This window comes from Melospiza melodia, chromosome 2, assembly GCF_035770615.1.
Source record: "Melospiza melodia melodia isolate bMelMel2 chromosome 2, bMelMel2.pri, whole genome shotgun sequence".
Taxonomy (NCBI): domain Eukaryota; kingdom Metazoa; phylum Chordata; class Aves; order Passeriformes; family Passerellidae; genus Melospiza; species Melospiza melodia.
The window spans coordinates 43,035,634-43,105,294 of record NC_086195.1 but is presented as its reverse complement, the minus strand read 5'-3'; positions in this window follow the sequence as shown (position 1 = coordinate 43,105,294).

Genomic DNA, 69,661 nt, shown 5'->3' with positions numbered 1-69,661 from the left:
CCGGCTGGCTCCTGAAAAGCTACGATAGGCAGGATGGTGACCAGACCCATGGTGGCACCAGTGCCAAGTTGGCCTGGTTTGATAGTACCAAGTGGCTCCTGCAATCTGCCATCAAAATGTTGGCAGGCGAGTTTTGTTTTCCAGGGAAAAGCGCCGTTGTTTGTGTTTGGGGGCCTGTGGCTGGGAGTGGCTGGCTGGCTCCTTAGAATCCACGATACGCAGGATGGTTCCCAGACCTGAGGTGGCACCAGTGCCAAGTCGGGCTGGTTTTATAGTACCAAGTGCGTCCTGCAATCTGCCATCCAGAAGCGGGGCAGCTTACTTTTGTTTGCCAGGGAAACGGGCCGAGCATTTTGTCTGGGGGCCTATGGCTGGGAGTGAGCGGTTGGCTCCTGAAAAGCTACGATAGGCAGGATGGTGAGCGGACCCATGGTGGCACAAGTGCCAAGTTGGGCTGGTTTGATAGCACCAAGTGGCTCCTGCAATCTGCCATCAAAAAGTTGGCAGGCGAGTTTTGTTTTCCAGGGAAAAGCGCCGTTGTTTGTCTTTGGGTGCCTATGGCTGGGAGTGGCCGGCTGGCTCCTTAGAATCCACGATACGCACCATGGTTCCCAGACCAGAGGTGGCACCAGTGCCAAGTCGGGCTGGTTTGATAGTACCAAGTGGCTCCTGTAATCTGCCATCCAGAAGCGGGGCACCTTACTTTTTTTTGCCAGGGAAACGGGCCGAGGTTTTTGTCTGGGGGCCTATGGCTGGGAGTGACCGGCTGGCTCCTGAAAAGCTACGATAGGCAGGATGGTGACCCGACCAGAGGTGGCACCAGTGCCAAGTTGGGCTGATTTGATGGTACCAAGTAGCTCCTGCAATCTGCCATCAAATTTGGCAGGCGAGTTTTGTTTTCCAGGAAAAAGCGCCGTTGTTTGTGTTTGGGGGCCTGTGGCTGGGAGTGGCCGGCTGGCTCCTTAGAATCCACGATACGCAGCATGGTTCCCAGACCAGAGGTGGCACCAGTGCCAAGTCGGGCTAGTTTGATGGTGCAAAGTGGCTCCTGCAATCTGCCATCCAGTAGCGGGGTAGCTTACTTTTTTTTGCCAGGGAAACGGGCCGAGGTTTGTGTCTGGGGGCCTATGGCTGGGAGTGACCGGCTGGCTCCTGAAAAGCTACGATAGGCAGGATGGTGACCAGACCCATGGTGGCACCAGTGCCAAGTTGGGCTGATTTGATAGTACCAAGTGGCTCCTGCAATCTGCCATCAAAAAGTTGGCAGGCGAGTTTTGTTTTTCTGGGAAAAGCGCCGTTGTTTGTGTTTGCGGGCCTGTGGCTGGGAGTGGCCGGCTGGCTCCTTAGAATCCACGATACGCAGGATGGTTCCCAGACCCAAGATGGCACCAGTGCCAAGTCGGGCTGGTTTGATAGTACCAAGTGCGTCCTGCAATCTGCCATGCAGAAGCGGGGCAGCTTACTTTTGTTTTCCAGGGAAACGGGCCGAGGTTTTTGTCTGGGGGCCTATGGCTGGCAGTGGCCGGCTGGCTCCTGAAAATCCACGCTACGCAGCATGGTTCCCAGACAAGAGGTGCCACCAGTGCAAAGTTGGGCTGGTTTGATACTACCAAGTGGTTCCTGCAATCTGCCATCCAGAAGCGGGGCAGCTTACTTTTGTTTGCCAGGGAAACGGGCCGAGGTTTTTCTCTGGGGGCCTATGGCAGGGAGGGACCGGCTGGCTCCTGAAAAGCTACGATAGGCAGGATGGTGACCAGACCCATGGTGGCACCAGTGCCAAGTTGGGCTGATTTGATAGTAGCAAGTGGCTCCTGCAATGTGCCATCATAATTTTGGCAGGCGAGTTTTGTTTTCCAGGGAAAAGCGCTGTGGTTTGTGTTTGGGGGCCTGTGGCTGGGACTGACCGGCTGGCTCCTTAAAATCCACGATACGCAGGATGGTTCCCAGAGCCAAGGTGGCACCAGTGTCAAGTTGGGCTGGTTTGATTGTACCAAGTGGCTCCTGCAATCTGCCATCCAGACGCGGGGCAGCTTACTTTTGTTTGCCAGGGAAACGGGCCGAGGTTTTTCTCTGGGGGCCTATGGCAGGGAGGGACCGGCTGGCTCCTGAAAAGCTACGATAGGCAGGATGGTGACCAGACCCATGGTGGCACCAGTGCCAAGTTGGGCTGATTTGATAGTAGCAAGTGGCTCCTGCAATGTGCCATCATAATTTTGGCAGGCGAGTTTTGTTTTCCAGGGAAAAGCGCTGTGGTTTGTGTTTGGGGGCCTGTGGCTGGGAGTGACCGGCTGGCTCCTTAGAATCCACGATACGCAGGATGGTTCCCAGACCCAAGGTGGCACCAGTGCCAAGTTGGGCTGGTTTGATAGTACCAAGTGGCTCCTGCAATCTGCCATCCAGAAGCGGGGCAGCTTACTTTTGTTTGCCAGGGAAACGGGTCGAGCTTTGTGTCTGGGGGCCTATGGCTGGGAGTGACCGGCTGGCTCCTGAAAAGCTACGATAGGCAGGATGGTGACCAGACCCATGGTGGCACCAGTGCCAAGTTGGGCTGATTTGATAGTACCAAGTGGCTCCTGCAATCTGCCATCAAAAAGTTGGCAGGCGAGTTTTGTTTTTCTGGGAAAAGCGCCGTTGTTTGTGTTTGCGGGCCTGTGGCTGGGAGTGGCCGGCTGGCTCCTTAGAATCCACGATACGCAGGATGGTTCCCAGACCCAAGATGGCACCAGTGCCAAGTCGGGCTGGTTTGATAGTACCAAGTGCGTCCTGCAATCTGCCATGCAGAAGCGGGGCAGCTTACTTTTGTTTTCCAGGGAAACGGGCCGAGGTTTTTGTCTGGGGGCCTATGGCTGGCAGTGGCCGGCTGGCTCCTGAAAATCCACGCTACGCAGCATGGTTCCCAGACAAGAGGTGCCACCAGTGCAAAGTTGGGCTGGTTTGATACTACCAAGTGGTTCCTGCAATCTGCCATCCAGAAGCGGGGCAGCTTACTTTTGTTTGCCAGGGAAACGGGCCGAGGTTTTTCTCTGGGGGCCTATGGCAGGGAGGGACCGGCTGGCTCCTGAAAAGCTACGATAGGCAGGATGGTGACCAGACCCATGGTGGCACCAGTGCCAAGTTGGGCTGATTTGATAGTAGCAAGTGGCTCCTGCAATGTGCCATCATAATTTTGGCAGGCGAGTTTTGTTTTCCAGGGAAAAGCGCTGTGGTTTGTGTTTGGGGGCCTGTGGCTGGGACTGACCGGCTGGCTCCTTAAAATCCACGATACGCAGGATGGTTCCCAGAGCCAAGGTGGCACCAGTGTCAAGTTGGGCTGGTTTGATTGTACCAAGTGGCTCCTGCAATCTGCCATCCAGACGCGGGGCAGCTTACTTTTGTTTGCCAGGGAAACGGGCCGAGGTTTTTCTCTGGGGGCCTATGGCAGGGAGGGACCGGCTGGCTCCTGAAAAGCTACGATAGGCAGGATGGTGACCAGACCCATGGTGGCACCAGTGCCAAGTTGGGCTGATTTGATAGTAGCAAGTGGCTCCTGCAATGTGCCATCATAATTTTGGCAGGCGAGTTTTGTTTTCCAGGGAAAAGCGCTGTGGTTTGTGTTTGGGGGCCTGTGGCTGGGAGTGACCGGCTGGCTCCTTAGAATCCACGATACGCAGGATGGTTCCCAGACCCAAGGTGGCACCAGTGCCAAGTTGGGCTGGTTTGATAGTACCAAGTGGCTCCTGCAATCTGCCATCCAGAAGCGGGGCAGCTTACTTTTGTTTGCCAGGGAAACGGGTCGAGCTTTGTGTCTGGGGGCCTATGGCTGGGAGTGACCGGCTGGCTCCTGAAAAGCTACGATAGGCAGGATGGTGACCAGACCCATGGTGGCACCAGTGCCAAGTAGGGCTGGTTTGATAGTACCAAGTGGCTCCTGCAATCTGCCATCAAAAAGTTGGCATGCAAGTTTTGTTTTCCAGGGAAAAGCGCCGTTGTTTTTGTTTGGGGGCCTATGGCTGGGAGTGGCCGGCTGGCTCCTTAGAATCCAAGATACGCAGGATGGTTCCCAGACCAGAGGTGGCACCAGTGCCAAGTCGGGCTGGTTTGATAGTACCAAGTGCGTCCTGCAATCTGCCATCCAGAAGCGGGGTAGCTTACTTTTGTTTGCCAGGGAAACGGGCCGAGGTTTTTGTCTCGGGGCCTATGGCTGGGAGTGACCGGCTGGCTCCTGAAAAGCTACGATAGGCAGGATGGTGACCAGACCCATGGTGGCACCAGTGCCAAGTTCGGCTGGTTTGATAGTAGCAAGTGGCTCCTGCAATCTGCCATCAAAAAGTTGGCAGGCGAGTTTTGTTTTCCAGGGAAAAGCGCCGTTGTTTGTGTTTGGGGGCCTGTGGCTGGGAGTGGCCGGCTGGCTCCTTAGAATCCACGATACGCAGCATGGTTCCCAGACCAGAGGTGGCACCAGTGCCAAGTCGGGCTGGTTTGATAGTACCAAGTGCGTCCTGCAATCTGCCATCCAGAAGCGGGGCAGCTTACTTTTGTTTGCCAGGGAAACGGGCCGAGGTTTTTGTCTGGGGGCCTATGGCTGGGAGTGACCGGCTGGCTCCTGAAAAGCTACGATAGGCAGGATGGTGACCCGACCAGAGGTGGCACCAGTGCCAAGTTGGGCTGATTTGATAGTACCAAGTAGCTCCTGCAATCTGCCATCAAATTTGGCAGGCGAGTTTTGTTTTCCAGGGAAAAGCGCCGTTGTTTGTGTTTGGGGGCCTGTGGCTGGGAGAGGCCGGCTGGCTCCTTAGAATCCACGATACGCAGCATGGTTCCCAGACCAGAGGTGGCACCAATGCCAAGTCGGGCTAGTTTGATGGTGCAAAGTGGCTCCTGCAATCTGCCATCCAGTAGCGGGGTAGCTTACTTTTTTTTGCCAGGGAAACGGGCCGAGGTTTTTGTCTGGAGGCCTATGGCTGGGAGTGACCGGCTGGCTCCTGAAAAGCTACGATAGGCAGGATGGTGACCAGACCAATGGTGACACCAGTGCCAAGTTGGGCTGATTTGATAGTACCAAGTGGCTCCTGCAATCTGCCATCAAAAAGTTGGCAGGCGAGTTTTGTTTTCCAGGGAAAAGCGCTGTTGTTTGTGTTTGCGGGCCTGTGGCTGGGAGTGGCCGGCTGGCTCCTTAGAATCCACGATACGCAGGATGGTTCCCAGACCCAAGATGGCACCAGTGCCAAGTCGGGCTGGTTTGATAGTACCAAGTGGTTCCTGCAATCTGCCATCCAGAAGCGGGGCAGCTGAATTTTGTTTGCCAGGGAAACGGGCCGAGGTTTTTGTCTGGGGGCCTATGGCTGGCAGTGGCCGGCTGGCTCCTGAAAATCCATTATACGCAGCATGGTTCCCAGACCCAAGGTGGCACCAGTGCCAAGTTGGGCTGGTTTGACAGTGTCAAGTGCCTCATGCAATCTCCCATCCAGAAACGGGGCAGCTGAGTTCTTTTGCCTGTGAACCGGCCGTTGTTTTTGATTGGGGTCTGTGGCCGAGAATGGTCGACTGGCTCCTGACAATCCACAACACGCAGGATGGTTCCCAGACTCAAGGTGGCACCAGGGCCAAGTCGGGCTTTTTTGATAGTACCAAGTGCGTCCTGCAATCTGCCATCCTGACGCGGGGCAGCGGATCTTTGTTTGCCAGAGTAAAGGTCCGTGGTTTGTTTTTGGGGGCATATGGCTGGGAGTGGCCGGCTGGCTCCTTAAGAAGGTCGATACGCAGGATGGTTCCCAGATCGAAGGTGGCACCATCGCCAAGTTTGGCTGTTTTTGGAGTACCAAGTGCGTCCTGATATTTTCCATCCAGAAGAAGGGCAGTTGAGTTTTCTTTTCCAGGGAAAAGCGCCGTTGTTTTTGTTTGGAGGCCTGTGGCTGGGAGTGGCCGGCTGGCTCCTTTCAACACACGATACGCCGGATGGTTCCCAACCCAAGGTGGCACCAGTGCCAAGTCGGGCTGGTTTGATACTACCAAGTGGCTCCTGCAATCTGCCATCCAGAAGCGGGGTAGCTTACTTTTTTTTGCCAGGGAAACGGGCCGAGCTTTGTGTCTCAGGGCCTATGGCTGGGAGTGACCGGCTGGCTCCTGAAAAGCAACGATAGGCAGGATGGTGATCAGACCCATGGTGACACCAGTGCCAAGTTGGGCTGGTTTGATAGTACCAAGTGGCTCCTGCAATCTGCCATCAAAAAGTTGGCAGGCGAGTTGTGTTTTCCAGGGAAAAGCGCCGTTGTTTTTGTTTGGGGGCCTGTGGGTGGGAGTGGCCGGCTGGCTCCTTAGAATCCACGATACGCAGCATGGTTCCCAGACCCAAGGTGGCACCAGTGCCAAGTCGGGCTGGTTTGATGGTGAAAAGTGGCTCCTGCAATCTGCCATCCAGAAGCGGGATAACTTACTTTTGTTTGCCAGGGAAACGGGCCGAGGTTTGTGTTTGGGGGCCTATGGCTGGGAGTGACCGGCTGGCTCCTGAAAAGCTACGATAGGCAGGATGGTGACCAGACCCATGGTGGCACCAGTGCCAAGTTGGGCTGGTTTGATAGTACCAAGTGGCTCCTGCAATCTGCCATCAAAAAGTTGGCAGGCGAGTTTTGTTTTCCAGGGAAAAGCTCAGTTGTTTGTGTTTGGGGGCCTGTGGCTGGGATTGGCCAGCTGTCTCCTTAGAATCCACGATACGCAGGATGGTTCCCAGACCAGAGGTGGCACCAGTGCCAAGTCGGGCTGGTTTGATGGTACCATGTGGCTCCTGCAATCTGCCATCCAGAAGCGGGGCAGCTTACTTTTGTTTGCCACGGAAACGGGCCGAGGTTTGTGTCTGGGGGCCTATGGCTGGGAGTGGCCGGCTAGGTCCTGTAAAGCTACGATAGGCAGGATGGTGACCAGACCCATGGTGGCACCAGTGCCAAGTTGGGCTGGTTTGATAGTACCAAGTGGCTCCTGCAATCTGCCATCCAGAAGCGGGTCAGCTTACTTTTGTTTCCCAGGGAAACGGGCCGAGGTATTTGTCTGGGGGCCTATGGCTGGGAGTGACTGGCTGGCTACTGAAAAGCTACGATAGGCAGGATGGTTACCAGACTCATGGTGGCACCAGTGCCAAGTTGGGCTTGTTTGATAGTACCAAGTGGCTCCTGCAATCTGCCATCAAAAAGTTGTCAGGCGAGTTTTGTTTTCCAGGGAAAAGCGCCGATGTTTTGTTTAGAGGCCTGTGGCTGGGAGTGGCCGCATGACCTCGTAGAATCTACGTTACGCAGCATGGTTCCCAGAGCCAAGGTGGCACCAGGGCCAAGTCGGGCTGGTTTGATAGTACCAACTGCATCCTGCAATCTGCCATCCAAAAGCGGGGCAGCTTACTTTTGTTTGCCAGGGAAACGGGCCGAGGTTTGTGTCTGGGGGCCTATGGCAGGGAGTGACCGGCTGGCTCCTGAAAAGCTACGATAGGCAGGATGTTTGCCTGACCCATGGTGGCACCAGTGCCAAGTTGGGCTGGTTTGATAGTACCAAGTGGCTCCTGCAATCTGCCATCCAGAATCGGGGGTGCTTACTTTTGTTTTCCAGGGAAACGGGCCGAGGTTTGTGTCTGGAGGCCTATGGCTGGGAGTGACCGGCTGGCTCCTGAAAAGCTACGATAGGCAGGATGGTGACCAGACCCATGGTGGCACCAGTGCCAAGTTGGGCTGGTTTGATAGTACCAAGTGGCTCCTGCAATCTGCCATGAAAAAGTTGGCAGGCGAGTTTTGTTTTCCAGGAAAAAGCGCCGTTGTTTGTGTTTGGGGGCCTGTGGCTGGGAGTGGCCAGCTGGCTCCTTAGAATCCACGATACGCAGGATGGTTCCCAGACCAGAGGTGGCACCAGTGCCAAGTCGGGCTGGTTTGATGGTGCAAAGTGGCTCCTGCAATCTGCCATCCAGAAGCGGGGTAGCTTACTTTTGTTTGCCAGGGAAACGGGCCGAGGTTTGTGACTGGGGGCCTATGGCTGGGAGTGACCGGCTGGCTCCTGAAAAGCTACGATAGGCAGGATGGTGACCAGATCCATGGTGGCACCAGTGCCAAGTTGGGCTGGTTTGATAGTACCAAGTGGCTCCTGCAATCTGCCATCAAAAAGTTGGCAGGCGAGTTTTGTTTTCCTGGGAAAAGCGCCGTTGTTTTTGTTTGGAGGCCTGTGGCTGGGAGTGGCTGGCTGCCTCCTTTGAACCCAGGATTCGCAGCATGGTTCCCAGAGCCAAGGTGGCACCAGTGCCAAGTTGGGCTGGTTTGATAGTACCAAGTGGCTCCTGCAATCTGCCATCCAGAAGCGGGACAGCTTACTTTTATTTCCCAGGGAAACGGGCCGAGGTATTTGTCTGGGGGCCTATGGCTGGGAGTGACTGGCTGGCTACTGAAAAGCTACGATAGGCAGGATGGTTACCAGACTCATGGTGGCACCAGTGCCAAGTCGGGCTGGTTTGATAATACTAAATAGCTCCTGCAATCTGCCATCCAGACGCGGGGCAGCGGATTTTTGTTTGCTGGAGAAACGTTCCGTGGTTTTTTTCTGGGGGTATATGGCTGGACGTGGCCGGCTGGCTCCTTTAAAAGCTCGATACGCAGGATTGTTCCCTGACCCAAGGTGGCATCAGTGCCAAGTCGGGCTCTTTTCGTAGTACCAAGTGCGTCCTGCAATTTGCCATCCAGAAGAGGGGCAGTTGAGTTTTGTTTGCCAGAGCAAAGGGCCGTGGTATGTGTTTGGGGGCATATGGCTGAGAGTGGCCGGCTGGCCCCTGAAAATCCACGATAGGCAGGATGGTTCCCAGAACCAAGGTGGCACGAGTGCCATGTTGGCCTGGTTTGATAGTACCATGTGGCTCCTGCAATCTGCCATCCAGAAGCGGGGCTGCTTACTTTGGTTTGCCAGGGAAACGGGACGAGGTATTTGTCAGGGGGCCTATGGCTGGGAGTGACCGGCTGGCTCCTGAAAAGCTACGATAGGCAGGATGGTGACCAGACCCATGGTGGCACCAGTGCCAAGTTGGGCTGGTTTGATAGTACCAAGTGGCTCCTGCAATCTGCCATCAAAATGTTGGCAGGCGAGTTTTGTTTTCCAGGGAAAAGCGCCGTTGTTTTTGTTTAGAGGCCTGTGGCAGGGAGTGGCCACCTGTCCTCGTAGAATCTACGTTACGCAGGATGGTTCCCAGAGCCAAGGTGGCACCAGGGCCAAGTCGGGCTGGTTTGATAGTACTAAGTGCATCCTGCAATCAGCCATCCAAAAGCGGGGCAGCTTACTTTTGTTTGCCAGGGAAACGGGCCGAGGTTTGTGTCTGGGGGCCTATGGCAGGGAGTGACCGGCTGGCTCCTGAAAAGCTACGATAGGCAGGATGTTTACCAGACCCATGGTGGCACCAGTGCCAAGTTGGGCTGATTTCATAGTACCAAGTGGCTCCTGCAATCTGCCATCCAGGATCGGGGCAGCTTACTTTTGTTTTCCAGGGAAACGGGCCGAGGTTTGTGTCTGGGGGCCTATGGCTGGGAGTGACCGGCTGGCTCCTGAAAAGCTACGATAGGCAGGATGGTGACCAGACCCATGGCGGCACCAGTGCCAAGTTGGGCTTGTTTGATAGTACCAAGTGGCTCCTGCAATCTGCCATCAAAATGTTGGCAGGCGAGTTTTGTTTTCCAGGGAAAAGCGCCGTTGTTTTTGTTTGGTGGCCTGTGGCACGGAGTGGCCGGGTGGCTGCTTAGAATCCACGATACGCAGGATGGTTCCCAGACCCAAGGTGGCACCAGTGCCAAGTCGGGCTGTTTTGACACTACCAAGTGGCTCCTGCACTCTGCCATCCAGAATCGGGGCAGCTTAATTTTGTTTGCCAGGGAAACGGTCCGAGGTTTGTGTCTGGGGGCCTATGGCTGGGAGTGACCGGCTGGCTCCTGAAATGCTACAATAGGCAGGATGGTTCCCAGACCCATAGTGGCACCAGTGCCAAGTTGGGCTGATTTGATAGTACCAAGTGGCTCCTGCAATCTGCCATCCAGAATCGGGGTAGCTTACTTTTGTTTTCCAGGGAAACGGGCCGAGGTTTGTGTCTGGGGGTCTATGGTTGGGAGTGGCCGGCTGGCTCCTTAGAATCCACGATACGCAGGATGGTTCCCAGAGCTGAGGTGCCACCAGTGCCAAGTTGGGCTGGTTTGATACTACCAAGTGGTTCCTGCAATCTGCCATCCAGAAGCGGGGCAGCTTACTTTTGTTTGCCTGGGAAACGGGCCGAGGTTTTTGTCTGGGGGCCTATGGCTGGGACTGACCGGCTGGCTCCTTAAAATCCACGATACGCAGGATGGTTCCCAGACCAGAGTTGGCACCAGTGCCAAGTCGGGCTGGTTTGATAGTACCAAGTGGCTCCTGCAATCTGCCATCCAGAAGCGGGGCAGCTTACTTTTGTTTGCCAGGGAAACGGGCCGAGGTTTATGACTGGGGGCCTATGGCAGGGAGGGACCGGCTGGCTCCTGAAAAGCTACGATAGGCAGGATGGTGACCAGACCCATGGTGGCACCAGTGCCAAGTTGGGCTGGTTTGATAGTAGCAAGTGGCTCCTGCAATGTGCCATCAAAATTTTGGCAGGCGAGTTTTGTTTTCCAGGGAAAAGCGCTGTGGTTTGTGTTTGGGGGCCTATGGCTGGGAGTGGCCGGCTGGCTCATTAGAATCCAAGATACGCCGGATGGTTCCCAGACCTGAGGTGGCACCAGTGCCAAGTCGGGCTGGTTTGATAGTACCAAGTGCGTCCTGCAATCTGCCATCCAGAAGCGGGGTAGCTTACTTTTGTTTGCCAGGGAAACGGACCGAGGTTTTTGTCTCGGGGCCTATGGCTGGGAGTGACCGGCTGGCTCCTGAAAAGCTACGATAGGCAGGATGGTGACCAGACCCATGGTGGCACCAGTGCCAAGTTCGGCTGGTTTGATAGTAGCAAGTGGCTCCTGCAATCTGCCATCAAAAAGTTGGCAGGCGAGTTTTGTTTTCCAGGGAAAAGCGCCGTTGTTTGTGTTTGGGGGCCTGTGGGTGGGAGTGGCCGGCTGGTTCCTTAGAATCCACGATACGCAGGATGGTTCCCAGACCTGAGGTGGCACCAGTGCCAAGTCGGGCTAGTTTGATGGTGCAAAGTGGCTCCTGCAATCTGCCATCCAGAAGCGGGGCAGCTTACTTTTGTTTCCCAGGGAAACGGGCCGAGCTTTGTGTCTGGGGGCCTATGGCTGGGAGTGACCGGCTGGCTCCTGAAAAGCTACGATAGGCAGGATGGTGACCAGACCCATGGTGGCACCAGTGCCAAGTTGGGCTGGTTTGATAGTACCAAGTGGCTCCTGCAATCTGCCATCAAAATGTTGTCAGGCGAGTTTTGTTTTCCAGGGAAAAGCGCCGTTGTTTTGTTTAGAGGCCTGGGGCAGGGAGTGGCCGCCTGTCCTCGTAGAATCTACGTTACGCAGCATGGTTCCCAGAGCCAAGGTGGCACCAGGGCCAAGTCGGGCTGGTTTGATAGTACTAAGTGCATCCTGCAATCAGCCATCTAAAAGCCGGGCAGCTTACTTTTGTTTGCCAGGGAAACGGGCCGAGGTTTGTGTCTGGGGGCCTATGGCAGGGAGTGACCGGCTGGCTCCTGAAAAGCTACGATAGGCAGGATGTTTACCAAACCCATGGTGGCACCAGTGCCAAGTTGGGCTGATTTCATAGTACCAAGTGGCTCCTGCAATCTGCCATCCAGAATCGGGGCAGCTTACTTTTGTTTTCCAGGGAAACGGGCCAAGGTTTGTGTCTGGGGGCCTATGGCTGGGAGTGACCGGCTGGCTCCTGAAAAGCTACGATAGGCAGGATGGTGACCAGACCCATGGCGGCACCAGTGCCAAGTTGGGCTTGTTTGATAGTACCAAGTGGCTCCTGCAATCTGCCATCAAAATGTTGGCAGGCGAGTTTTGTTTTCCAGGGAAAAGCGCCGTTGTTTGTGTTTGGGGGCCTGTGGCACGGAGTGGCCGGGTGGCTGCTTAGAATCCACGATACGCAGGATGGTTCCCAGACCCAAGGTGGCACCAGTGCCAAGTCGGGCTGTTTTGACACTACCAAGTGGCTCCTGCACTCTGCCATCCAGAATCGGGGCAGCTTAATTTTGTTTGCCAGGGAAACGGTCCGAGGTTTGTGTCTGGGGGCCTATGGCTGGGAGTGACCAGCTGGCTCCTGAAATGCTACAATAGGCAGGATGGTTCCCAGACCCATAGTGGCACCAGTGCCAAGTTGGGATGATTTGATAGTACCAAGTGGCTCCTGCAATCTGCCATCAAAAAGTTGGCAGGCGAATTTTGTTTTCCAGGGAAAAGCGCCGTTGTTTGTGTTTAGGGGCCTGTGGCTGGGAGTGGCCGGCTGGCTCCTTAGAATCCACGATATGCAGGATTGTTCCCAGACCCAAGGTGGCACCAGTGCCAAGTCGGGCTGGTTTGATGGTGCAAAGTGGCTCCTGCAATCTGCCATCCAGACGCGGGGCAGCGGATTTTTGTTTCCAAGAGAAATGATCCGTGGTTTGTTTTTGGGGGTTTATGGGTGGGCGTGGCCGGCTGGCTCCTTAAAAAGCTCGATATGCAGGATGGTTCCCTGACACAAGGTGGCACCAGTGCCACGTCGGGCGGTTTTCGTAGTACAAAGTGCGTCCTAAAATTTGCCATCCAGAAGAGGGGCAGTTGAGTTATGTTTGCCAGAGAAAAGGGCCGTGGTTTGTTTTTGGGGGCACATGGCTGAGAGTGGCCGGCTGGCTCCTGAAAAGCTACGATAGGCAGGATGTTTACCAGACCCATGGTGGCACCAGTGCCAAGTTGGGCTGATTTGATAGTACCAAGTGGCTCCTGCAATCTGCCATCCAGAATCGGGGTAGCTTACTTTTGTTTTCCAGGGAAACGGGCCGAGGTTTGTGTCTGGGGGTCTATGGTTGGGAGTGGCCGGCTGGCTCCTTAGAAACCACGATATGCAGCATGGTTCCCAGACAAGAGGTGCCACCAGTGCCAAGTTGGGCTGGTTTGATACTACCAAGTGGTTCCTGCAATCTGCCATCCAGAAGCGGGGCAGCTTACTTTTGTTTGCCTGGGAAACGGGCCGAGGTTTTTGTCTGGGGGCCTATGGCTGGGACTGACCGGCTGGCTCCTTAAAATCCACGATACGCAGGATGGTTCCCAGACCAGAGTTGGCACCAGTGCCAAGTCGGGCTGGTTTGATAGTACCAAGTGGCTCCTGCAATCTGCCATCCAGAAGCGGGGCAGCTTACTTTTGTTTGCCAGGGAAACGGGCCGAGGTTTGTGTCTGGGGGCCTATGGCAGGGAGGGACCTGCTGGCTCCTGAAAAGCTACGATAGGCAGGATGGTGACCAGACCCATGGTGGCACCAGTGCCAAGTTGGGCTAATTTGATAGTAGCAAGTGGCTCCTGCAATCTGCCATCAAAATGTTGGCAGGCGAGTTTTGTTTTCCAGGGAAAAGCGCTGTGGTTTGTGTTTGGGGGCCTGTGGCTGGGAGTGACCGGCTGGCTCCTTAGAATCCACGATACGCAGGATGGTTCCCAGACCCAAGGTGGCACCAGTGCCAAGTTGGGCTGGTTTGATAGTACCAAGTGGCTCCTGCAATCTGCCATCCAGAAGCGGGGCAGCTTACTTTTTTTTGCCAGGGAAACGGGTCGAGCTTTGTGTCTGGGGGCCTATGGCTGGGAGTGACCGGCTGGCTCCTGAAAAGCTACGATAGGCAGGATGGTGACCAGACCCATGGTGGCACCAGTGCCAAGTAGGGCTGGTTTGATAGTACCAAGTGGCTCCTGCAATCTGCCATCAAAATGTTGGCAGGCAAGTTTTGTTTTCCAGGGAAAAGCGCCGTTGTTTGTGTTTGGGGGCCTATGGCTGGGAGTGGCCGGCTGGCTCATTAGAATCCAAGATACGCCGGATGGTTCCCAGACCTGAGGTGGCACCAGTGCCAAGTCGGGCTGGTTTAATAGTACCAAGTGCGTCCTGCAATCTGCCATCAAAATGTTGGCAGGCGAGTTTTGTTTTCCAGGGAAAAGCGCCGTTGTTTGTGTTTGGGGGCCTGTGGCTGGGAGTGGCCGGCTGGCTCCTTAGAATCCACGATACGCAGGATGGTTCCCAGACCAGAGGTGGCACCAGTGCCAAGTCGGGCTGGTTTGATACTACCAAGTGCGTCCTGCAATCGGCCATCCAGAAGCGGGGCAGCTTACTTTTGTTTGCCAGGGAAACGGGCCGAGGTTTGTGTCTGGGGGCCTATGGCTGCGAGTGACCGGCTGGCTCCTGAAAAGCTACGATAGGCAGGATGGTGACCAGACCCATGGTGGCACCAGTGCCAAGTTGGGCTGATTTGATAGTACCAAGTGGCTCCTGCAATCTGCCATGAAATTGTTGGCAGGCGAGTTTTGTTTTCCAGGGAAAAGCGCCGTTGTTTCTGTTTGGGGGCCTGTGGCTGGGAGTGGCCGGCTGGCTCCTTAGAATCCACGATACGCGGCATGGTTCCCAGACCTGAGGTGGCACCAGTGCCAAGTTGGGCTTGTTTGATAGTACCAAGTGCGTCCTGCAATCTGCCATCCAGAAGCGGGGCAGCTTACTTTTGTTTGCAGGGGAAACGGGCCGAGGTTTGTGTCTCAGGGCCTATGGCTGGGAGTGACCGGCTGGCTCCTGAAAAGCTACGATAGGCAGGATGGTGACCAGACCCATGGTGGCACCAGTGCCAAGTTGGGCTGGTTTGATAGTACCAAGTGGCTCCTGCAATCTGCCATCAAAAAGTTGGCAGGCGAGTTTGTTATCCAGGGAAAAGCGCCGTTGTTTGTGTTTGGGGGCCTGTGGCAGGGAGTGGCCGGCTGGCTCCTTAGAATCCACGATACGCAGGATGGTTCCCAGACCAGAGGTCGCACCAGTGCCAAGTCGGGCCAGTTTGATGGTGCAAAGTGGCTCCTGCAATCTGCCATCCAGAAGCGGGGTAGCTTACTTTTGTTTGCCAGGGAAACGGGCCGAGTTTTGTGTCTGGGGGCCTATGGCTGGGAGTGACCGGCTGGCTCCTGAAAAGCTACGATAGGCAGGATGGTGACCAGACCCATGGTGGCACCAGTGCCAAGTTGGGCTGATTTGATAGTACCAAGTGGCTCCTGCAATCTGCCATCAAAAAGTTGGCAGGCGAGTTTTGTTTTCCAGGGAAAAGCGCCGTTGTTTGTGTCTGGGGGCCTGTGGCTGGGAGTGGCCGGCTGGCTCCTTACAATGAACGATACGCAGGATGGTTCCCAGACCTGAGGTGGCACCAGTGCCAAGTCGGGCTGGTTGGATAGTACCAAGTGGCTCCTGCAATCTGCCATCCAGAAGCGGGGCAGCTTACTTTTGTTTGCCAGGGAAACGGGCCGAGGTTTGTGTCTGGGGGCCTATGGCAGGGAGGGACCGGCTGGCTCCTGAAAAGCTACGATAGGCAGGATGGTGACCAGACCCATGGTGGCACCAGTGCCAAGTTGGGCTGATTTGATAGTAGCAAGTGGCTCCTGCAATCTGCCATCAAAATGTTGGCAGGCGAGTTTTGTTTTCCAGGGAAAAGCGCTGTGGTTTGTGTTTGGGGGCCTGTGGCTGGGAGTGACCGGCTGGCTCCTTAGAATCCACGATACGCAGGATGGTTCCCAGACCCAAGGTGGCACCAGTGCCAAGTTGGGCTGGTTTGATAGTACCAAGTGGCTCCTGCAATCTGCCATCCAGAAGCGGGGCAGCTTACTTTTTTTTGCCAGGGAAATGGGTCGAGCTTTGTGTCTGGGGGCCTATGGCTGGGAGTGACCGGCTGGCTCCTGAAAAGCTACGATAGGCAGGATGGTGACCAGACCCATGGTGGCACCAGTGCCAAGTAGGGCTGGTTTGATAGTACCAAGTGGCTCCTGCAATCTGCCATCAAAAAGTTGGCAGGCAAGTTTTGTTTTCCAGGGAAAAGCGCCGTTGTTTTTGTTTGGGGGCCTATGGCTGAGAGTGGCCGGCTGGCTCATTAGAATCCAAGATACGCCGGATGGTTCCCAGACCTGAGGTGGCACCAGTGCCAAGTCGGGCTGGTTTAATAGTACCAAGTGCGTCCTGCAATCTGCCATCAAAATGTTGGCAGGCGAGTTTTGTTTTCCAGGGAAAAGCGCCGTTGTTTGTGTTTGGGGGCCTGTGGCTGGGAGTGGCCGGCTGGCTGCTTAGAATCCACGATACGCAGGATGGTTCCCAGACCAGAGGTGGCACCAGTGCCAAGTCGGGCTGGTTTGATACTACCAAGTGCGTCCTGCAATCGGCCATCCAGAAGCGGGGCAGCTTACTTTTGTTTGCCAGGGAAACGGGCCGAGGTTTGTGTCTGGGGGCCTATGGCTGCGAGTGACCGGCTGGCTCCTGAAAAGCTACGATAGGCAGGATGGTGACCAGACCCATGGTGGCACCAGTGCCAAGTTGGGCTGATTTGATAGTACCAAGTGGCTCCTGCAATCTGCCATGAAATAATTGGCAGGCGAGTTTTGTTTTCCAGGGAAAAGCGCCGTTGTTTCTGTTTGGGGGCCTGTGGCTGGGAGTGGCAGGCTGGCTCCTTAGAATCCACGATACGCGGCATGGTTCCCAGACCTGAGGTGGCACCAGTGCCAAGTTTTGCTTGTTTGATAGTACCAAGTGCGTCCTGCAATCTGCCATCCAGAAGCGGGGCAGCTTACTTTTGTTTGCAGGGGAAACGGGCCGAGGTTTGTGTCTCAGGGCCTATGGCTGGGAGTGACCGCCAGGCTCCTGAAAAGCTACGATAGGCAGGATGGTGACCAGACCCATGGTGGCACCAGTGCCAAGTTGGGCTGGTTTGATAGTACCAAGTGGCTCCTGCAATCTGCCATCAAAAAGTTGGCAGGCGAGTTTGTTATCCAGGGAAAAGCGCCGTTGTTTGTGTTTGGGGGCCTGTGGCAGGGAGTGGCCGGCTGGCTCCTTAGAATCCACGATACGCAGGATGGTTCCCAGACCAGAGGTCGCACCAGTGCCAAGTCGGGCCAGTTTGATGGTGCAAAGTGGCTCCTGCAATCTGCCATCCAGAAGCGGGGTAGCTTACTTTTGTTTGCCAGGGAAACGGGCCGAGTTTTGTGTCTGGGGGCCTATGGCTGCGAGTGACCGGCTGGCTCCTGAAAAGCTACGATAGGCAGGATGGTGACCAGACCCATGGTGGCACCAGTGCCAAGTTGGGCTGATTTGATAGTACCAAGTGGCTCCTGCAATCTGCCATCAAAAAGTTGGCAGGCGAGTTTTGTTTTCCAGGGAAAAGCGCCGTTGTTTGTGTCTGGGGGCCTGTGGCTGGGAGTGGCCGGCTGGCTCCTTACAATGAACGATACGCAGGATGGTTCCCAGACCTGAGGTGGCACCAGTGCCAAGTCGGGCTAGTTTGATGGTGCAAAGTGGCTCCTGCAATCTGCCATCCAGAAGCGGGGTAGCTTACTTTTGTTTGCCAGGGAAACGGGCCGAGGTTTTTCTCTGGGGGCCTATGGCAGGGAGGGACCGGCTGGCTCCTGAAAAGCTACGATAGGCAGGATGGTGACCAGACCCATGGTGGCACCAGTGCCAAGTTGGGCTGATTTGATAGTAGCAAGTGGCTCCTGCAATCTGCCATCAAAATGTTGGCAGGCGAGTTTTGTTTTCCAGGGAAAAGCGCCGTTGTTTGTGTTTGGTGGCCTGTGGCTGGGAGTGACCGGCTGGCTCCTTAGAATCCACGATACGCAGGATGGTTCCCAGACCCAAGGTGGCACCAGTGCCAAGTTGGGCTGGTTTGATAGTACCAAGTGGTTCCTGCAATCTGCCATCCAGAAGCGGGGCAGCTTACTTTTGTTTGCCAGGGAACCGGGCCGAGGTTTTTCTCTGGGGGCCTATGGCTGCGAGTGACCGGCTGGCTCCTGAAAAGCTACGATAGGCAGGATGGTGACCAGATCCATGGTGGCACCAGTGCCAAGTTGGGCTGGTTTGATAGTACCAAGTGGCTCCTGCAATCTGCCATCAAAAAGTTGGCAGGCGAGTTTTGTTTTCCAGGGAAAAGCGCTGTGGTTTGTGTTTGGGGGCCTGTGGCTGGGAGTGGCCGGCTGGCTCCTTAGAATCCACGATACGCAGGATGGTTCCCAGACCAGAGGTGGCACCAGTGCCAAGTCGGGCTGGTTTGATGGTGAAAAGTGGCTCCTGCAATCTGCCATCCAGAAGCGGGATAACTTACTTTTGTTTGCCAGGGAAACGGGCCAAGGTTTTTGTCTGGGGGCCTATGGCTGGGAGTGACCGGCTGGCTCCTGAAAAGCTACGATAGGCAGGATGGTGACCAGACCCATGGTGGCACCAGTGTCAAGTTGGGCTGGTTTGATAGTACCAAGTGGCTCCGGCAATCTGCCATCAAAATTTGGCAGGCGAGGTTTGTTTTCCAGGGAAAAGCGCCGTTGTTTTTGTTTGGGGGCCTGTGGGTGGGAGTGGCCAGATGGCTAATTAGAATCCACGATACGCAGCATGGTTCCCAGCCCTGAGGTGGCACCAGTGCCAAGTCGGGCTGGTTTGATAGTACCAAGTGCGTCCTGCAATCTGCCATCCAGAAGCGGGGTAGCTTACTTTTGTTTGCCAGGGAAACGGGCCGAGGTTTGTGTCTGGGGGCCTATGGCTGGGAGTGACCGGCTGGCTCCTGAAAAGCTACGATAGGCAGGATGGTGACCAGACCCATGGTGGCACCAGTGCCAAGTTGGGCTGGTTTGATAGTACCAAGTGGCTCCTGCAATCTGCCATCAAAAAGTTGGCAGGCGAGTTTTGTTTTCCAGGGAAAAGCTCCGTTGTTTGTGTTTGGGGGCCTGTGGCTGGGATTGGCCAGCTGTCTCCTTAGAATCCACGATACGCAGGATGGTTCCCAGACCAGAGGTGGCACCAGTGCCAAGTCGGGCTGGTTTGATGGTACCATGTGGCTCCTGCAATCTGCCATCCAGAAGCGGGGCAGCTTACTTTTGTTTGCCACGGAAACGGGCCGAGGTTTGTGTCTGGGGGCCTATGGCTGGGAGTGGCCGGCTAGGTCCTGTAAAGCTACGATAGGCAGGATGGTGACCAGACCCATGGTGGCACCAGTGCCAAGTTGGGCTGGTTTGATAGTACCAAGTGGCTCCTGCAATCGGCCATCAAAATGTTGGCAGGCGAGTTTTGTTTTCCAGGAAAAAGCGCCGTTGTTTGTGTTTGGAGGCCTGTGGCTGGGAGTGGCCGGCTGCCTCCTTTGAACCCAGGATACGCAGGATGTTTCCCAGAGGCAAGGTGGCACCAGTGCCAAGTTGGGCTGGTTTGATAGTACCAAGTGCGTCCTGCAATCAGCCATCCAGAAGCGGGTCAGCTTACTTTTGTTTCCCAGGGAAACGGGCCGAGGTATTTGTCTGGGGGCCTATGGCTGGGAGTGACTGGCTGGCTACTGAAAAGCTACGATAGGCAGGATGGTTACAAGACTCATGGTGGCACCAGTGCCAAGTTGGGCTTGTTTGATAGTACCAAGTGGCTCCTGCAATCTGCCATCAAAAAGTTGTCAGGCGAGTTTTGTTTTCCAGGGAAAAGCGCCGATGATTTTGTTTAGAGGCCTGTGGCTGGGAGTGGCCGCATGACCTCGTAGAATCTACGTTACGCAGCATGGTTCCCAGAGCCAAGGTGGCACCAGGGCCAAGTCGGGCTGGTTTGATAGTACCAACTGCATCCTGCAATCTGCCATCCAAAAGCGGGGCAGCTTACTTTTGTTTGCCAGGGAAACGGGCCGAGGTTTGTGTCTGGGGGCCTATGGCAGGGAGTGACCGGCTGGCTCCTGAAAAGCTACGATAGGCAGGATGTTTGCCTGACCCATGGTGGCACCAGTGCCAAGTTGGGCTGGTTTGATAGTACCAAGTGGCTCCTGCAATCTGCCATCCAGAATCGGGGGTGCTTACTTTTGTTTTCCAGGGAAACGGGCCGAGGTTTGTGTCTGGAGGCCTATGGCTGGGAGTGACCGGCTGGCTCCTGAAAAGCTACGATAGGCAGGATGGTGACCAGACCCATGGTGGCACCAGTGCCAAGTTGGGCTGGTTTGATAGTACCAAGTGGCTCCTGCAATCTGCCATCAAAAAGTTGGCAGGCGAGTTTTGTTTTCCAGGAAAAAGCGCCGTTGTTTGTGTTTGGGGGCCTGTGGCTGGGAGTGGCCAGCTGGCTCCTTAGAATCCACGATACGCAGGATGGTTCCCAGACCAGAGGTGGCACCAGTGCCAAGTTGGGCTGGTTTGATGGTGCAAAGTGGCTCCTGCAATCTGCCATCCAGAAGCGGGGTAGCTTACTTTTGTTTGCCAGGGAAACGGGCCGAGGTTTGTGACTGGGGGCCTATGGCTGGGAGTGACCGGCTGGCTCCTGAAAAGCTACGATAGGCAGGATGGTGACCAGACCCATGGTGGCACCAGTGCCAAGTTGGGCTGGTTTGATAGTACCAAGTGGCTCCTGCAATCTGCCATCAAAAAGTTGGCAGGCGAGTTTTGTTTTCCTGGGAAAAGCGCCGTTGTTTGTGTTTGGAGGCCTGTGGCTGGGAGTGGCTGGCTGCCTCCTTTGAACCCAGGATACGCAGCATGGTTCCCAGAGCCAAGGTGGCACCAGTGCCAAGTTGGGCTGGTTTGATAGTACCAAGTGGCTCCTGCAATCTGCCATCCAGAAGCGGGACAGCTTACTTTTATTTCCCAGGGAAACGGGCCGAGGTATTTGTCTGGGGGCCTATGGCTGGGAGTGACTGGCTGGCTACTGAAAAGCTACGATAGGCAGGATGGTTACCAGACTCATGGTGGCACCAGTGCCAAGTCGGGCTGGTTTGATAATACTAAATAGCTCCTGCAATCTGCCATCCAGACGCGGGGCAGCGGATTTTTGTTTGCTGGAGAAACGTTCCGTGGTTTTTTTCTGGGGGTATATGGCTGGACGTGGCCGGCTGGCTCCTTTAAAAGCTCGATACGCAGGATTGTTCCCTGACCCAAGGTGGCATCAGTGCCAAGTCAGGCTGTTTTCGTAGTACCAAGTGCGTCCTGCAATTTGCCATCCAGAAGAGGGGCAGTTGAGTTTTGTTTGCCAGAGCAAAGGGCCGTGGTATGTGTTTGGGGGCATATGGCTGAGAGTGGCCGGCTGGCCCCTGAAAATCCACGATAGGCAGGATGGTTCCCAGAACCAAGGTGGCACGAGTGCCATGTTGGCCTGGTTTGATAGTACCATGTGGCTCCTGCAATCTGCCATCCAGAAGCGGGGCTGCTTACTTTGGTTTGCCAGGGAAACGGGACGAGGTATTTGTCAGGGGGCCTATGGCTGGGAGTGACCGGCTGGCTCCTGAAAAGCTACGATAGGCAGGATGGTGACCAGACCCATGGTGGCACCAGTGCCAAGTTGGGCTGGTTTGATAGTACCAAGTGGCTCCTGCAATCTGCCATCAAAAAGTTGGCAGGCGAGTTTTGTTTTCCAGGGAAAAGCGCCGTTGTTTTTGTTTAGAGGCCTGTGGCAGGGAGTGGCCGCCTGTCCTCGTAGAATCTACGTTACGCAGGATGGTTCCCAGAGCCAAGGTGGCACCAGGGCCAAGTCGGGCTGGTTTGATAGTACTAAGTGCATCCTGCAATCAGCCATCCAAAAGCGGGGCAGCTTACTTTTGTTTGCCAGGGAAACGGGCCGAGGTTTGTGTCTGGGGGCCTATGGCAGGGAGTGACCGGCTGGCTCCTGAAAAGCTACGATAGGCAGGATGTTTACCAGACCCATGGTGGCACCAGTGCCAAGTTGGGCTGATTTCATAGTACCAAGTGGCTCCTGCAATCTGCCATCCAGGATCGGGGCAGCTTGCTTTTGTTTTCCAGGGAAACGGGCCGAGGTTTGTGTCTGGGGGCCTATGGCTGGGAGTGACCGGCTGGCTCCTGAAAAGCTACGATAGGCAGGATGGTGACCAGACCCATGGCGGCACCAGTGCCAAGTTGGGCTTGTTTGATAGTACCAAGTGGCTCCTGCAATCTGCCATCAAAATGTTGGCAGGCGAGTTTTGTTTTCCAGGGAAAAGCGCCGTTGTTTGTGTTTGGGGGCCTGTGGCACGGAGTGGCCGGGTGGCTGCTTAGAATCCACGATACGCAGGATGGTTCCCAGACCCAAGGTGGCACCAGTGCCAAGTCGGGCTGTTTTGTCACTACCAAGTGGCTCCTGCACTCTGCCATCCAGAATCGGGGCAGCTTAATTTTGTTTGCCAGGGAAACGGTCCGAGGTTTGTGTCTGGGGGCCTATGGCTGGGAGTGACCGGCTGGCTCCTGAAATGCTACAATAGGCAGGATGGTTCCCAGACCCATAGTGGCACCAGTGCCAAGTTGGGATGATTTGATAGTACCAAGTGGCTCCTGCAATCTGCCATCAAAAAGTTGGCAGGCGAATTTTGTTTTCCAGGGAAAAGCGCCGTTGTTTGTGTTTGGGGGCCTGTGGCTGGGAGTGGCCGGCTGGCTCCTTAGAATCCACGATATGCAGGATTGTTCCCAGACCCAAGGTGGCACCAGTGCCAAGTCGGGCTGGTTTGATGGTGCAAAGTGGCTCCTGCAATCTGCCATCCAGACGCGGGGCAGCGGATTTTTGTTTCCAAGAGAAATGATCCGTGGTTTGTTTTTGGGGGTTTATGGGTGGGCGTGGCCGGCTGGCTCCTTAAAAAGCTCGATATGCAGGATGGTTCCCTGACACAAGGTGGCACCAGTGCCACGTCGGGCGGTTTTCGTAGTACAAAGTGCGTCCTAAAATTTGCCATCCAGAAGAGGGGCAGTTGAGTTATGTTTGCCAGAGAAAAGGGCCGTGGTATGTGTTTGGGGGCATATGGCTGAGAGTGGCCGGCTGGCCCCTGAAAATCCACGATAGGCAGGATGGTTCCCAGAACCAAGGTGGCACGAGTGCCATGTTGGCCTGGTTTGATAGTACCATGTGGCTCCTGCAATCTGCCATCCAGAAGCGGGGCTGCTTACTTTGGTTTGCCAGGGAAACGGGACGAGGTATTTGTCAGGGGGCCTATGGCTGGGAGTGACCGGCTGGCTCCTGAAAAGCTACGATAGGCAGGATGGTGACCAGACCCATGGTGGCACCAGTGCCAAGTTGGGCTGGTTTGATAGTACCAAGTGGCTCCTGCAATCTGCCATCAAAAAGTTGGCAGGCGAGTTTTGTTTTCCAGGGAAAAGCGCCGTTGTTTTTGTTTAGAGGCCTGTGGCAGGGAGTGGCCGCCTGTCCTCGTAGAATCTACGTTACGCAGGATGGTTCCCAGAGCCAAGGTGGCACCAGGGCCAAGTCGGGCTGGTTTGATAGTACTAAGTGCATCCTGCAATCAGCCATCCAAAAGCGGGGCAGCTTACTTTTGTTTGCCAGGGAAACGGGCCGAGGTTTGTGTCTGGGGGCCTATGGCAGGGAGTGACCGGCTGGCTCCTGAAAAGCTACGATAGGCAGGATGTTTACCAGACCCATGGTGGCACCAGTGCCAAGTTGGGCTGATTTCATAGTACCAAGTGGCTCCTGCAATCTGCCATCCAGGATCGGGGCAGCTTGCTTTTGTTTTCCAGGGAAACGGGCCGAGGTTTGTGTCTGGGGGCCTATGGCTGGGAGTGACCGGCTGGCTCCTGAAAAGCTACGATAGGCAGGATGGTGACCAGACCCATGGCGGCACCAGTGCCAAGTTGGGCTTGTTTGATAGTACCAAGTGGCTCCTGCAATCTGCCATCAAAATGTTGGCAGGCGAGTTTTGTTTTCCAGGGAAAAGCGCCGTTGTTTGTGTTTGGGGGCCTGTGGCACGGAGTGGCCGGGTGGCTGCTTAGAATCCACGATACGCAGGATGGTTCCCAGACCCAAGGTGGCACCAGTGCCAAGTCGGGCTGTTTTGACACTACCAAGTGGCTCCTGCACTCTGCCATCCAGAATCGGGGCAGCTTAATTATGTTTGCCAGGGAAACGGTCCGAGGTTTGTGTCTGGGGGCCTATGGCTGGGAGTGACCGTCTGGCTCCTGAAATGCTACAATAGGCAGGATGGTTCCCAGACCCATAGTGGCACCAGTGCCAAGTTGGGATGATTTGATAGTACCAAGTGGCTCCTGCAATCTGCCATCAAAAAGTTGGCAGGCGAATTTTGTTTTCCAGGGAAAAGCGCCGTTGTTTGTGTTTGGGGGCCTGTGGCTGGGAGTGGCCGGCTGGCTCCTTAGAATCCACGATATGCAGGATTGTTCCCAGACCCAAGGTGGCACCAGTGCCAAGTCGGGCTGGTTTGATGGTGCAAAGTGGCTCCTGCAATCTGCCATCCAGACGCGGGGCAGCGGATTTTTGTTTCCAAGAGAAATGATCCGTGGTTTGTTTTTGGGGGTTTATGGGTGGGCGTGACCGGCTGGCTCATTAAAAAGCTCGATATGCAGGATGGTTCCCTGACACAAGGTGGCACCAGTGCCACGTCGGGCGGTTTTCGTAGTACAAAGTGCGTCCTAAAATTTGCCATCCAGAAGAGGGGCAGTTGAGTTATGTTTGCCAGAGAAAAGGGCCGTGGTTTGTTTTTGGGGGCATATGGCTGAGAGTGGCCGGCTGGCTCCTGAAAAGCTACGATAGGCAGGATGTTTACCAGACCCATGGTGGCACCAGTGCCAAGTTGGGCTGATTTGATAGTACCAAGTGGCTCCTGCAATCTGCCATCCAGAATCGGGGTAGCTTACTTTTGTTTTCCAGGGAAACGGGCCGAGGTTTGTGTCTGGGGGTCTATGGTTGGGAGTGGCCGGCTGGCTCCTTAGAAACCACGATACGCAGCATGGTTCCCAGACAAGAGGTGCCACCAGTGCCAAGTTGGGCTGGTTTGATACTACCAAGTGGTTCCTGCAATCTGCCATCCAGAAGCGGGGCAGCTTACTTTTGTTTGCCAGGGAAACGGGCCGAGGTTTTTGTCTGGGGGCCTATGGCTGGGACTGACCGGCTGGCTCCTTAAAATCCACGATACGCAGGATGGTTCCCAGACCAGAGTTGGCACCAGTGCCAAGTCGGGCTGGTTTGATAGTACCAAGTGGCTCCTGCAATCTGCCATCCAGAAGCGGGGCAGCTTACTTTTGTTTGCCAGGGAAACGGGCCGAGGTTTGTGTCTGGGGGCCTATGGCAGGGAGGGACCGGCTGGCTCCTGAAAAGCTACGATAGGCAGGATGGTGACCAGACCCATGGTGGCACCAGTGCCAAGTTGGGCTGATTTGATAGTAGCAAGTGGCTCCTGCAATCTGCCATCAAAATGTTGGCAGGCGAGTTTTGTTTTCCAGGGAAAAGCGCTGTGGTTTGTGTTTGGGGGCCTGTGGCTGGGAGTGACCGGCTGGCTCCTTAGAATCCACGATACGCAGGATGGTTCCCAGACCTAAGGTGGCACCAGTGCCAAGTTGGGCTGGTTTGATAGTACCAAGTGGCTCCTGCAATCTGCCATCCAGAAGCGGGGCAGCTTACTTTTTTTTGCCAGGGAAACGGGTCGAGCTTTGTGTCTGGGGGCCTATGGCTGGGAGTGACCGGCTGGCTCCTGAAAAGCTACGATAGGCAGGATGTTTACCAGACCCATGGTGGCACCAGTGCCAAGTAGGGCTGGTTTCATAGTACCAAGTGGCTCCTGCAATCTGCCATCAAAAAGTTGGCAGGCAAGTTTTGTTTTCCAGGGAAAAGCGCCGTTGTTTTTGTTTGGGGGCCTATGGCTGGGAGTGGCCGGCTGGCTCATTAGAATCCAAGATACGCCGGATGGTTCCCAGACCTGAGGTGGCACCAGTGCCAAGTCGGGCTGGTTTAATAGTACCAAGTGCGTCCTGCAATCTGCCATCAAAATGTTGGCAGGCGAGTTTTGTTTTCCAGGGAAAAGCGCCGTTGTTTGTGTTTGGGGGCCTGTGGCTGGGAGTGGCCGGCTGGCTCCTTAGAATCCACGATACGCAGGATGGTTCCCAGACCAGAGGTGGCACCAGTGCCAAGTCGGGCTGGTTTGATACTACCAAGTGCGTCCTGCAATCGGCCATCCAGAAGCGGGGCAGCTTACTTTTGTTTGCCAGGGAAACGGGCCGAGGTTTGTGTCTGGGGGCCTATGGCTGCGAGTGACCGGCTGGCTCCTGAAAAGCTACGATAGGCAGGATGGTGACCAGACCCATGGTGGCACCAGTGCCAAGTTGGGCTGGTTTGATAGTACCAAGTGGCTCCTGCAATCTGCCATCAAAAAGTTGGCAGGCGAGTTTTGTTTTCCAGGGAAAAGCGCCGTTGTTTGTGTTTGGGGGCCTGTGTCTGGGAGTGGACGGATGCCTCCTTAGAATCCACGATACGCAGCATGGTTCCCAGACCAGAGGTGGCACCAGTGCCAAGTCGGGCTAGTTTGATGGTGCAAAGTGGCTCCTGCAATCTGCCATCCAGAAGCGGGGTAGCTTACTTTTGTTTGCCAGGGAAACGGGCCGAGGTTTGTGTCTGGGGGCCTATGGCTGGGAGTGACCGCCTGGCTCCTGAAAAGCTACGATAGGCAGGATGTTTACCAGACCCATGGTGGCACCAGTGCCAAGTTGGGCTGATTTGATAGTACCAAGTGGCTCCTGCAATCTGCCATCCAGAATCGGGGTAGCTTACTTTTGTTTTCCAGGGAAACGGGCCGAGGTTTGTGTCTGGGGGTCTATGGTTGGGAGTGGCCGGCTGGCTCCTTAGAAACCACGATACGCAGCATGGTTCCCAGACAAGAGGTGCCAACAGTGCCAAGTTGGGCTGGTTTGATACTACCAAGTGGTTCCTGCAATCTGCCATCCAGAAGCGGGGCAGCTTACTTTTGTTTGCCAGGGAAACGGGCCGAGGTTTTTGTCTGGGGGCCTATGGCTGGGACTGACCGGCTGGCTCCTTAAAATCCACGATACGCAGGATGGTTCCCAGACCAGAGTTGGCACCAGTGCCAAGTCGGGCTGGTTTGATAGTACCAAGTGGCTCCTGCAATCTGCCATCCAGAAGCGGGGCAGCTTACTTTTGTTTGCCAGGGAAACGGGCCGAGGTTTGTGTCTGGGGGCCTATGGCAGGGAGGGACCGGCTGGCTCCTGAAAAGCTACGATAGGCAGGATGGTGACCAGACCCATGGTGGCACCAGTGCCAAGTTGGGCTGATTTGATAGTAGCAAGTGGCTCCTGCAATCTGCCATCAAAATGTTGGCAGGCGAGTTTTGTTTTCCAGGGAAAAGCGCTGTGGTTTGTGTTTGGGGGCCTGTGGCTGGGAGTGACCGGCTGGCTCCTTAGAATCCACGATACGCAGGATGGTTCCCAGACCCAAGGTGGCACCAGTGCCAAGTTGGGCTGGTTTGATAGTACCAAGTGGCTCCTGCAATCTGCCATCCAGAAGCGGGGCAGCTTACTTTTGTATGCCAGGGAAACGGGTCGAGCTTTGTGTCTGGGGGCCTATGGCTGGGAGTGACCGGCTGGCTCCTGAAAAGCTACGATAGGCAGGATGGTGACCAGACCCATGGTGGCACCAGTGCCAAGTAGGGCTGGTTTGATAGTACCAAGTGGCTCCTGCAATCTGCCATCAAAAAGTTGGCAGGCAAGTTTTGTTTTCCACGGAAAAGCGCCGTTGTTTGTGTTTGGGGGCCTGTGGCTGGGAGTGGCCGGCTGGCTCCTTAGAATCCACGATACGCAGGATGGTTCCCAGACCAGAGGTGGCACCAGTGCCAAGTCGGGCTGGTTTGATACTACCAAGTGCGTCCTGCAATCGGCCATCCAGAAGCGGGGCAGCTTACTTTTGTTTGCCAGGGAAACGGGCCGAGGTTTGTGTCTGGGGGCCTATGGCTGCGAGTGACCGGCTGGCTCCTGAAAAGCTACGATAGGCAGGATGGTGACCAGACCCATGGTGGCACCAGTGCCAAGTTGGGCTGGTTTGATAGTACCAAGTGGCTCCTGCAATCTGCCATCAAAAAGTTGGCAGGCGAGTTTTGTTTTCCAGGGAAAAGCGCCGTTGTTTGTGTTTGGGGGCCTGTGTCTGGGAGTGGACGGATGGCTCCTTAGAATCCACGATACGCAGCATGGTTCCCAGACCAGAGGTGGCACCAGTGCCAAGTCGGGCTAGTTTGATGTTGCAAAGTGGCTCCTGCAATCTGCCATCCAGAAGCGGGGTAGCTTACTTTTGTTTGCCAGGGAAACGGGCCGAGGTTTGTGTCTGGGGGCCTATGGCAGGGAGGGACCGCCTGGCTCCTGAAAAGCTACGATAGGCAGGATGGTGACCAGACCCATGGTGGCACCAGTGCCAAGTAGGGCTGGTTTGATAGTACCAAGTGGCTCCTGCAATCTGCCATCAAAAAGTTGGCAGGCGAGTTTGTTATCCAGGGAAAAGCGCCGTTGTTTGTGTTTGGGGGCCTGTGGCTGGGAGTGGCCGGCTGGCTCCTTAGAATCCACGATACGCAGGATGGTTCCCAGACCAGAGGTCGCACCAGTGCCAAGTCGGGCCAGTTTGATGGTGCAAAGTGGCTCCTGCAATCTGCCATCCAGAAGCGGGGTAGCTTACTTTTGTTTGCCAGGGAAACGGGCCGAGTTTTGTGTCTGGGGGCCTATGGCTGCGAGTGACCGGCTGGCTCCTGAAAAGCTACGATAGGCAGGATGGTGACCAGACCCATGGTGGCACCAGTGCCAAGTTGGGCTGATTTGATAGTACCAAGTGGCTCCTGCAATCTGCCATCAAAAAGTTGGCAGGCGAGTTTTGTTTTCCAGGGAAAAGCGCCGTTGTTTGTGTCTGGGGGCCTGTGGCTGGGAGTGGCCGGCTGGCTCCTTACAATGAACGATACGCAGGATGGTTCCCAGACCTGAGGTGGCACCAGTGCCAAGTCGGGCTAGTTTGATGGTGCAAAGTGGCTCCTGCAATCTGCCATCCAGAAGCGGGGTAGCTTACTTTTGTTTGCCAGGGAAACGGGCCGAGGTTTTTCTCTGGGGGCCTATGGCAGGGAGGGACCGGCTGGCTCCTGAAAAGCTACGATAGGCAGGATGGTGACCAGACCCATGGTGGCACCAGTGCCAATTTGGGCTGATTTGATAGTAGCAAGTGGCTCCTGCAATCTGCCATCAAAATGTTGGCAGGCGAGTTTTGTTTTCCAGGGAAAAGCGCCGTTGTTTGTGTTTGGTGGCCTGTGGCTGGGAGTGACCGGCTGGCTCCTTAGAATCCACGATAGGCAGGATGGTTCCCAGAGCCAAGGTGGCACCAGTGCCAAGTTGGGCTGGTTTGATAGTACCAAGTGGTTCCTGCAATCTGCCATCCAGAAGCGGGGCAGCTTACTTTTGTTTGCCAGGGAAACGGGCCGAGGTTTTTCTCTGGGGGCCTATGGCTTGGAGTGACCGGCTAGGTCCTGAAAAGCCACGATAGGCAGGATGGTGACCAGACCCATGGTGGCACCAGTGCCAAGTTGGGCTGGTTTGATAGTACCAAGTGGCTCCTGCAATCTGCCATCAAAAAGTTGGCAGGCGAGTTTTGTTTTCCAGGGAGAAGCGCTGTGGTTTGTGTTTGGGGGCCTGTGGCTGGGAGTGGCCGGCTGGCTCCTTAGAATCCACGATACGCAGGATGGTTCCCAGACCAGAGGTGGCACCAGTGCCAAGTCGGGCTGGTTTGATGGTGAAAAGTGGCTCCTGCAATCTGCCATCCAGAAGCGGGACAGCTTACTTTTGTTTGCCAGGGAAACGGGCCAAGGTTTTTGTCTGGGGGCCTATGGCTGGGAGTGACCGGCTGGCTCCTGAAAAGCTACGATAGGCAGGATGGTGACCAGACCCATGGTGGCACCAGTGTCAAGTTGGGCTGGTTTGATAGTACCAAGTGGCTCCGGCAATCTGCCATCAAAATTTGGCAGGCGAGGTTTGTTTTCCAGGGAAAAGCGCCGTTGTTTTTGTTTGGGGGCCTGTGGGTGGGAGTGGCCAGATGGCTAATTAGAATCCACGATACGCAGCATGGTTCCCAGACCTGAGGTGGCACCAGTGCCAAGTCGGGCTGGTTTGATACTATCAAGTGCGTCCTGCAATCTGCCATCCAGAAGCGGGGTAGCTTACTTTTGTTTGCCAGGGAAACGGGCCGAGGTTTGTGTCTGGGGGCCTATGGCTGGGAGTGACCGGCTGGCTCCTGAAAAGCTACGATAGGCAGGATGGTGACCAGACCCATGGTGGCACCAGTGCCAAGTTGGGCTGGTTTGATAGTACCAAGTGGCTCCTGCAATCTGCCATCAAAAATTGGCAGGCGAGTTTTGTTTTCCAGGGAAAAGCGCCGTTGTTTTTGTTTGGGGGCCTGTGGCTGGGAGTGGCCGGCTGGCTCCTTAGAATCCACGATACGCAGGATGGTTCCCAGACCAGAGGTGGCACCAGTGCCAAGTCGGGCTAGTTTGATGGTGCAAAGTGGCTCCTGCAATCTGCCATCCAGAAGCGGGGCAGCTTACTTTTGTTTGCCAGGGAAACGGGCCGAGTATTGTTTCTGGGGGCCTATGGCTGCGAGTGACCGGCTGGCTCCTGAAAAGCTACGATAGGCAGGATGGTGACCAGACCCATGGTGGCACCAGTGCCAAGTTGGGCTGATTTGATAGTACCAAGTGGCTCCTGCAATCTGCCATCAAAAAGTTGGCAGGCGAGTTTTGTTTTCCAGGGAAAAGCGCCGTTGTTTGTGTTTGGGGGCCTGTGGCTGGGAGTGGACGGATGGCTCCTTAGAACCACGATACGCAAGATGGTTCCCAGACCAGAGGTGGCACCAGTGCCAAGTCGGGCTGCTTTGATACTACCAAGTGGTTCCTGCAATCTGCCATCCAGAAGCGGGGCAGCTTACTTTTGTTTGCCAGGGAAACGGGCCGAGGTTTGTGTCTGGGGGCCTATGGCTGGGAGTGACCGGCTGGCTCCTGAAAAGCTACGATAGGCAGGATGGTGACCAGACCCATGGTGGCACCAGTGCCAAGTAGGGCTGGTTTCATAGTACCAAGTGGCTCCTGCAATCTGCCATCAAAAAGTTGGCAGGCAAGTTTTGTTTTCCACGGAAAAGCGCCGTTGTTTGTGTTTGGGGGCCTGTGGCTGGGAGTGGCCGGCTGGCTCCTTAGAATCCACGATACGCAGGATGGTTCCCAGACCAGAGGTGGCACCAGTGCCAAGTCGGGCTGGTTTGATACTACCAAGTGCGTCCTGCAATCGGCCATCCAGAAGCGGGGCAGCTTACTTTTGTTTGCCAGGGAAACGGGCCGAGGTTTGTGTCTGGGGGCCTATGGCTGCGAGTGACCGGCTGGCTCCTGAAAAGCTACGATAGGCAGGATGGTGACCAGACCCATGGTGGCACCAGTGCCAAGTTGGGCTGGTTTGATAGTACCAAGTGGCTCCTGCAATCTGCCATCAAAAAGTTGGCAGGCGAGTTTTGTTTTCCAGGGAAAAGCGCCGTTGTTTGTGTTTGGGGGCCTGTGTCTGGGAGTGGACGGATGGCTCCTTAGAATCCACGATACGCAGCATGGTTCCCAGACCAGAGGTGGCACCAGTGCCAAGTCGGGCTAGTTTGATGTTGCAAAGTGGCTCCTGCAATCTGCCATCCAGAAGCGGGGTAGCTTACTTTTGTTTGCCAGGGAAACGGGCCGAGGTTTGTGTCTGGGGGCCTATGGCTGGGAGTGACCGCCTGGCTCCTGAAAAGCTACGATAGGCAGGATGGTGACCAGACCCATGGTGGCACCAGTGCCAAGTAGGGCTGGTTTGATAGTACCAAGTGGCTCCTGCAATCTGCCATCAAAAAGTTGGCAGGCGAGTTTGTTATCCAGGGAAAAGCGCCGTTGTTTGTGTTTGGGGGCCTGTGGCTGGGAGTGGCCGGCTGGCTCCTTAGAATCCACGATACGCAGGATGGTTCCCAGACCAGAGGTCGCACCAGTGCCAAGTCGGGCCAGTTTGATGGTGCAAAGTGGCTCCTGCAATCTGCCATCCAGAAGCGGGGTAGCTTACTTTTGTTTGCCAGGGAAACGGGCCGAGTTTTGTGTCTGGGGGCCTATGGCTGCGAGTGACCGGCTGGCTCCTGAAAAGCTACGATAGGCAGGATGGTGACCAGACCCATGGTGGCACCAGTGCCAAGTTGGGCTGATTTGATAGTACCAAGTGGCTCCTGCAATCTGCCATCAAAAAGTTGGCAGGCGAGTTTTGTTTTCCAGGGAAAAGCGCCGTTGTTTGTGTCTGGGGGCCTGTGGCTGGGAGTGGCCGGCTGGCTCCTTACAATGAACGATACGCAGGATGGTTCCCAGACCTGAGGTGGCACCAGTGCCAAGTCGGGCTAGTTTGATGGTGCAAAGTGGCTCCTGCAATCTGCCATCCAGAAGCGGGGTAGCTTACTTTTGTTTGCCAGGGAAACGGGCCGAGGTTTTTCTCTGGGGGCCTATGGCAGGGAGGGACCGGCTGGCTCCTGAAAAGCTACGATAGGCAGGATGGTGACCAGACCCATGGTGGCACCAGTGCCAAGTTGGGCTGATTTGATAGTAGCAAGTGGCTCCTGCAATCTGCCATCAAAATGTTGGCAGGCGAGTTTTGTTTTCCAGGGAAAAGCGCCGTTGTTTGTGTTTGGTGGCCTGTGGCTGGGAGTGACCGGCTGGCTCCTTAGAATCCACGATACGCAGGATGGTTCCCAGAGCCAAGGTGGCACCAGTGCCAAGTTGGGCTGGTTTGATAGTACCAAGTGGTTCCTGCAATCTGCCATCCAGAAGCGGGGCAGCTTACTTTTGTTTGCCAGGGAAACGGGCCGAGGTTTTTCTCTGGGGGCCTATGGCTTGGAGTGACCGGCTAGGTCCTGAAAAGCCACGATAGGCAGGATGGTGACCAGACCCATGGTGGCACCAGTGCCAAGTTGGGCTGGTTTGATAGTACCAAGTGGCTCCTGCAATCTGCCATCAAAAAGTTGGCAGGCGAGTTTTGTTTTCCAGGGAGAAGCGCTGTGGTTTGTGTTTGGGGGCCTGTGGCTGGGAGTGGCCGGCTGGCTCCTTAGAATCCACGATACGCAGGATGGTTCCCAGACCAGAGGTGGCACCAGTGCCAAGTCGGGCTGGTTTGATGGTGAAAAGTGGCTCCTGCAATCTGCCATCCAGAAGCGGGACAGCTTACTTTTGTTTGCCAGGGAAACGGGCCAAGGTTTTTGTCTGGGGGCCTATGGCTGGGAGTGACCGGCTGGCTCCTGAAAAGCTACGATAGGCAGGATGGTGACCAGACCCATGGTGGCACCAGTGTCAAGTTGGGCTGGTTTGATAGTACCAAGTGGCTCCGGCAATCTGCCATCAAAATTTGGCAGGCGAGGTTTGTTTTCCAGGGAAAAGCGCCGTTGTTTTTGTTTGGGGGCCTGTGGGTGGGAGTGGCCAGATGGCTAATTAGAATCCACGATACGCAGCATGGTTCCCAGACCTGAGGTGGCACCAGTGCCAAGTCGGGCTGGTTTGATACTATCAAGTGCGTCCTGCAATCTGCCATCCAGAAGCGGGGTAGCTTACTTTTGTTTGCCAGGGAAACGGGCCGAGGTTTGTGTCTGGGGGCCTATGGCTGGGAGTGACCGGCTGGCTCCTGAAAAGCTACGATAGGCAGGATGGTGACCAGACCCATGGTGGCACCAGTGCCAAGTTGGGCTGGTTTGATAGTACCAAGTGGCTCCTGCAATCTGCCATCAAAAATTGGCAGGCGAGTTTTGTTTTCCAGGGAAAAGCGCCGTTGTTTTTGTTTGGGGGCCTGTGGGTGGGAGTGGCCGGCTGGCTCCTTAGAATCCACGATACGCAGGATGGTTCCCAGACCAGAGGTGGCACCAGTGCCAAGTCGGGCTAGTTTGATGGTGCAAAGTGGCTCCTGCAATCTGCCATCCAGAAGCGGGGCAGCTTACTTTTGTTTGCCAGGGAAACGGGCCGAGTATTGTTTCTGGGGGCCTATGGCTGCGAGTGACCGGCTGGCTCCTGAAAAGCTACGATAGGCAGGATGGTGACCAGACCCATGGTGGCACCAGTGCCAAGTTGGGCTGATTTGATAGTACCAAGTGGCTCCTGCAATCTGCCATCAAAAAGTTGGCAGGCGAGTTTTGTTTTCCAGGGAAAAGCGCCGTTGTTTGTGTTTGGGGGCCTGTGGCTGGGAGTGGACGGATGGCTCCTTAGAACCACGATACGCAAGATGGTTCCCAGACCAGAGGTGGCACCAGTGCCAAGTCGGGCTGCTTTGATACTACCAAGTGGTTCCTGCAATCTGCCATCCAGAAGCGGGGCAGCTTACTTTTGTTTGCCAGGGAAACGGGCCGAGGTTTGTGTCTGGGGGCCTATGGCTGGGAGTGACCGGCTGGCTCCTGAAAAGCTACGATAGGCAGGATGGTGACCAGACCCATGGTGGCACCAGTGCCAAGTTGGGCTGGTTTGATAGTACCAAGTGGCTCCTGCAATCTGCCATCAAAAAGTTGGCAGGCGAGTTTTGTTTTCCAGGGAAAAGCGCCGTTGTTTGTGTTTGGGGGCCTGTGGCTGGGAGTGGACGGATGGCTCCTTAGAACCACGATACGCAAGATGGTTCCCAGACCAGAGGTGGCACCAGTGCCAAGTCGGGCTGCTTTGATACTACCAAGTGGTTCCTGCAATCTGCCATCCAGAAGCGGGGCAGCTTACTTTTGTTCGCCAGGGAAACGGGCCGAGGTTTGTGTCTGGGGGCCTATGGCTGGGAGTGACCGCCTGGCTCCTGAAAAGCTACGATAGGCAGGATGGTGACCAGACCCATGGTGGCACCAGTGCCAAGTTGGGCTGGTTTGATAGTACCAAGTGGCTCCTGCAATCTGCCATCAAAAAGTTGGCAGGCGAGTTTGTTATCCAGGGAAAAGCGCCGTTGTTTGTGTTTGGGGGCCTGTGGCTGGGAGTGGCCGGCTGGCTCCTTAGAATCCACGATACGCAGGATGGTTCCCAGACCAGAGGTGGCACCAGTGCCAAGTCGGGCTGGTTTGATGGTGAAAAGTGGCTCCTGCAATCTGCCATCCAGAAGCGGGATAACTTACTTTTGTTTGCCAGGGAAACGGGCCGAGCTTTTTGTCTGGGGGCCTATGGCTGGGAGTGACCGGCTGGCTCCTGAAAAGCTACGATAGGCAGGATGGTGACCAGACCCATGGTGGCACCAGTGCCAAGTTGGGCTGGTTTGATAGTACCAAGTGGCTCCTGCAATCTGCCATCAAAATGTTGGCAGGCGAGTTTTGTTTTCCAGGGAAAAGTGCCGTTGTTTGTGTTTGGGGGCCTGTGGCTGGGAGTGACCGGCTGGCTCCTTAGAATCCACGATACGCAGGATGGTTCCCAGACCAGAGGTCGCACCAGTGCCAAGTTGGGCTGGTTTGATAGTACCAAGTGGTTCCTGCAATCTGCCATCCAGAAGCGGGGCAGCTTACTTTTGTTTGCCAGGGAAACGGGCCGAGGTTTTTCTCTGGGGGCCTATGGCTTGGAGTGACCGGCTAGGTCCTGAAAAGCTACGATAGGCAGGATGGTGACCAGATCCATGGTGGCACCAGTGCCAAGTTGGGCTGGTTTGATAGTACCAAGTGGCTCCTGCAATCTGCCATCAAAAAGTTGGCAGGCGAGTTTTGTTTTCCAGGGAAAAGCGCTGTGGTTTGGTTTGGGGGCCTGAGGCTGGGAGTGGCCGGCTGGCTCCTTAGAATCCACGATACGCAGGATGGTTCCCAGACCAGAGGTGGCACCAGTGCCAAGTCGGGCTGGTTTGATGGTGAAAAGTGGCTCCTGCAATCTGCCATCCAGAAGCGGGATAACTTACTTTTGTTTGCCAGGGAAACGGGCCAAGGTTTTTGTCTGGGGGCCTATGGCTGGGAGTGACCGGCTGGCTCCTGAAAAGCTACGATAGGCAGGATGGTGACCAGACCCATGGTGGCACCAGTGTCAAGTTGGGCTGGTTTGATAGTACCAAGTGGCTCCGGCAATCTGCCATCAAAATTTGGCAGGCGAGGTTTGTTTTCCAGGGAAAAGCGCCGTTGTTTTTGTTTGGGGGCCTGTGGGTGGGAGTGGCCAGATGGCTAATTAGAATCCACGATACGCAGCATGGTTCCCAGACCTGAGGTGGCACCAGTGCCAAGTCGGGCTGGTTTGATACTATCAAGTGCGTCCTGCAATCTGCCATCCAGAAGCGGGGTAGCTTACTTTTGTTTGCCAGGGAAACGGGCCGAGGTTTGTGTCTGGGGGCCTATGGCTGGGAGTGACCGGCTGGCTCCTGAAAAGCTACGATAGGCAGGATGGTGACCAGACCCATGGTGGCACCAGTGCCAAGTTGGGCTGGTTTGATAGTACCAAGTGGCTCCTGCAATCTGCCATCAAAAAATTGGCAGGCGAGTTTTGTTTTCCAGGGAAAAGCGCCGTTGTTTTTGTTTAGGGGCCTGTGGGTGGGAGTGGCCGGCTGGCTCCTTAGAATCCACGATACGCAGGATGGTTCCCAGACCAGAGGAGGCACCAGTGCCAAGTCGGGCTAGTTTGATGGTGCAAAGTGGCTCCTGCAATCTGCCATCCAGAAGCGGGGCAGCTTACTTTTGTTTGCCAGGGAAACGGGCCGAGTATTGTTTCTGGGGGCCTATGGCTGCGAGTGACCGGCTGGCTCCTGAAAAGCTACGATAGGCAGGATGGTGACCAGACCCATGGTGGCACCAGTGCCAAGTTGGGCTGATTTGATAGTACCAAGTGGCTCCTGCAATCTGCCATCAAAAAGTTGGCATGCGAGTTTTGTTTTCCAGGGAAAAGCGCCGTTGTTTGTGTTTGGGGGCCTGTGGCTGGGAGTGGACGGATGGCTCCTTAGAACCACGATACGCAGGATGGTTCCCAGACCAGAGGTGGCACCAGTGCCAAGTCGGGCTGGTTTGATAGTACCAAGTGGTTCCTGCAATCTGCCATCCAGAAGCGGGGCAGCTTACTTTTGTATGCCAGGGAAACGGGCCGAGGGTTTTGTCTGGGGGCCTATAGCTGGGAGTGACCGGCTGGCTCCTGAAAAGCTACGATAGGCAGGATGGTGACCAAACGCATGGTGGCACCAGTGCCAAGTTGGGCTGATTTGATAGTACCAAGTGGCTCCTGCAATCTGCCATCAAAATGTTGGCAGGCGAGTTTTGTTTTCCAGGGAAAAGCGCCGTTGTTTCTGTTTGGGGGCCTGTGGCTGGGAGTGGCCGGCTGGCTGCTTAGAATCCACGATACGCAGGATGGTTCCCAGACCAGAGGTGGCACCAGTGCCAAGTCGGGCTGGTTTGATACTACCAAGTGCGTCCTGCAATCTGCCATCCAGAAGCGGGGCAGCTTACTTTTGTTTGCCAGGGAAACGGGCCGAGGTTTGTGTCTGGGGGCCTATGGCTGGGAGTGACCGGCTGGCTCCTGAAAAGCTACGATAGGCAGGATGGTGACCAGACCCATGGTGGCACCAGTGCCAAGTTGGGCTGGTTTGATAGTACCAAGTGGCTCCTGCAATCTGCCATCAAAAAGTTGGCAGGCGAGTGTTGTTTTCCAGGGAAAAGCGCCGTTGTTTGTGTTTGGGGGCCTGTGGCTGGGAGTGGACGGATGGCTCCTTAGAATCCACGATACACAGCATGGTTCCCAGACCAGAGGTGGCACCAGTGCCAAGTCGGCCTAGTTTGATGGTGCAAAGTGGTTCCTGCAATCTGCCATCCAGAAGCAGGGCAGCTTACTTTTGTTTGCCAGGGAAACGGGCCGAGGTTTGTGTCTGGGGGCCTATGGCTGGGAGTGACCGGCTGGCTCCTGAAAAGCTACTATAGGCAGGATGGTGACCAGACCCATGGTGGCACCAGTGCCAAGTTGGGCTGATTTGATAGTACCAAGTGGCTCCTGCAATCTGCCATCAAAAAGTTGGCAGGCGAGTTTTGTTTTCCAGGGAAAAGCGCCGTTGTTTGTGTTTGGGGGCCTGTGGCTGGGAGTGGCCGGCTGGCTCCTTAGAATCCACGATACGCAGGATGGTTCCCAGACCAGAGGTGGCACCAGTGCCAAGTTGGGCTGGTTTGATAGTACCAAGTGCGTCCTGCAATCTACCATCCAGAAGCGGGGCAGCTTACTTTTGTTTGCCAGGGAAACGGGCCAAGGTTTGTGTCTCAGGGCCTATGGCTGGGAGTGACCGGCTGGCTCCTGAAAAGCTACGATAGGCAGGATGGTGACCAGACCCATGGTGGCACCAGTGCCAAGTTGGGCTGGTTTGATAGTACCAAGTGGCTCCTGCAATCTGCCATCAAAAAGTTGGCAGGCGAGTTTGTTATCCAGGGAAAAGCGCCGTTGTTTGTGTTTGGGGGCCTCTGGCTGGGAGTGGCCGGCTGGCTCCTTAGAATCCATGATACGCAGGATGGTTCCCAGACCAGAGGTGGCACCAGTGCCAAGTCGGGCTGGTTTGATGGTGAAAAGTGGCTCCTGCAATCTGCCATCCAGAAGCGGGATGACTTACTTTTGTTTGCCAGGGAAACGGGCCGAGGTTTTTGTCTGGGGGCCTATGGCTGCGAGTGACCGGCTGGCTCCTGAAAAGCTACGATAGGCAGGATGGTGACCAGACCCATGGTGGCACCAGTGCCAAGTTGGGCTGGTTTGATAGTACCAAGTGGCTCCTGCAATCTGCCATCAAAAAGTTGGCAGGCGAGTTTTGTTTTCCAGGGAAAAGCGCCGTTGTTTGTGTTTGGGGGCCTGTGGGTGGGAGTGACCGGCTGGCTCCTTAGAATCCACGATACGCAGGATGGTTCCCAGACCAGAGGTCGCACCAGTGCCAAGTCGGGCCAGTTTGATGGTGCAAAGTGGCTCCTGCAATCTGCCATCCAGAAGCGGGGTAGCTTACTTTTGTTTGCCAGGGAAACGGGCCGAGTTTTGTGTCTGGGTGCCTATGGCTGCGAGTGACCGGCTGGCTCCTGAAAAGCTACGATAGGCAGGATGGTGACCAGACCCATGGTGGCACCAGTGCCAAGTTGGGCTGATTTGATAGTACCAAGTGGCTCCTGCAATCTGCCATCAAAAAGTTGGCAGGCGAGTTTTGTTTTCCAGGGAAAAGCGCCGTTGTTTGTGTTTGCGGGCCTGTGGCTGGGAGTGGCCGGCTGGCTCCTTACAATGAACGATACGCAGGATGGTTCCCAGACCTGAGGTGGCACCAGTGCCAAGTCGGGCTAGTTTGATGGTGCAAAGTGGCTCCTGCAATCTGCCATCCAGAAGCGGGGTAGCTTACTTTTGTTTGCCAGGGAAACGGGCCGAGGTTTTTCTCTGGGGGCCTATGGCTTGGAGTGACCGGCTAGGTCCTGAAAAGCTACGATAGGCAGGATGGTGACCAGATCCATGGTGGCACCAGTGCCAAGTTGGGCTGGTTTGATAGTACCAAGTGGCTCTTGCAATCTGCCATCAAAATGTTGGCAGGCGAGTTTTGTTTTCCAGGGAAAAGCGCCGTTGTTTGTGTCTGGGGGCCTGTGGCTGGGAGTGGCCGGCAGGCTCCTTAGAATCCACGATACGCAGGATGGTTCCCAGACCAGAGGTGGCACCAGTGCCAAGTCGGGCTGGTTTGATGGTGAAAAGTGGCTCCTGCAATCTGCCATCCAGAAGCGGGGCAGCTTACTTTTGTTTGCCAGGGAAACGGGCCGAGTATTGTTTCTGGGGGCCTATGGCTGCGAGTGACCGGCTGGCTCCTGAAAAGCTACGATAGGCAGGATGGTGACCAGACCCATGGTGGCACCAGTGCCAAGTTGGGCTGATTTGATAGTACCAAGTGGCTCCTGCAATCTGCCATCAAAAAGTTGGCAGGCGAGTTTTGTTTTCCAGGGAAAAGCGCCGTTGTTTGTGTTTGGGGGCCTGTGGCTGGGAGTGGACGGATGGCTCCTTAGGACCACGATACGCAGGATGGTTCCCAGACCAGAGGTGGCACCAGTGCCAAGTCGGGCTGGTTTGATAGTACCAAGTGATTCCTGCAATCTGCCATCCAGAAGCGGGGCAGCTTACTTTTGTTTGCCAGGGAAACGGGCCGAGGTTTTTGTCTGGGGGCCTATAGCTGGGAGTGACCGGCTGGCTCCTGAAAAGCTACGATAGGCAGGATGGTGACCAAACGCATGGTGGCACCAGTGCCAAGTTGGGCTGATTTGATAGTACCAAGTGGCTCCTGCAATCTGCCATCAAAATGTTGGCAGGCGAGTTTTGTTTTCCAGGGAAAAGCGCCGTTGTTTGTGTTTGGGGGCCTGTGGCTGGGAGTGGCCGGCTGGCTGCTTAGAATCCACGATACGCAGGATGGTTCCCAGACCAGAGGTGGCACCAGTGCCAAGTCGGGCTCGTTTGATACTACCAAGTGCGTCCTGCAATCTGCCATCCAGAAGCGGGGCAGCTTACTTTTGTTTGCCAGGGAAACGGGCCGAGGTTTGTGTCTGGGGGCCTATGGCTGGGAGTGACCGGCTGGCTCCTGAAAAGCTACGATAGGCAGGATGGTGACCAGACCCATGGTGGCACCAGTGCCAAGTTGGGCTGGTTTGATAGTACCAAGTGGCTCCTGCAATCTGCCATCAAAAAGTTGGCAGGCGAGTTTTGTTTTCCAGGGAAAAGCGCCGTTGTTTGTGTTTGGGGGCCTGTGGCTGGGAGTGGACGGCTGGCTCCTTAGAATCCACGATACACAGCATGGTTCCCAGACCAGAGGTGGCACCAGTGCCAAGTCGGGCTAGTTTGATGGTGCAAAGTGGTTCCTGCAATCTGCCATCCAGAAGCGGGGCAGCTTACTTTTGTTTGCCAGGGAAACGGGCCGAGGTTTGTGTCTGGGGGCCTATGGCTGGGAGTGACCGGCTGGCTCCTGAAAAGCTACGATAGGCAGGATGGTGACCAGACCCATGGTGGCACCAGTGCCAAGTTGGGCTGATTTGATAGTACCAAGTGGCTCCTGCAATCTGCCATCAAAATGTTGGCAGGCGAGTTTTGTTTTCCAGGGAAAAGCGCCGTTGTTTGTGTTTGGGGGCCTGTGGCTGGGAGTGGACGGCTGGCTCCTTAGAATCCACGATACGCAGGATGGTTCCCAGACCAGAGGTGGCACCAGTGCCAAGTTGGGCTGGTTTGATAGTACCAAGTGGTTCCTGCAATCTGCCATCCAGAAGCGGGATAACTTACTTTTGTTTGCCAGGGAAACGGGCCAAGGTTTTTGTCTGGGGGCCTATGGCTGGGAGTGACCGGCTGGCTCCTGAAAAGCTACGATAGGCAGGATGGTGACCAGACCCATGGTGGCACCAGTGCCAAGTTGGGCTGGTTTGATAGTACCAAGTGGCTCCTGCAATCTGCCATCAAAAAGTTGGCAGGCGAGTTTTGTTTTCCAGGGAAAAGCGCCGTTGTTTGTGTTTGGGGGCCTGTGGGTGGGAGTGACCGGCTGGCTCCTTAGAATCCACGATACGCAGGATGGTTCCCAGACCAGAGGTCGCACCAGTGCTAAGTCGGGCCAGTTTGATGGTGCAAAGTGGCTCCTGCAATCTGCCATCCAGAAGCGGGGTAGCTTACTTTTGTTTGCCAGGGAAACGGGCCGAGTTTTGTGTCTGGGTGCCTATGGCTGCGAGTGACCGGCTGGCTCCTGAAAAGCTACGATAGGCAGGATGGTGACCAGACCCATGGTGGCACCAGTGCCAAGTTGGGCTGATTTGATAGTACCAAGTGGCTCCTGCAATCTGCCATCAAAAAGTTGGCAGGCGAGTTTTGTTTTCCAGGGAAAAGCGCCGTTGTTTGTGTTTGCGGGCCTGTGGCTGGGAGTGGCCGGCTGGCTCCTTACAATGAACGATACGCAGGATGGTTCCCAGACCTGAGGTGGCACCAGTGCCAAGTCGGGCTAGTTTGATGGTGCAAAGTGGCTCCTGCAATCTGCCATCCAGAAGCGGGGTAGCTTACTTTTGTTTGCCAGGGAAACGGGCCGAGGTTTTTCTCTGGGGGCCTATGGCTTGGAGTGACCGGCTAGGTCCTGAAAAGCTACGATAGGCAGGATGGTGACCAGATCCATGGTGGCACCAGTGCCAAGTTGGGCTGGTTTGATAGTACCAAGTGGCTCTTGCAATCTGCCATCAAAATGTTGGCAGGCGAGTTTTGTTTTCCAGGGAAAAGCGCCGTTGTTTGTGTCTGGGGGCCTGTGGCTGGGAGTGGCCGGCAGGCTCCTTAGAATCCACGATACGCAGGATGGTTCCCAGACCAGAGGTGGCACCAGTGCCAAGTCGGGCTGGTTTGATGGTGAAAAGTGGCTCCTGCAATCTGCCATCCAGAAGCGGGGCAGCTTACTTTTGTTTGCCAGGGAAACGGGCCGAGTATTGTTTCTGGGGGCCTATGGCTGCGAGTGACCGGCTGGCTCCTGAAAAGCTACGATAGGCAGGATGGTGACCAGACCCATGGTGGCACCAGTGCCAAGTTGGGCTGATTTGATAGTACCAAGTGGCTCCTGCAATCTGCCATCAAAAAGTTGGCAGGCGAGTTTTGTTTTCCAGGGAAAAGCGCCGTTGTTTGTGTTTGGGGGCCTGTGGCTGGGAGTGGACGGATGGCTCCTTAGAACCACGATACGCAGGATGGTTCCCAGACCAGAGGTGGCACCAGTGCCAAGTCGGGCTGGTTTGATAGTACCAAGTGATTCCTGCAATCTGCCATCCAGAAGCGGGGCAGCTTACTTTTGTTTGCCAGGGAAACGGGCCGAGGTTTTTGTCTGGGGGCCTATAGCTGGGAGTGACCGGCTGGCTCCTGAAAAGCTACGATAGGCAGGATGGTGACCAAACGCATGGTGGCACCAGTGCCAAGTTGGGCTGATTTGATAGTACCAAGTGGCTCCTGCAATCTGCCATCAAAATGTTGGCAGGCGAGTTTTGTTTTCCAGGGAAAAGCGCCGTTGTTTGTGTTTGGGGGCCTGTGGCTGGGAGTGGCCGGCTGGCTGCTTAGAATCCACGATACGCAGGATGGTTCCCAGACCAGAGGTGGCACCAGTGCCAAGTCGGGCTCGTTTGATACTACCAAGTGCGTCCTGCAATCTGCCATCCAGAAGCGGGGCAGCTTACTTTTGTTTGCCAGGGAAACGGGCCGAGGTTTGTGTCTGGGGGCCTATGGCTGGGAGTGACCGGCTGGCTCCTGAAAAGCTACGATAGGCAGGATGGTGACCAGACCCATGGTGGCACCAGTGCCAAGTTGGGCTGGTTTGATAGTACCAAGTGGCTCCTGCAATCTGCCATCAAAAAGTTGGCAGGCGAGTTTTGTTTTCCAGGGAAAAGCGCCGTTGTTTGTGTTTGGGGGCCTGTGGCTGGGAGTGGACGGCTGGCTCCTTAGAATCCACGATACACAGCATGGTTCCCAGACCAGAGGTGGCACCAGTGCCAAGTCGGGCTAGTTTGATGGTGCAAAGTGGTTCCTGCAATCTGCCATCCAGAAGCGGGGCAGCTTACTTTTGTTTGCCAGGGAAACGGGCCGAGGTTTGTGTCTGGGGGCCTATGGCTGGGAGTGACCGGCTGGCTCCTGAAAAGCTACGATAGGCAGGATGGTGACCAGACCCATGGTGGCACCAGTGCCAAGTTGGGCTGATTTGATAGTACCAAGTGGCTCCTGCAATCTGCCATCAAAATGTTGGCAGGCGAGTTTTGTTTTCCAGGGAAAAGCGCCGTTGTTTGTGTTTGGGGGCCTGTGGCTGGGAGTGGACGGCTGGCTCCTTAGAATCCACGATACGCAGGATGGTTCCCAGACCAGAGGTGGCACCAGTGCCAAGTTGGGCTGGTTTGATAGTACCAAGTGGTTCCTGCAATCTGCCATCCAGAAGCGGGATAACTTACTTTTGTTTGCCAGGGAAACGGGCCAAGGTTTTTGTCTGGGGGCCTATGGCTGGGAGTGACCGGCTGGCTCCTGAAAAGCTACGATAGGCAGGATGGTGACCAAACCCATGGTGGCACCAGTGTCAAGTTGGGCTGGTTTGATAGTACCAAGTGGCTCCGGCAATCTGCCATCAAAATTTGGCAGGCGAGGTTTGTTTTCCAGGGAAAAGCGCCGTTGTTTTTGTTTGGGGGCCTGTGGGTGGGAGTGGCCAGATGGCTAATTAGAATCCACGATACGCAGCATGGTTCCCAGACCTGAGGTGGCACCAGTGCCAAGTCGGGCTGGTTTGATACTATCAAGTGCGTCCTGCAATCTGCCATCCAGAAGCGGGGTAGCTTACTTTTGTTTGCCAGGGAAACGGGCCGAGGTTTGTGTCTGGGGGCCTATGGCTGGGAGTGACCGGCTGGCTCCTGAAAAGCTACGATAGGCAGGATGGTGACCAGACCCATGGTGGCACCAGTGCCAAGTTGGGCTGGTTTGATAGTACCAAGTGGCTCCTGCAATCTGCCATCAAAATGTTGGCAGGCGAGTTTTGTTTTCCAGGGAAAAGCGCCGTTGTTTTTGTTTGGGGGCCTGTGGGTGGGAGTGGCCGGCTGGCTCCTTAGAATCCACGATACGCAGGATGGTTCCCAGACCAGAGGTGGCACCAGTGCCAAGTCGGGCTAGTTTGATGGTGCAAAGTGGCTCCTGCAATCTGCCATCCAGAAGCGGGGCAGCTTACTTTTGTTTGCCAGGGAAACGGGCCGAGTATTGTTTCTGGGGGCCTATGGCTGCGAGTGACCGGCTGGCTCCTGAAAAGCTACGATAGGCAGGATGGTGACCAGACCCATGGTGGCACCAGTGCCAAGTTGGGCTGATTTGATAGTACCAAGTGGCTCCTGCAATCTGCCATCAAAAAGTTGGCAGGCGAGTTTTGTTTTCCAGGGAAAAGCGCCGTTGTTTGTGTTTGGGGGCCTGTGGCTGGGAGTGGACGGATGGCTCCTTAGAACCACGATACGCAGGATGGTTCCCAGACCAGAGGTGGCACCAGTGCCAAGTCGGGCTGGTTTGATAATACCAAGTGGTTCCTGCAATCTGCCATCCAGAAGCGGGGCAGCTTACTTTTGTATGCCAGGGAAACGGGCCGAGGTTTTTGTCTGGGGGCCTATAGCTGGGAGTGACCGGCTGGCTCCTGAAAAGCTACGATAGGCAGGATGGTGACCAAACGCATGGTGGCACCAGTGCCAAGTTGGGCTGATTTGATAGTACCAAGTGGCTCCTGCAATCTGCCATCAAAAAGTTGTCAGGCGAGTTTTGTTTTCCAGGGAAAAGCGCCGTTGTTTGTGTTTGGGGGCCTGTGGCTGGGAGTGGCCGGCTGGCTGCTTAGAATCCACGATACGCAGGATGGTTCCCAGACCAGAGGTGGCACCAGTGCCAAGTCGGGCTGGTTTGATACTACCAAGTGCGTCCTGCAATCTGCCATCCAGAAGCGGGGCAGCTTACTTTTGTTTGCCAGGGAAACGGGCCGAGGTTTGTGTCTGGGGGCCTATGGCTGGGAGTGACCGGCTGGCTCCTGAAAAGCTACGATAGGCAGGATGGTGACCAGACCCATGGTGGCACCAGTGCCAAGTTGGGCTGGTTTGATAGTACCAAGTGGCTCCTGCAATCTGCCATCAAAAAGTTGGCAGGCGAGTTTTGTTTTCCAGGGAAAAGTGCCGTTGTTTGTGTTTGGGGGCCTGTGGGTGGGAGTGACCGGCTGGCTCCTTAGAATCCACGATACGCAGGATGGTTCCCAGACCAGAGGTCGCACCAGTGCCAAGTCGGGCCAGTTTGATGGTGCAAAGTGGCTCCTGCAATCTGCCATCCAGAAGCGGGGTAGCTTACTTTTGTTTGGCAGGGAAACGGGCCGAGGTTTTTCTCTGGGGGCCTATGGCAGGGAGGGACCGGCTGGCTCCTGAAATGCTACGATAGGCAGGATGGTGACCAGACCCATGGTGGCACCAGTGCCAAGTTGGGCTGATTTGATAGTAGCAAGTGGCTCCTGCAATCTGCCATCAAAATGTTGGCAGGCGAGTTTTGTTTTCCAGGGAAAAGCGCCGTTGTTTGTGTTTGGTGGCCTGTGGCTGGGAGTGACCGGCTGGCTCCTTAGAATCCACGATACGCAGGATGGTTCCCAGACCCAAGGTGGCACCAGTGCCAAGTTGGGCTGGTTTGATAGTACCAAGTGGTTCCTGCAATCTGCCATCCAGAAGCGGGGCAGCTTACTTTTGTTTGCCAGGGAAACGGGCCGAGGTTTGTGTCTGGGGGCCTATGGCTGGGAGTGACCGGCTGGCTCCTGAAAAGCTACGATAGGCAGGATGGTGACCAGACCCATGGTGGCACCAGTGCCAAGTTGGGCTGATTTGATAGTACCAAGTGGCTCCTGCAATCTGCCATCAAAATGTTGGCAGGCGAGTTTTGTTTTCCAGGGAAAAGCGCCGTTGTTTGTGTTTGGGGGCCTGTGGCTGGGAGTGGACGGATGGCTCCTTAGAATCCACGATACACAGCATGGTTCCCAGACCAGAGGTGGCACCAGTGCCAAGTTGGGCTGGTTTGATAGTACCAAGTGCGTCCTGCAATCTACCATCCAGAAGCGGGGCAGCTTACTTTTGTTTGCCAGGGAAACGGGCCGAGGTTTTTCTCTGGGGGCCTATGGCTGGGAGTGACCGGCTGGCTCCTGAAAAGCTACGATAGGCAGGATGGTGACCAGACCCATGGTGGCACCAGTGCCAAGTTGGGCTGGTTTGATAGTACCAAGTGGCTCCTGCAATCTGCCATCAAAAAGTTGGCAGGAGAGTTTGTTATCCAGGGAAAAGCGCCGTTGTTTGTGTTTGGGGGCCTCTGGCTGGGAGTGGCCGGCTGGCTCCTTAGAATCCACGATACGCAGGATGGTTCCCAGACCAGAGGTGGCACCAGTGCCAAGTCGGGCTGGTTTGATGGTGAAAAGTGGCTCCTGCAATCTGCCATCCAGAAGCGGGATGACTTACTTTTGTTTGCCAGGGAAACGGGCCGAGGTTTTTGTCTGGGGGCCTATGGCTGGGAGTGACCGGCTGGCTCCTGAAAAGCTACGATAGGCAGGATGGTGACCAGACCCATGGTGGCACCAGTGCCAAGTTGGGCTGGTTTGATAGTACCAAGTGGCTCCTGCAATCTGCCATCAAAATGTTGGCAGGCGAGTTTTGTTTTCCAGGGAAAAGTGCCGTTGTTTGTGTTTGGGGGCCTGTGGGTGGGAGTGACCGGCTGGCTCCTTAGAATCCACGATACGCAGGATGGTTCCCAGACCAGAGGTCGCACCAGTTCCAAGTCGGGCCAGTTTGATGGTGCAAAGTGGCTCCTGCAATCTGCCATCCAGAAGCGGGGTAGCTTACTTTTGTTTGCCAGGGAAACGGGCCGAGTTTTGTGTCTGGGGGCCTATGGCTGCGAGTGACCGGCTGGCTCCTGAAAAGCTACGATAGGCAGGATGGTGACCAGACCCATGGTGGCACCAGTGCCAAGTTGGGCTGATTTGATAGTACCAAGTGGCTCCTGCAATCTGCCATCAAAATGTTGGCAGGCGAGTTTTGTTTTCCAGGGAAAAGCGCCGTTGTTTGTGTCTGGGGGCCTGTGGCTGGGAGTGGCCGGCTGGCTCCTTACAATGAACGATACGCAGGATGGTTCCCAGACCTGAGGTGGCACCAGTGCCAAGTCGGGCTAGTTTGATGGTGCAAAGTGGCTCCTGCAATCTGCCATCCAGAAGCGGGGTAGCTTACTTTTGTTTGCCAGGGAAACGGGCCGAGGTTTTTCTCTGGGGGCCTATGGCAGGGAGGGACCGGCTGGCTCCTGAAAAGCTACGATAGGCAGGATGGTGACCAGACCCATGGTGGCACCAGTGCCAAGTTGGGCTGATTTGATAGTAGCAAGTGGCTCCTGCAATCTGCCATCAAAATGTTGGCAGGCGAGTTTTGTTTTCCAGGGAAAAGCGCCGTTGTTTGTGTTTGGTGGCCTGTGGCTGGGAGTGACCGGCTGGCTCCTTAGAATCCACGATACGCAGGATGGTTCCCAGACCCAAGGTGGCACCAGTGCCAAGTTGGGCTGGTTTGATAGTACCAAGTGGTTCCTGCAATCTGCCATCCAGAAGCGGGGCAGCTTACTTTTGTTTGCCAGGGAAACGGGCCGAGGTTTGTGTCTGGGGGCCTATGGCTGGGAGTGACCGGCTGGCTCCTGAAAAGCTACGATAGGCAGGATGGTGACCAGACCCATGGTGGCACCAGTGCCAAGTTGGGCTGGTTTGATAGTACCAAGTGGCTCCTGCAATCTGCCATCAAAATGTTGGCAGGCGAGTTTTGTTTTCCAGGGAAAAGCGCCGTTGTTTGTGTTTGGGGGCCTGTGGCTGGGAGTGGACGGATGGCTCCTTAGAATCCACGATACACAGCATGGTTCCCAGACCAGAGGTGGCACCAGTGCCAAGTCGGGCTGGTTTGATGGTGAAATGTGGCTCCTGCAATCTGCCATCCAGAAGCGGGATAACTTACTTTTGTTTGCCAGGGAAACGGGCCAAGGTTTTTGTCTGGGGGCCTATGGCTGGGAGTGACCGGCTGGCTCCTGAAAAGCTACGATAGGCAGGATGGTGACCAGACCCATGGTGGCACCAGTGTCAAGTTGGGCTGGTTTGATAGTACCAAGTGGCTCCGGCAATCTGCCATCAAAATTTGGCAGGCGAGGTTTGTTTTCCAGGGAAAAGCGCCGTTGTTTTTGTTTGGGGGCCTGTGGGTGGGAGTGGCCAGATGGCTAATTAGAATCCACGATACGCAGCATGGTTCCCAGACCTGAGGTGGCACCAGTGCCAAGTCGGGCTGGTTTGATACTATCAAGTGCGTCCTGCAATCTGCCATCCAGAAGCGGGGTAGCTTACTTTTGTTTGCCAGGGAAACGGGCCGAGGTTTGTGTCTGGGGGCCTATGGCTGGGAGTGACCGGCTGGCTCCTGAAAAGCTACGATAGGCAGGATGGTGACCAGACCCATGGTGGCACCAGTGCCAAGTTGGGCTGGTTTGATAGTACCAAGTGGCTCCTGCAATCTGCCATCAAAAAATTGGCAGGCGAGTTTTGTTTTCCAGGGAAAAGCGCCGTTGTTTTTGTTTGGGGGCCTGTGGCTGGGAGTGGCCGGCTGGCTCCTTAGAATCCACGATACGCAGGATGGTTCCCAGACCAGAGGTGGCACCAGTGCCAAGTCGGGCTAGTTTGATGGTGCAAAGTGGCTCCTGCAATCTGCCATCCAGAAGCGGGGCAGCTTACTTTTGTTTGCCAGGGAAACGGGCCGAGTATTGTTTCTGGGGGCCTATGGCTGGGAGTGACCGGCTGGCTCCTGAAAAGCTACGATAGGCAGGATGGTGACCAGACCCATGGTGGCACCAGTGCCAAGTTGGGCTGATTTGATAGTACCAAGTAGCTCCTGCAATCTGCCATCAAAAAGTTGGCAGGCGAGTTTTGTTTTCCAGGGAAAAGCGCCGTTGTTTGTGTTTGGGGGCCTGTGGCTGGGAGTGGACGGATGGCTCCTTAGAACCACGATACGCAGGATGGTTCCCAGACCAGAGGTGGCACCAGTGCCAAGTCGGGCTGGTTTGATAGTACCAAGTGGTTCCTGCAATCTGCCATCCAGAAGCGGGGCAGCTTACTTTTGTATGCCAGGGAAACGGGCCGAGGTTTTTGTCTGGGGGCCTATAGCTGGGAGTGACCGGCTGGCTCCTGAAAAGCTACGATAGGCAGGATGGTGACCAAACGCATGGTGGCACCAGTGCCAAGTTGGGCTGATTTGATAGTACCAAGTGGCTCCTGCAATCTGCCATCAAAATGTTGGCAGGCGAGTTTTGTTTTCCAGGGAAAAGCGCCGTTGTTTGTGTTTGGGGGCCTGTGGCTGGGAGTGGCCGGCTGGCTGCTTAGAATCCACGATACGCAGGATGGTTCCCAGACCAGAGGTGGCACCAGTGCCAAGTCGGGCTGGTTTGATACTACCAAGTGCGTCCTGCAATCTGCCATCCAGAAGCGGGGCAGCTTACTTTTGTTTGCCAGGGAAACGGGCCGAGGTTTGTGTCTGGGGGCCTATGGCTGGGAGTGACCGGCTGGCTCCTGAAAAGCTACGATAGGCAGGATGGTGACCAGACCCATGGTGGCACCAGTGCCAAGTTGGGCTGGTTTGATAGTACCAAGTGGCTCCTGCAATCTGCCATCAAAAAGTTGGCAGGCGAGTTTTGTTTTCCAGGGAAAAGCGCCGTTGTTTGTGTTTGGGGGCCTGTGGCTGGGACTGGACGGATGGCTCCTTAGAATCCACGATACACAGCATGGTTCCCAGACCAGAGGTGGCACCAGTGCCAAGTCGGGCTAGTTTGATGGTGCAAAGTGGCTCCTGCAATCTGCCATCCAGAAGCGGGGCAGCTTACTTTTGTTTGCCAGGGAAACGGGCCGAGGTTTGTGTCTGGGGGCCTATGGCTGGGAGTGACCGGCTGGCTCCTGAAAAGCTACGATAGGCAGGATGGTGACCAGACCCATGGTGGCACCAGTGCCAAGTTGGGCTGATTTGATAGTACCAAGTGGCTCCTGCAATCTGCCATCAAAAAGTTGGCAGGCGAGTTTTGTTTTCCAGGGAAAAACGCCGTTGTTAGTGTTTGGGGGCCTGTGGCTGGGAGTGGACGGCTGGCTCCTTAGAATCCACGATACGCAGGATGGTTCCCAGACCAGAGGTGGCACCAGTGCCAAGTTGGGCTGGTTTGATAGTACCAAGTGCGTCCTGCAATCTACCATCCAGAAGCGGGGCAGCTTACTTTTGTATGCCAGGGAAACGGGCCGAGGTTTGTGTCTCAGGGCCTATGGCTGGGAGTGACCGGCTGGCTCCTGAAAAGCTACGATAGGCAGGATGGTGACCAGACCCATGGTGGCACCAGTGCCAAGTTGGGCTGGTTTGATAGTACCAAGTGGCTCCTGCAATCTGCCATCAAAAAGTTGGCAGGCGAGTTTGTTATCCAGGGAAAAGCGCCGTTGTTTTTGTTTGGGGGCCTCTGGCTGGGAGTGGCCGGCTGGCTCCTTAGAATCCATGATACGCAGGATGGTTCCCAGACCAGAGGTGGCACCAGTGCCAAGTCGGGCTGGTTTGATGGTGAAAAGTGGCTCCTGCAATCTGCCATCCAGAAGCGGGATGACTTACTTTTGTTTGTCAGGGAAACGGGCCGAGGTTTTTGTCTGGGGGCCTATGGCTGGGAGTGACCGGCTGGCTCCTGAAAAGCTACGATAGGCAGGATGGTGACCAGACCCATGGTGGCACCAGTGCCAAGTTGGGCTGGTTTGATAGTACCAAGTGGCTCCTGCAATCTGCCATCAAAAAGTTGGCAGGCGAGTTTGTTATCCAGGGAAAAGCGCCGTTGTTTTTGTTTGGGGGCCTCTGGCTGGGAGTGGCCGGCTGGCTCCTTAGAATCCACGATACGCAGGATGGTTCCCAGACCCAAGGTGGCACCAGTGCCAAGTCGGGCTGGTTTGATTACACCAAGTGGCTCCTGCAATCTGCCATCCAGAAGCGGGGTAGCTTACTTTTGTTTGCCAGGGAAACGGGCCGAGTTTTGTGTCTGGGGGCCTATGGCTGCGAGTGACCGGCTGGCTCCTGAAAAGCTACGATAGGCAGGATGGTGACCAGACCCATGGTGGCACCAGTGCCAAGTTGGGCTGATTTGATAGTACCAAGTGGCTCCTGCAATCTGCCATCAAAAAGTTGGCAGGCGAGTTTTGTTTTCCAGGGAAAAGCGCCGTTGTTTGTGTCTGGGGGCCTGTGGCTGGAGTGGCCGGCTGGCTCCTTACAATGAACGATACGCAGGATGGTTCCCAGAGCTGAGGTGGCACCAGTGCCAAGTCGGGCTGGTTTGATGGTGCAAAGTGGCTCCTGCAATCTGCCATCCAGAAGCGGGGTAGCTTACTTTTGTTTGCCAGGGAAACGGGCCGAAATATTTGTCTAGGGGCCTCTGGCTGGGGGTGGCTGGCTGGCTCCTGAAAAGCTACGATAGGCAGGATGGTGACCAGACCCATGGTGGCACCAGTGCCAAGTTGGGCTGGTTTGATAGTACCAAGTGGCTCCTGCAATCTGCCATCAAAAAGTTGTCAGGCGAGTTTTGTTTTCCAGGGAAAAGCGCCGTTGTTTGTATTTGGGGGCCTGTGGCTGGGAGTGGCCGGCTGGCTCCTTTGAACCCACGATACGCAGGATGGTTCCCAGACCCAAGGTGGCACCAGTGCCAAGTCGGGCTGGTTTGATACTACCAAATGCGTCCTGCAATCTGCCATCCAGAAGCGGGGCAGCTTAATTTTGTTTGCCAGGGAAACGGGCCGTGGGTTTTGTTTGGGGGCCTATGGCTGAGAGTGGCCTGCTGGCTCCTGAAAATCCACGCTAGGCAGCATGGTTCCCAGATGCAAGGTGGCACCAGTGCCAAGTCGGGCTGGTTTGATGGTGCAAAGTGGCTCCTGCAATCTGCCATCCAGAAGCGGGGCAGCTGATTTTTGTTTGCCAGAGAAAAATTCCGTGGATTGTTTTTGGGGGCATATTGCTGGGAGTGGCCGGCTGGCTCCTTAAAATGCTCGATACGCATGATGGTTCCCAGGTCCAAGGTGTCACCACTACCAAGTCGGCCTGCGGTTTTAGTATCAAGTTCATCCTGCAATTTGCCATCCAGAAGAGGGGCAGTTGAGTTTTGTTTGCCAGAGAAACGGGCCGAGGTTTCTGTTTGGGGACATATGGCTGAGAGTGGCCGGCTGGCCCCTGAATATCCACGATACACAGCATGGTTCCCAGATCCAAGGTGGCACCAGTGCCAAGTTGGGCTGGTTTGATAGTACCAAGTGTCTCCTGCAATCTGCCATCCAGAAGCGGGGCAGCTTACTTTTGTTTGCCAGAGAAATAGGCCTAGGTTTTTGTCTGGGGGCCTGTGGCTAGGAGTGGCCGGCTGGCTCCTAAGAATCCACGATACGCAGGATGTTTCCCAGACCCAAGGTGGCACCAGTGCCAAGTCGGGCTGGTTTGATAGTACCAAGTGGCTCCTGCAAACTCCATCAAAAAGTTGGCAGGCGTGTTTTGTTTTCCAGGGAACAGTGCCGTTGATTTTGTTTGGGGGCCTGTGGCTGGGAGTGGCCGGCTGGCTCCTTAGAATCCACGATACGCAGGATGGTTCCCAGACCCAAGGTGGCACCAGTGCCAAGTCGGGCTGGTTTGATTACACCAAGTGGCTCCTGCAATCTGCCATCCAGAAGTGAGGCAGCTAAGTTTTGTTTGCCAGAAAAAAGGGCCGTGGTTTTTGTTGGGGGCCTGTGGCTGGGAGTGGCCGGCTGGCTCCTTAGAATCCACCATACGCAGGATGGTTCCCAGACCCAAGGTGGCACCAGTGCCAAGTCGGGCTGGTTTGATAGTACCAAGTGGCTCCTGCAATCTGCCATCCAGAAGCGGTGCAGTTGAGTTTTGTTTGCCAGAGAAAAGGGCCGTGGGTTGTGTTTGGGGGCATATGGCTGGGAGTGGCCGGCTGTCTCATTAAAAAGATCGATACGCAGGATGGTTCCCAGACCCAAGGTGGCACCAGTGCCAAGTCGGGCTGTTTTTATAGTACCAAGTGCGTCCTGCAATTTGCCATCCAGAAGAGGGGCAGTGGAGTTTTTTTTGCCAGAGAATAGCGCCGTTGTTTGTGTTTGGGGGCTTGTGGCTGGGAGTGGCCGACTGGCGCCTTAGAATCCGTGTTACGCAGCATGGTTCCCAGACCAGAGGTGGCACCAGTGCCAAGTTGGGCTGGTTTGATAGTACCAAGTGGCTCCTGCAATCTGCCATCCAGAAGCGGGGCAGCTTACTTTTGTTTGCCAGGGAAACGGGCCGAGGTTTGTGTCTGGGGGCCTATGGCTGGGAGTGACCGGCTGGCTCCTGAAAAGCTACGATAGGCAGGATGGTGACCAGACCCATGGTGGCACCAGTGCCAAGTTGGGCTGGTTTGATAGTACCAAGTGGCTCCTGCAATCTGCCATCAAAAATTTGGCAGGCGAGTTTTGTTTTCCAGGGAAAAGCGCCGTTGTTTGTATTTGGGGGCCTGTGGCTGGGAGTGGCCGGCTGGCTCCTTAGAATCCACGATACGCGGCATGGTTCCCAGACCAGAGGTGGCACCAGTGCCAAGTCGGGCTGGTTTGATGGTGAAAAGTGGCTCCTGCAATCTGCCATCCAGAAGCGGGATAACTTACTTTTGTTTGCCAGGGAAACGGGCCGAGGTTTTTGTCTGGGGGCCTATGGCTGCGAGTGACCGGCTGGCTCCTGAAAAGCTACGATAGGCAGGATGGTGACCAGACCCATGGTGGCACCAGTGCCAAGTTGGGCTGGTTTGATAGTACCAAGTGGCTCCTGCAATCTGCCATCAAAATGTTGGCAGGCGAGTTTTGTTTTCCAGGGAAAAGTGCCGTTGTTTGTGTTTGGGGGCCTGTGGGTGGGAGTGCCCGGCTGGCTCCTTAGAATCCACGATACGCAGGATGGTTCCCAGACCAGAGGTCGCACCAGTGCCAAGTCGGGCCAGTTTGATGGTGCAAATTGGCTCCTGCAATCTGCCATCCAGAAGCGGGGTAGCTTACTTTTGTTTGCCAGGGAAACGGGCCGAGTTTTGTGTCTGGGGGCCTATGGCTGCGAGTGACCGGCTGGCTCCTGAAAAGCTACGATAGGCAGGATGGTGACCAGACCCATGGTGGTACCAGTGCCAAGTTGGGCTGATTTGATAGTACCAAGTGGCTCCTGCAATCTGCCATCAAAAAGTTGGCAGGCGAGTTTTCTTTTCCAGGGAAAAGCGCCGTTGTTTGTGTCTGGGGGCCTGTGGCTGGGAGTGGCCGGCTGGCTCCTTACAATGAACGATACGCAGGATGGTTCCCAGACCTGAGGTGGCACCAGTGCCAAGTCGGGCTAGTTTGATGGTGCAAAGTGGCTCCTGCAATCTGCCATCCAGAAGCGGGGTAGCTTACTTTTGTTTGCCAGGGAAACGGGCCGAGGTTTTTCTCTGGGGGCCTATGGCAGGGAGGGACCGGCTGGCTCCTGAAAAGCTACGATAGGCAGGATGGTGACCAGACCCATGGTGGCACCAGTGCCAAGTTGGGCTGATTTGATAGTAGCAAGTGGCTCCTGCAATCTGCCATCAAAATGTTGGCAGGCGAGTTTTGTTTTCCAGGGAAAAGCGCCGTTGTTTGTGTTTGGTGGCCTGTGGCTGGGAGTGACCGGCTGGCTCCTTAGAATCCACGATACGCAGGATGGTTCCCAGACCCAAGGTGGCACCAGTGCCAAGTTGGGCTGGTTTGATAGTACCAAGTGGTTCCTGCAATCTGCCATCCAGAAGCGGGGCAGCTTACTTTTGTTTGCCAGGGAAACGGGCCGAGGTTTTTCTCTGGGGGCCTATGGCTTGGAGTGACCGGCTAGGTCCTGAAAAGCTACGATAGGCAGGATGGTGACCAGATCCATGGTGGCACCAGTGCCAAGTTGGGCTGGTTTGATAGTACCAAGTGGCTCCTGCAATCTGCCATCAAATAGTTGGCAGGCGAGTTTTGTTTTCCAGGGAAAAGCGCTGTGGTTTGTGTTTGGGGGCCTGTGGCTGGGAGTGGCCGGCTGGCTCCTTAGAATCCACGATACGCAGGATGGTTCCCAGACCAGAGGTGGCACCAGTGCCAAGTCGGGCTGGTTTGATGGTGAAAAGTGGCTCCTGCAATCTGCCATCCAGAAGCGGGATAACTTACTTTTGTTTGCCAGGGAAACGGGCCAAGGTTTTTGTCTGGGGGCCTATGGCTGGGAGTGACCGGCTGGCTCCTGAAAAGCTACGATAGGCAGGATGGTGACCAGACCCATGGTGGCACCAGTGTCAAGTTGGGCTGGTGTGATAGTACCAAGTGGCTCCGGCAATCTGCCATCAAAATTTGGCAGGCGAGGTTTGTTTTCCAGGGAAAAGCGCCGTTGTTTTTGTTTGGGGGCCTGTGGGTGGGAGTGGCCAGATGGCTAATTAGAATCCACGATACGCAGCATGGTTCCCAGACCTGAGGTGGCACCAGTGCCAAGTCGGGCTGGTTTGATACTATCAAGTGCGTCCTGCAATCTGCCATCCAGAAGCGGGGTAGCTTACTTTTGTTTGCCAGGGAAACGGGCCGAGGTTTGTGTCTGGGGGCCTATGGCTGGGAGTGACCGGCTGGCTCCTGAAAAGCTACGATAGGCAGGATGGTGACCAGACCCATGGTGGCACCAGTGCCAAGTTGGGCTGGTTTGATAGTACCAAGTGGCTCCTGCAATCTGCCATCAAAATGTTGGCAGGCGAGTTTTGTTTTCCAGGGAAAAGCGCCGTTGTTTGTGTTTGGGGGCCTGTGGGTGGGAGTGGCCGGCTGGCTCCTTAGAATCCACGATACGCAGGATGGTTCCCAGAGCTGAGGTGGCACCAGTGCCAAGTCGGGCTAGTTTGATGGTGCAAAGTGGCTCCTGCAATCTGCCATCCAGAAGCGGGGCAGCTTACTTTTGTTTGCCAGGGAAACGGGCCGAGTATTGTTTCTGGGGGCCTATGGCTGCGAGTGACCGGCTGGCTCCTGAAAAGCTACGATAGGCAGGATGGTGACCAGACCCATGGTGGCACCAGTGCCAAGTTGGGCTGGTTTGATAGTACCAAGTGGCTCCTGCAATCTGCCATCAAAAAGTTGGCAGGCGAGTTTTGTTTTCCAGGGAAAAGCGCCGTTGTTTGTGTTTGGGGGCCTGTGGCTGGGAGTGGACGGATGGCTCCTTAGAACCACGATACGCAGGATGTTTCCCAGACCAGAGGTGGCACCAGTGCCAAGTTGGGCTGGTTTGATAGTACCAAGTGGTTCCTGCAATCTGCCATCCAGAAGCGGGGCAGCTTACTTTTGTTTGCCAGGGAAACGGGCCGAGTTTTGTGTCTGGGGGCCTATGGCTGGGAGTGACCGCCTGGCTCCTGAAAAGCTACGATAGGCAGGATGGTGACCAGACCCATGGTGGCACCAGTGCCAAGTTGGGCTGGTTTGATAGTACCAAGTGGCTCCTGCAATCTGCCATCAAAAAGTTGGCAGGCGAGTTTGTTATCCAGGGAAAAGCGCCGTTGTTTGTGTTTGGGGGCCTCTGGCTGGGAGTGGCCGGCTGGCTCCTTAGAATCCACGATACGCAGGATGGTTCCCAGACCAGAGGTGGCACCAGTGCCAAGTCGGGCTGGTTTGATGGTGAAAAGTGGCTCCTGCAATCTGCCATCCAGAAGCGGGATAACTTACTTTTGTTTGCCAGGGAAACGGGCCGAGGTTTTTGTCTGGGGGCCTATGGCTGGGAGTGACCGGCTGGCTCCTGAAAAGCTACGATAGGCAGGATGGTGACCAGACCCATGGTGGCACCAGTGCCAAGTTGGGCTGGTTTGATAGTACCAAGTGGCTCCTGCAATCTGCCATCAAAATGTTGGCAGGCGAGTTTTGTTTTCCAGGGAAAAGTGCCGTTGTTTGTGTTTGGGGGCCTGTGGGTGGGAGTGCCCGGCTGGCTCCTTAGAATCCACGATACGCAGGATGGTTCCCAGACCAGAGGTCGCACCAGTGCCAAGTCGGGCCAGTTTGATGGTGCAAATTGGCTCCTGCAATCTGCCATCCAGAAGCGGGGTAGCTTACTTTTGTTTGCCAGGGAAACGGGCCGAGTTTTGTGTCTGGGGGCCTATGGCTGCGAGTGACCGGCTGGCTCCTGAAAAGCTACGATAGGCAGGATGGTGACCAGACCCATGGTGGTACCAGTGCCAAGTTGGGCTGATTTGATAGTACCAAGTGGCTCCTGCAATCTGCCATCAAAAAGTTGGCAGGCGAGTTTTCTTTTCCAGGGAAAAGCGCCGTTGTTTGTGTCTGGGGGCCTGTGGCTGGGAGTGGCCGGCTGGCTCCTTACAATGAACGATACGCAGGATGGTTCCCAGACCTGAGGTGGCACCAGTGCCAAGTCGGGCTAGTTTGATGGTGCAAAGTGGCTCCTGCAATCTGCCATCCAGAAGCGGGGTAGCTTACTTTTGTTTGCCAGGGAAACGGGCCGAGGTTTTTCTCTGGGGGCCTATGGCAGGGAGGGACCGGCTGGCTCCTGAAAAGCTACGATAGGCAGGATGGTGACCAGACCCATGGTGGCACCAGTGCCAAGTTGGGCTGATTTGATAGTAGCAAGTGGCTCCTGCAATCTGCCATCAAAATGTTGGCAGGCGAGTTTTGTTTTCCAGGGAAAAGCGCCGTTGTTTGTGTTTGGTGGCCTGTGGCTGGGAGTGACCGGCTGGCTCCTTAGAATCCACGATACGCAGGATGGTTCCCAGACCCAAGGTGGCACCAGTGCCAAGTTGGGCTGGTTTGATAGTACCAAGTGGTTCCTGCAATCTGCCATCCAGAAGCGGGGCAGCTTACTTTTGTATGCCAGGGAAACGGGCCGAGGTTTGTGTCTGGGGGCCTATGGCTTGGAGTGACCGGCTAGGTCCTGAAAAGCTACGATAGGCAGGATGGTGACCAGATCCATGGTGGCACCAGTGCCAAGTTGGGCTGGTTTGATAGTACCAAGTGGCTCCTGCAATCTGCCATCAAATAGTTGGCAGGCGAGTTTTGTTTTCCAGGGAAAAGCGCTGTGGTTTGTGTTTGGGGGCCTGTGGCTGGGAGTGGCCGGCTGGCTCCTTAGAATCCACGATACGCAGGATGGTTCCCAGACCAGAGGTGGCACCAGTGCCAAGTCGGGCTGGTTTGATGGTGAAAAGTGGCTCCTGCAATCTGCCATCCAGAAGCGGGATAACTTACTTTTGTTTGCCAGGGAAACGGGCCAAGGTTTTTGTCTGGGGGCCTATGGCTGGGAGTGACCGGCTGGCTCCTGAAAAGCTACGATAGGCAGGATGGTGACCAGACCCATGGTGGCACCAGTGTCAAGTTGGGCTGGTTTGATAGTACCAAGTGGCTCCGGCAATCTGCCATCAAAAAGTTGGCAGGCGAGGTTTGTTTTCCAGGGAAAAGCGCCGTTGTTTTTGTTTGGGGGCCTGTGGGTGGGAGTGGCCAGATGGCTAATTAGAATCCACGATACGCAGCATGGTTCCCAGACCTGAGGTGGCACCAGTGCCAAGTCGGGCTGGTTTGATACTATCAAGTGCGTCCTGCAATCTGCCATCCAGAAGCGGGGTAGCTTACTTTTGTTTGCCAGGGAAACGGGCCGAGGTTTGTGTCTGGGGGCCTATGGCTGGGAGTGACCGCCTGGCTCCTGAAAAGCTACGATAGGCAGGATGGTGACCAGACCCATGGTGGCACCAGTGCCAAGTTGGGCTGGTTTGATAGTACCAAGTGGCTCCTGCAATCTGCCGTCAAAATGTTGGCAGGCGAGTTTTGTTTTCCAGGGAAAAGCGCCGTTGTTTGTGTTTGGGGGCCTGTGGGTGGGAGTGGCCGGCTGGCTCCTTAGAATCCACGATACGCAGGATGGTTCCCAGAGCTGAGGTGGCACCAGTGCCAAGTCGGGCTAGTTTGATGGTGCAAAGTGGTTCCTGCAATCTGCCATCCAGAAGCGGGGCAGCTTACTTTTGTTTGCCAGGGAAACGGGCCGAGTATTGTTGCTGGGGGCCTATGGCTGCGAGTGACCGGCTGGCTCCTGAAAAGCTACGATAGGCAGGATGGTGACCAGACCCATGGTGGCACCAGTGCCAAGTTGGGCTGATTTGATAGTACCAAGTGGCTCCTGCAATCTGCCATCAAAAAGTTGGCAGGCGAGTTTGTTATCCAGGGAAAAGCGCCGTTGTTTGTGTTTGGGGGCCTCTGGCTGGGAGTGGCCGGCTGGCTCCTTAGAATCCACGATACGCAGGATGGTTCCCAGACCAGAGGTGGCACCAGTGCCAAGTCGGGCTGGTTTGATGGTGAAAAGTGGCTCCTGCAATCTGCCATCCAGAAGCGGGATAACTTACTTTTGTTTGCCAGGGAAACGGGCCGAGGTTTTTGTCTGGGGGCCTATGGCTGGGAGTGACCGGCTGGCTCCTGAAAAGCTACGATAGGCAGGATGGTGACCAGACCCATGGTGGCACCAGTGCCAAGTTGGGCTGGTTTGATAGTACCAAGTGGCTCCTGCAATCTGCCATCAAAATGTTGGCAGGCGAGTTTTGTTTTCCAGGGAAAAGTGCCGTTGTTTGTGTTTGGGGGCCTGTGGGTGGGAGTGCCCGGCTGGCTCCTTAGAATCCACGATACGCAGGATGGTTCCCAGACCAGAGGTCGCACCAGTGCCAAGTCGGGCCAGTTTGATGGTGCAAATTGGCTCCTGCAATCTGCCATCCAGAAGCGGGGTAGCTTACTTTTGTTTGCCAGGGAAACGGGCCGAGTTTTGTGTCTGGGGGCCTATGGCTGCGAGTGACCGGCTGGCTCCTGAAAAGCTACGATAGGCAGGATGGTGACCAGACCCATGGTGGTACCAGTGCCAAGTTGGGCTGATTTGATAGTACCAAGTGGCTCCTGCAATCTGCCATCAAAAAGTTGGCAGGCGAGTTTTCTTTTCCAGGGAAAAGCGCCGTTGTTTGTGTCTGGGGGCCTGTGGCTGGGAGTGGCCGGCTGGCTCCTTACAATGAACGATACGCAGGATGGTTCCCAGACCTGAGGTGGCACCAGTGCCAAGTCGGGCTAGTTTGATGGTGCAAAGTGGCTCCTGCAATCTGCCATCCAGAAGCGGGGTAGCTTACTTTTGTTTGCCAGGGAAACGGGCCGAGGTTTTTCTCTGGGGGCCTATGGCAGGGAGGGACCGGCTGGCTCCTGAAAAGCTACGATAGGCAGGATGGTGACCAGATCCATGGTGGCACCAGTGCCAAGTTGGGCTGGTTTGATAGTACCAAGTGGCTCCTGCAATCTGCCATCAAATAGTTGGCAGGCGAGTTTTGTTTTCCAGGGAAAAGCGCTGTGGTTTGTGTTTGGGGGCCTGTGGCTGGGAGTGGCCGGCTGGCTCCTTAGAATCCACGATACGCAGGATGGTTCCCAGACCAGAGGTGGCACCAGTGCCAAGTCGGGCTGGTTTGATGGTGAAAAGTGGCTCCTGCAATCTGCCATCCAGAAGCGGGATAACTTACTTTTGTTTGCCAGGGAAACGGGCCAAGGTTTTTGTCTGGGGGCCTATGGCTGGGAGTGACCGGCTGGCTCCTGAAAAGCTACGATAGGCAGGATGGTGACCAGACCCATGGTGGCACCAGTGTCAAGTTGGGCTGGTTTGATAGTACCAAGTGGCTCCGGCAATCTGCCATCAAAAAGTTGGCAGGCGAGGTTTGTTTTCCAGGGAAAAGCGCCGTTGTTTTTGTTTGGGGGCCTGTGGGTGGGAGTGGCCAGATGGCTAATTAGAATCCACGATACGCAGCATGGTTCCCAGACCTGAGGTGGCACCAGTGCCAAGTCGGGCTGGTTTGATACTATCAAGTGCGTCCTGCAATCTGCCATCCAGAAGCGGGGTAGCTTACTTTTGTTTGCCAGGGAAACGGGCCGAGGTTTGTGTCTGGGGGCCTATGGCTGGGAGTGACCGCCTGGCTCCTGAAAAGCTACGATAGGCAGGATGGTGACCAGACCCATGGTGGCACCAGTGCCAAGTTGGGCTGGTTTGATAGTACCAAGTGGCTCCTGCAATCTGCCATCAAAATGTTGGCAGGCGAGTTTTGTTTTCCAGGGAAAAGCGCCGTTGTTTGTGTTTGGGGGCCTGTGGGTGGGAGTGGCCGGCTGGCTCCTTAGAATCCACGATACGCAGGATGGTTCCCAGAGCTGAGGTGGCACCAGTGCCAAGTCGGGCTAGTTTGATGGTGCAAAGTGGCTCCTGCAATCTGCCATCCAGAAGCGGGGCAGCTTACTTTTGTTTGCCAGGGAAACGGGCCGAGTATTGTTTCTGGGGGCCTATGGCTGCGAGTGACCGGCTGGCTCCTGAAAAGCTACGATAGGCAGGATGGTGACCAGACCCATGGTGGCACCAGTGCCAAGTTGGGCTGATTTGATAGTACCAAGTGGCTCCTGCAATCTGCCATCAAAAAGTTGTCAGGCGAGTTTTGTTTTCCAGGGAAAAGCGCCGTTGTTTGTGTTTGGGGGCCTGTGGCTGGGAGTGGACGGATGGCTCCTTAGAACCACGATACGCAGGATGTTTCCCAGACCAGAGGTGGCACCAGTGCCAAGTCGGGCTGGTTTGATACTACCAAGTGGTTCCTGCAATCTGCCATCCAGAAGCGGGGCAGCTTACTTTTGTTTGCCAGGGAAACGGGCCGAGTTTTGTGTCTGGGGGCCTATGGCTGGGAGTGACCGCCTGGCTCCTGAAAAGCTACGATAGGCAGGATGGTGACCAGACCCATGGTGGCACCAGTGCCAAGTTGGGCTGGTTTGATAGTACCAAGTGGCTCCTGCAATCTGCCATCAAAAAGTTGGCAGGCGAGTTTGTTATCCAGGGAAAAGCGCCGTTGTTTGTGTTTGGGGGCCAGTGGCTGGGAGTGGCCGGCTGGCTCCTTAGAATCCACGATACGCAGGATGGTTCCCAGACCAGAGGTGGCACCAGTGCCAAGTCGGGCTGGTTTGAAGGTGAAAAGTGGCTCCTGCAATCTGCCATCCAGAAGCGGGATAACTTACTTTTGTTTGCCAGGGAAAAGGGCCGAGGTTTGTGTCTGGGGGCCTATGGCTGGGAGTGACCGGCTGGCTCCTGAAAAGCTACGATAGGCAGGATGGTGACCAGACCCATGGTGGCACCAGTGCCAAGTTGGGCTGGTTTGATAGTACCAAGTGGCTCCTGCAATCTGCCATCAAAATGTTGGCAGGCGAGTTTTGTTTTCCAGGGAAAAGTGCCGTTGTTTGTGTTTGGGGGCCTGTGGGTGGGAGTGACCGGCTGGCTCCTTAGAATCCACGATACGCAGGATGGTTCCCAGACCAGAGGTCGCACCAGTGCCAAGTCGGGCCAGTTTGATGGTGCAAATTGGCTCCTGCAATCTGCCATCCAGAAGCGGGGTAGCTTACTTTTGTTTGCCAGGGAAACGGGCCGAGTTTTGTGTCTGGGGGCCTATGGCTGCGAGTGACCGGCTGGCTCCTGAAAAGCTACGATAGGCAGGATGGTGACCAGACCCATGGTGGCACCAGTGCCAAGTTGGGCTGATTTGATAGTACCAAGTGGCTCCTGCAATCTGCCATCAAAAAGTTGGCAGGCGAGTTTTGTTTTCCAGGGAAAAGCGCCGTTGTTTGTGTCTGGGGGCCTGTGGCTGGGAGTGGCCGGCTGGCTCCTTACAATGAACGATACGCAGGATGGTTCCCAGACCTGAGGTCGCACCAGTGCAAAGTTGGGCTGGTTTGATACTACCAAGTGGTTCCTGCAATCTGCCATCCAGAAGCGGGGCAGCTTACTTTTGTTTGCCAGGGAAACGGGCCGAGGTTTTTCTCTGGGGGCCTATGGCAGGGAGGGACCGGCTGGCTCCTGAAAAGCTACGATAGGCAGGATGGTGACCAGACCCATGGTGGCACCAGTGCCAAGTTGGGCTGATTTGATAGTAGCAAGTGGCTCCTGCAATGTGCCATCATAATTTTGGCAGGCGAGTTTTGTTTTCCAGGGAAAAGCGCTGTGGTTTGTGTTTGGGGGCCTGTGGCTGGGACTGACCGGCTGGCTCCTTAAAATCCACGATACGCAGGATGGTTCCCAGAGCCAAGGTGGCACCAGTGTCAAGTTGGGCTGGTTTGATTGTACCAAGTGGCTCCTGCAATCTGCCATCCAGACGCGGGGCAGCTTACTTTTGTTTGCCAGGGAAACGGGCCGAGGTTTTTCTCTGGGGGCCTATGGCAGGGAGGGACCGGCTGGCTCCTGAAAAGCTACGATAGGCAGGATGGTGACCAGACCCATGGTGGCACCAGTGCCAAGTTGGGCTGATTTGATAGTAGCAAGTGGCTCCTGCAATGTGCCATCATAATTTTGGCAGGCGAGTTTTGTTTTCCAGGGAAAAGCGCTGTGGTTTGTGTTTGGGGGCCTGTGGCTGGGAGTGACCGGCTGGCTCCTTAGAATCCACGATACGCAGGATGGTTCCCAGACCCAAGGTGGCACCAGTGCCAAGTTGGGCTGGTTTGATAGTACCAAGTGGCTCCTGCAATCTGCCATCCAGAAGCGGGGCAGCTTACTTTTGTTTGCCAGGGAAACGGGTCGAGCTTTGTGTCTGGGGGCCTATGGCTGGGAGTGACCGGCTGGCTCCTGAAAAGCTACGATAGGCAGGATGGTGACCAGACCCATGGTGGCACCAGTGCCAAGTAGGGCTGGTTTGATAGTACCAAGTGGCTCCTGCAATCTGCCATCAAAAAGTTGGCATGCAAGTTTTGTTTTCCAGGGAAAAGCGCCGTTGTTTTTGTTTGGGGGCCTATGGCTGGGAGTGGCCGGCTGGCTCCTTAGAATCCAAGATACGCAGGATGGTTCCCAGACCAGAGGTGGCACCAGTGCCAAGTCGGGCTGGTTTGATAGTACCAAGTGCGTCCTGCAATCTGCCATCCAGAAGCGGGGTAGCTTACTTTTGTTTGCCAGGGAAACGGGCCGAGGTTTTTGTCTCGGGGCCTATGGCTGGGAGTGACCGGCTGGCTCCTGAAAAGCTACGATAGGCAGGATGGTGACCAGACCCATGGTGGCACCAGTGCCAAGTTCGGCTGGTTTGATAGTAGCAAGTGGCTCCTGCAATCTGCCATCAAAAAGTTGGCAGGCGAGTTTTGTTTTCCAGGGAAAAGCGCCGTTGTTTGTGTTTGGGGGCCTGTGGCTGGGAGTGGCCGGCTGGCTCCTTAGAATCCACGATACGCAGCATGGTTCCCAGACCAGAGGTGGCACCAGTGCCAAGTCGGGCTGGTTTGATAGTACCAAGTGCGTCCTGCAATCTGCCATCCAGAAGCGGGGCAGCTTACTTTTGTTTGCCAGGGAAACGGGCCGAGGTTTTTGTCTGGGGGCCTATGGCTGGGAGTGACCGGCTGGCTCCTGAAAAGCTACGATAGGCAGGATGGTGACCCGACCAGAGGTGGCACCAGTGCCAAGTTGGGCTGATTTGATAGTACCAAGTAGCTCCTGCAATCTGCCATCAAATTTGGCAGGCGAGTTTTGTTTTCCAGGGAAAAGCGCCGTTGTTTGTGTTTGGGGGCCTGTGGCTGGGAGAGGCCGGCTGGCTCCTTAGAATCCACGATACGCAGCATGGTTCCCAGACCAGAGGTGGCACCAATGCCAAGTCGGGCTAGTTTGATGGTGCAAAGTGGCTCCTGCAATCTGCCATCCAGTAGCGGGGTAGCTTACTTTTTTTTGCCAGGGAAACGGGCCGAGGTTTTTGTCTGGAGGCCTATGGCTGGGAGTGACCGGCTGGCTCCTGAAAAGCTACGATAGGCAGGATGGTGACCAGACCCATGGTGACACCAGTGCCAAGTTGGGCTGATTTGATAGTACCAAGTGGCTCCTGCAATCTGCCATCAAAAAGTTGGCAGGCGAGTTTTGTTTTCCAGGGAAAAGCGCTGTTGTTTGTGTTTGCGGGCCTGTGGCTGGGAGTGGCCGGCTGGCTCCTTAGAATCCACGATACGCAGGATGGTTCCCAGACCCAAGATGGCACCAGTGCCAAGTCGGGCTGGTTTGATAGTACCAAGTGGTTCCTGCAATCTGCCATCCAGAAGCGGGGCAGCTGAATTTTGTTTGCCAGGGAAACGGGCCGAGGTTTTTGTCTGGGGGCCTATGGCTGGCAGTGGCCGGCTGGCTCCTGAAAATCCATTATACGCAGCATGGTTCCCAGACCCAAGATGGCACCAGTGCCAAGTTGGGCTGGTTTGACAGTGTCAAGTGCCTCATGCAATCTCCCATCCAGAAACGGGGCAGCTGAGTTCTTTTGCCTGTGAACCGGCCGTTGTTTTTGATTGGGGTCTGTGGCCGAGAATGGTCGACTGGCTCCTGACAATCCACAACACGCAGGATGGTTCCCAGACTCAAGGTGGCACCAGGGCCAAGTCGGGCTTTTTTGATAGTACCAAGTGCGTCCTGCAATCTGCCATCCTGACGCGGGGCAGCGGATCTTTGTTTGCCAGAGTAAAGGTCCGTGGTTTGTTTTTGGGGGCATATGGCTGGGAGTGGCCGGCTGGCTCCTTAAGAAGGTCGATACGCAGGATGGTTCCCAGATCGAAGGTGGCACCATCGCCAAGTTTGGCTGTTTTTGGAGTACCAAGTGCGTCCTGATATTTTCCATCCAGAAGAAGGGCAGTTGAGTTTTCTTTTCCAGGGAAAAGCGCCGTTGTTTTTGTTTGGAGGCCTGTGGCTGGGAGTGGCCGGCTGGCTCCTTTCAACACACGATACGCCGGATGGTTCCCAACCCAAGGTGGCACCAGTGCCAAGTCGGGCTGGTTTGATACTACCAAGTGGCTCCTGCAATCTGCCATCCAGAAGCGGGGTAGCTTACTTTTTTTTGCCAGGGAAACGGGCCGAGCTTTGTGTCTCAGGGCCTATGGCTGGGAGTGACCGGCTGGCTCCTGAAAAGCAACGATAGGCAGGATGGTGATCAGACCCATGGTGACACCAGTGCCAAGTTGGGCTGGTTTGATAGTACCAAGTGGCTCCTGCAATCTGCCATCAAAAAGTTGGCAGGCGAGTTGTGTTTTCCAGGGAAAAGCGCCGTTGTTTTTGTTTGGGGGCCTGTGGGTGGGAGTGGCCGGCTGGCTCCTTAGAATCCACGATACGCAGCATGGTTCCCAGACCCAAGGTGGCACCAGTGCCAAGTCGGGCTGGTTTGATGGTGAAAAGTGGCTCCTGCAATCTGCCATCCAGAAGCGGGATAACTTACTTTTGTTTGCCAGGGAAACGGGCCGAGGTTTGTGTTTGGGGGCCTATGGCTGGGAGTGACCGGCTGGCTCCTGAAAAGCTACGATAGGCAGGATGGTGACCAGACCCATGGTGGCACCAGTGCCAAGTTGGGCTGGTTTGATAGTACCAAGTGGCTCCTGCAATCTGCCATCAAAAAGTTGGCAGGCGAGTTTTGTTTTCCAGGGAAAAGCTCAGTTGTTTGTGTTTGGGGGCCTGTGGCTGGGATTGGCCAGCTGTCTCCTTAGAATCCACGATACGCAGGATGGTTCCCAGACCAGAGGTGGCACCAGTGCCAAGTCGGGCTGGTTTGATGGTACCATGTGGCTCCTGCAATCTGCCATCCAGAAGCGGGGCAGCTTACTTTTGTTTGCCACGGAAACGGGCCGAGGTTTGTGTCTGGGGGCCTATGGCTGGGAGTGGCCGGCTAGGTCCTGTAAAGCTACGATAGGCAGGATGGTGACCAGACCCATGGTGGCACCAGTGCCAAGTTGGGCTGGTTTGATAGTACCAAGTGGCTCCTGCAATCTGCCATCCAGAAGCGGGTCAGCTTACTTTTGTTTCCCAGGGAAACGGGCCGAGGTATTTGTCTGGGGGCCTATGGCTGGGAGTGACTGGCTGGCTACTGAAAAGCTACGATAGGCAGGATGGTTACCAGACTCATGGTGGCACCAGTGCCAAGTTGGGCTTGTTTGATAGTACCAAGTGGCTCCTGCAATCTGCCATCAAAAAGTTGTCAGGCGAGTTTTGTTTTCCAGGGAAAAGCGCCGATGTTTTGTTTAGAGGCCTGTGGCTGGGAGTGGCCGCATGACCTCGTAGAATCTACGTTACGCAGCATGGTTCCCAGAGCCAAGGTGGCACCAGGGCCAAGTCGGGCTGGTTTGATAGTACCAACTGCATCCTGCAATCTGCCATCCAAAAGCGGGGCAGCTTACTTTTGTTTGCCAGGGAAACGGGCCGAGGTTTGTGTCTGGGGGCCTATGGCAGGGAGTGACCGGCTGGCTCCTGAAAAGCTACGATAGGCAGGATGTTTGCCTGACCCATGGTGGCACCAGTGCCAAGTTGGGCTGGTTTGATAGTACCAAGTGGCTCCTGCAATCTGCCATCCAGAATCGGGGGTGCTTACTTTTGTTTTCCAGGGAAACGGGCCGAGGTTTGTGTCTGGAGGCCTATGGCTGGGAGTGACCGGCTGGCTCCTGAAAAGCTACGATAGGCAGGATGGTGACCAGACCCATGGTGGCACCAGTGCCAAGTTGGGCTGGTTTGATAGTACCAAGTGGCTCCTGCAATCTGCCATGAAAAAGTTGGCAGGCGAGTTTTGTTTTCCAGGAAAAAGCGCCGTTGTTTGTGTTTGGGGGCCTGTGGCTGGGAGTGGCCAGCTGGCTCCTTAGAATCCACGATACGCAGGATGGTTCCCAGACCAGAGGTGGCACCAGTGCCAAGTCGGGCTGGTTTGATGGTGCAAAGTGGCTCCTGCAATCTGCCATCCAGAAGCGGGGTAGCTTACTTTTGTTTGCCAGGGAAACGGGCCGAGGTTTGTGACTGGGGGCCTATGGCTGGGAGTGACCGGCTGGCTCCTGAAAAGCTACGATAGGCAGGATGGTGACCAGATCCATGGTGGCACCAGTGCCAAGTTGGGCTGGTTTGATAGTACCAAGTGGCTCCTGCAATCTGCCATCAAAAAGTTGGCAGGCGAGTTTTGTTTTCCTGGGAAAAGCGCCGTTGTTTTTGTTTGGAGGCCTGTGGCTGGGAGTGGCTGGCTGCCTCCTTTGAACCCAGGATTCGCAGCATGGTTCCCAGAGCCAAGGTGGCACCAGTGCCAAGTTGGGCTGGTTTGATAGTACCAAGTGGCTCCTGCAATCTGCCATCCAGAAGCGGGACAGCTTACTTTTATTTCCCAGGGAAACGGGCCGAGGTATTTGTCTGGGGGCCTATGGCTGGGAGTGACTGGCTGGCTACTGAAAAGCTACGATAGGCAGGATGGTTACCAGACTCATGGTGGCACCAGTGCCAAGTCGGGCTGGTTTGATAATACTAAATAGCTCCTGCAATCTGCCATCCAGACGCGGGGCAGCGGATTTTTGTTTGCTGGAGAAACGTTCCGTGGTTTTTTTCTGGGGGTATATGGCTGGACGTGGCCGGCTGGCTCCTTTAAAAGCTCGATACGCAGGATTGTTCCCTGACCCAAGGTGGCATCAGTGCCAAGTCGGGCTCTTTTCGTAGTACCAAGTGCGTCCTGCAATTTGCCATCCAGAAGAGGGGCAGTTGAGTTTTGTTTGCCAGAGCAAAGGGCCGTGGTATGTGTTTGGGGGCATATGGCTGAGAGTGGCCGGCTGGCCCCTGAAAATCCACGATAGGCAGGATGGTTCCCAGAACCAAGGTGGCACGAGTGCCATGTTGGCCTGGTTTGATAGTACCATGTGGCTCCTGCAATCTGCCATCCAGAAGCGGGGCTGCTTACTTTGGTTTGCCAGGGAAACGGGACGAGGTATTTGTCAGGGGGCCTATGGCTGGGAGTGACCGGCTGGCTCCTGAAAAGCTACGATAGGCAGGATGGTGACCAGACCCATGGTGGCACCAGTGCCAAGTTGGGCTGGTTTGATAGTACCAAGTGGCTCCTGCAATCTGCCATCAAAATGTTGGCAGGCGAGTTTTGTTTTCCAGGGAAAAGCGCCGTTGTTTTTGTTTAGAGGCCTGTGGCAGGGAGTGGCCACCTGTCCTCGTAGAATCTACGTTACGCAGGATGGTTCCCAGAGCCAAGGTGGCACCAGGGCCAAGTCGGGCTGGTTTGATAGTACTAAGTGCATCCTGCAATCAGCCATCCAAAAGCGGGGCAGCTTACTTTTGTTTGCCAGGGAAACGGGCCGAGGTTTGTGTCTGGGGGCCTATGGCAGGGAGTGACCGGCTGGCTCCTGAAAAGCTACGATAGGCAGGATGTTTACCAGACCCATGGTGGCACCAGTGCCAAGTTGGGCTGATTTCATAGTACCAAGTGGCTCCTGCAATCTGCCATCCAGGATCGGGGCAGCTTACTTTTGTTTTCCAGGGAAACGGGCCG